Source organism: Dermacentor albipictus, chromosome 6, assembly GCF_038994185.2.
Source record: "Dermacentor albipictus isolate Rhodes 1998 colony chromosome 6, USDA_Dalb.pri_finalv2, whole genome shotgun sequence".
In the NCBI taxonomy this organism is placed as follows: Eukaryota; Metazoa; Arthropoda; class Arachnida; order Ixodida; family Ixodidae; genus Dermacentor; species Dermacentor albipictus.
In genome coordinates, this window is record NC_091826.1 from 59,203,391 (window position 1) to 59,272,058 (window position 68,668).

The window sequence follows — 68,668 nt, forward strand, 5'->3', positions numbered from 1 at the left end:
TCTAAAACTCTTCACTCCTGCGTGCCCCAACGCTAACACCCGCAAAGCTGTTTGGGGCCCCAAAATATTGGGGCCCCTATTCTAAAACTCCCTATTGTTTCGATTGTGGGTGCAAACCTTTCTTTGAAGACACGAAAATTCTTTCTAGAAACAGATGCCAAACCACGAGGGAAATTATCGAGGCTTTCCACATAAAAAGATTAGGAGACACTTGCGTCAGTCACGCTTCGTTGTCTCTGTCAGATTGCGAATTCCAGTACCTTCGCAATACGTGTACTAATCTGAAATAATTTTTTATGCGAAGCATATTACGAGGGCTCAACCCAGCTCCTCAGGCGCGGCGGTGACCATGAAATCACGTGACACCGTGACGTCACGACAGAGGAGAAGTGGCTTTGGCTCAACTCTTGCAAGACGGGCTGGGTGGGAATCGAACCGGGGTCTCCGGAGTGTGGGACGGAGACGCTACCACTGAGCCACGAGTACAACGCTTCAAAGCGGTACAAAAGCGCCTCTAGTGAATGCGGTGTTGCCTTAGAAACGCGCTGTTTCTAAGGCGTGCGTCTCTTGCTCAGGCGCACATTTCGTTGCCGCGCCGAACGCTGCTTTGCTCGACGCTCACCGCGTCCAATGCGGGGCGCGTAGTCGCTGCCCTGTAGCCCATTGTCTTACACCCCTTGGCGGGTCGACGGGAACGCTGTCGCGTTCCACTCTTGAAGGCGAAGAAGTAATGCATGAGTTGTTTCTTCGTCTAGCCGAACCAAATATAGCCAAGCAACAGCAGTTCACCAGGCTAAACAGTGGTTCAACAACTAAAATAAAGGCTAGTATGCTTCGCATCCTGGGCTTAACCTTACCTAAGCCACAGCCATTTTTTGTTCTTTGACTTCCATACCCACTGACATGCTTAACTGATGCTTTTTACGTTGTCATGTTCTTATGCTATGGTTTTTTGCAATCACCTATATATAGGTTCTTCGTTTCAATGAAAATTTAGTTGAGAGTTAGCGCTCGTCCTGTCTGCTCCTTTCTGTGTCCGTGTTTCACTTCGCGCTAGAAGCCAAAATCATGTTACCGTACCAACTCTCCCAACTGTCTATCCTTTTGCCATTTCTATCCCGTTCGTCGGGGACTCCTGCTGCTGGCTACCAGCGCATGCCCACAGCATGTGCTGCAGCGTCGCTCTGGCTCCGCACGCTTTACAGTCGTCGGACGGATAAATGTCGGGGTAGCAGAGGCGAAGGATCGCCGGGTTAGGCTATGTGTGTGTCTGCAATTGCCTCCATGCAACCGCCTGTTTCTTGTTTAGTTTGGCGTGCGGTGGTGGGTATTTACATCTGTTAAATCTGTAGTGTTGCGTGATGTCTCTGAAAGTGGTCATGCGATCTTCCCAACGTCCACTCCTGCATCGCTCTCGCGGTGGGCGAGACGTCGGGATTGCCGGCGGGCGCCGCGGCTCGGCATGTAAGTCCTCGAGCCGTGGCGTGGGCCGTCTCGTTTGCCGGGAGCGGAGGGTCCGTGTGGGCGGGGGTCCATACGAGGAAACTGTCGTTTTTGCGGCAAATATTGCCCTGTTGGATTTGGAGAATGCGGGCCCCTTCCCAGGAGATGCGGCCGCTAGCGTAGTTGCGTATCGCTGCCTGCGAGTCGCTTATTATCACCTCGGCATCCGTGGTGGCCACCGCGAGGGCTATCGCTGCTTCCTCGGCCGCCTCCGTCTCTTCCGTGCGTATCATCGCGCTCGCGACGCAAGTTTCGCTACGGTCCGTGATTGCGACAGCGAAACCACGTTCCCACTCGTAACGGGCCGCATCTACGTAGACAGTTTCTCTGTTGCTGCCGTATTTCTTTTGTAAATCTCGCGCGCGCCTGTTGCGCCGGCCAGCGTGATGCGTCGAGTGCATGTTCTTGGGCAACGGTGAAACGGCGATGCGCTCGCTAATCGGTATGGGTATCGGAACCTTTTCGCCCTGCTGTGTGTAGTAGCTGATGCCCAGCGTCTCGAGGATGTGTCGTCCGGTTCTGCTTTTTGACAAACGCTCGTACTGCGCGACGTTGTGCGCTTCTATTATCTCGTCGGGGGTATTGTGTAAACCCAGTTCGAGAAATTTATCCGTGCTGGTATTGATCGGCAATCCTATGGCACGTTTGTACGCCTTGCGGATGAGGCGATCTAGTTTAGTTCGTTCGGCCACCTGCCACTTGAGGTAGGAGGCGACGTACTTTATGTGACTGGTTACGAACGCCTGTACCAGGCGGATCGTATTGCTTTCTTTCATGCCGCTATGTCTGTTCGTGATACGTATCAGTAACCGGATCGTTTCATTGACCGCACGCTCTAGTCTGCGTACGGTTTCGCCGTCGTGGCTGTTGGCCGACAGGTGCAAGCCCAGTACCCTAATTTTGTGAACATGCGGGAAGATGGCGCCGTCAGATGTGACTGCTCTAATTTCTCTGTCGGCGTGCTCGGCTGCGGAATCGGAGCTCCTGGGTTTGCGACCCCTGCGCGTGGGTCTGTAAAGCAGGAGCTCCGATTTGGCCGCGGAGCATTCGAGGCCCGTGTCACGTAGATACTCCTGCACCGCGTCGACAGCCGCCTGTAAGGTTTGCTCTACATGGCCTTCATTTCCCTCGGCAACCCAGAGCGTAATGTCAGGGCCCGATTTTTTTATGCGAAGCATAATACTAGAGCTCCACCCAGCTCCTCAGGCGGGGCGGTGTCGCCTTGGCGACACCGCCGCGCAGTGGCGTAGAAAGTGCAGCGGTGGCGTTGAGGTAGAACACCCGCCTCGCGTGCAAGAGGTCGGTGGTTCGAATCCCGGTGCGGGTAATTTTCCACAGGATTAAAAAAAAATCCGCTTGTTGGTAAAGTTGCACAAACAGGCCTGGAGTGTGGCATGATCCCGGTGACCAGAACCGGTAACGCACTCCCTCACCAGAGCAGGATTGGCCACCCTGGTGCAGTACTTGGCCACAACATCCTGTATGAACACAAGTTGAAATCAAGAAATGGGTATGGGCAGGACATGTAATGAGGAGGGAGGATAACCGATGGCCATTAAGGGTTACGAACTGGATTACAAGGGAAGGGAAGCGTAGCAGGGGGCGGCAGGAAGTTAGGTGGGCGGATGAGATTAAGAAGTTTGCAGGGACGGCATGGCCACAATTAGTACGTGACCGGGGTTGTTCGAGAAGTATGGGAGAGGCCTTTGCCCAGCAGTGGGCGTAACCAGGCTGATGATGATGATGACACCGTGACGTCAAGACGGAGCAGAAACGGGGCTCCAATTGGCGCCGTCACCTTCAAGGCTGAACACGTGACACCGCGACGTCACGACAGAGGAGAAACGGGGCTCCAACTCGCGCCGTCGCGCGCGGCGTCGCGGCGGTATATAAGCAGCTGCGCTTGCCTCTGCTAGACACTCACGCGGTGAGATGCGTCCTGGAGGCAGAGCTGCTCGTTGGAATGAGAAGCGAAGGTTGCGGCGTGCTACAGAGACTGTTTCTAGGTGGCTTTGCTACGGTGCAGCGACTACGTGCCCCGCATCGGACGCGGTGAGCGTCGAGCAACGCAGCGTTCGGCGCGACAACGAAATGTGCACCTTAGCAAGCGCCGCACGCCTGAGCCGACGCCGACGACACCAGCTTTTCTGCGACACGAGCTCCTTAATGCTGTCGCGTAAAAATAAAAGTTAGTATGCTTCGCATCCTGGGCTTAACCTTAGCTAAGCCACAGCCAGTTTTAACGCGAGAGCGTTAAGGAGCTCGTATCGCAGAAAAGCCGGTGTCGTCGGTGTCGGCGGCGTTGGCCGTGAGGGATAAATCCCAGCAGGCACTTCATGAATAAAAACAACTTGCAAGATGGGCTGGGTGGGAATCGAACCAGGGTCTCCGGAGTGTGAGACGGAGACGCTACATCTCAGCCACGAGTTCTATGCTTCAAAGCGGTACAAAAGCGCCTCTAGTGAATGCGGTGTTGCCATAGAAACGAGCTGTTTCTACGGCTCAGGCGTGCGTCGCTTGCTCAGGCGCACATTTCGTTGCCGCGCCGAACGCTGCGTTGCTCGACGATAACCGCGTCCGATGCGGGGCGCGTAGTCGCTGCGCCGTAGCCCATTGTCTTACACCCCTTGGCGGTTCGACGTAATCACTGTCGCGTTCCACTCTTGAAGGTGAAGCTTAAGCGACCTCCAATTTTTTCTTTTACAGTCTCAAAAATTTGTTCCGGGTGGTGCTGTACATCGACAGAAGGTGAAATTAGGCTTTTTACACGCTCTAGAATTTCGGTGCGTGTGACATTGACTGAAGACAACTTGAGGTCGGACTGTTTTGAGTATAAAATACTACGAGTGGGTTCCTAATCTCCTATAGAAAAAACGTGACGTTTGAGCGATGATACGCGACATAAGTGGGAAGTATGCATCCTTATCTCAATTGCTGGACGTTGAGAAAAACGAGAACGAGGGGAAAGCAGGAGCCAACGTTTCGACAAGTGGACTTGCCTTCTGCAAGAAGACGACTCCATTTCTCAAAACTTTTGTCTCCTGCTTTCCCCTTGTTCTCGTTTTTTACTCATCGCCTTGTATTTCCATCTCCCGCTTTCCCCCTCTTTTCCCTGGATTTCAATTGGTAGATAATTTTCATAAAGGATAGCATTGCATGACCCCGCTGCCCAGTTCTGCTTCATCGTGCCTGCCTGTAAAACGAGCAAACGAGCTAAAACATCTTGCGTACACTGGTACACTATACACGCTGTATGTACAGACATCGTCATTTTTAAATGCAGCGCGAAAGCACTAGGAATGGGCGTGCGTCGTTCTGAAGGGAACGGCGCAGCAGACGACGCTTGCACTGGAGAGTGCCGTCTGCGCCCTACGGGTACTTCTGCAACTATCACTGATTATGGCCGTCGTAAAGCGCTAAAATTGATTGCGGTGAATCTCCCGGTAGAAAGGAGCATATGTTGGGATGTTTCTCCCCTGTTTACTCAATACCGTTTACAGGAGCATCGTCTTTGAGGCTGTCCCAATATAACAGACTCTTCCCGGAAACCTTCGAAGGGAACGAATTTCTCATTTACAGCATTATGAGGTACAAATTAGGCTAAGACACAAATAATCAATTATTCGTTAATGTAGGTATGGTAAATTCAGATGCTTCCCCTCACTAAAGCAATAAGATATCCACACTGTCATGGAAACAGCTCTCCAAAGAATATCACCGAATAAATAATCAGGGAAATGGTCTTGTGATTTCCCTTTGTCTTTACTGTAAAACAAGAATAATGTTTGTTCGAAAATGCACCCATGTGATATTTAGGTAGCTTTAAGGAGGACGAATCGAATGATGAAATCTAGCTCAAGAGCAAGAAAAACTAATTTACACTACCTCAGTAAGCATTCTGTATTGTTGGTGAGCATGGAATCAAGCGCGATATGTCAAGCTGTCTACCACAGAGCGAGCATTACTTTGCTGCTGTCATGCCCCACTGGTGCCGTAGCTCGAACGAGTACTTACGTAAACTATTATCCAAGTGATCAGTGGTGTTATCCTCCAAGTTAACTGGTTCTGCGGAAAACAATGGATGATTGGACACTCTTGCTATGTGCAAAACGGTGTTACGATCTGTCATCGAAAATCTTCTAAACCATTACCCATATAAAAACAGTTGTATGCTCAATGGATGCGAAAAAAAAAAGATTTAATTATTTCTTATCGGTTTCCCAGGTGGGCAGTGTTCAGCTGCAGCAACAATAATTACGTGGCTACGATATTCAGTCGTTCTTGTGGTCGCAGCTTTGTTTGCTAGATGAAAGCGCCGTCTTACAATAAATAGGAATAAAGAAAGAACTCATTTTACGAGCTTTTACAGCCAAAGAAATCCGGGTGTCGAAAGGTATCCAAAGCCAACATTGGAAGCCTTTCTAGTAGCATTTTCGTTGTTCGGGGTGTTCCTGAGCTCTCGATCGATAAATAAAGCAAGAAACTACACAATCAATGCGAAAGTTTTGCGAGGACCTTATACAACTATGTCAATTTGGAGGAGAATTTAAGTAACACAAATATGTATAGCAGCGAAGCTGTTAGTAGAAGTGTTAAAAAATTTATGGTAGTCTTTGCACGAGGTCACTGGCAGAATGAGATCAGTCGCCGCGTTTTATTTAGAGGGAAAATGTTTATGCTAGGACTGATGTTCAGAAATAGATTAACATATCTGAGCGAAAAAAATGTTGTTTAGAAATGCATAAATCATCGTTTTCTCCCTATTTAGAGTCACTTCTTACAAGGCTATGTTTCAATGGTCCCATGGGAGTACCATAATTATCCACAATTTTATATATGAGCAAAATGGAGTCTGTTTTATGCGACGTGTGGGTAATGTTTAAAGAATGTAGGTTATGTACTGGCTTTAGGAAGAAGTACTAAATTATCGCTTTCATTCTTTATTGGGGAATCATGCGAACGACAATATTTCTGCGTTACCTTTGCAGAATAAAGCAATGCACCGGTAATAAATATGCATAGGTAAATGTTGACACGCTGTTGTTGATATACTGCTGTCAAACTTTAATCTGTATAGTGAATTTAAACGAGATATATAACGATTGTGAGACAAGCGTTTCTGGACTTTAGCAAAGCGTATTACGGACCGCGTAAGAAGTTCCCCCGCTCTCCAGAAAGCACCAAGTTTACCTTCCTGCTCAAGAAACCATGAACAATCATGCGTCTACTTTTTATGTCCACTGTAGGACGAACGCTTTCCCGCTGATGTCAACCCCTCACTTGTAAAACGTGAGCCCCCGCCCCTTTTCCCCCATCTTACGCCGGACGTGGTGTCGTGGTGTAGAAAAAGAGCACCGGGGATTTTTACTCATGGCAGCATGTTCAAATCACATTAGAGCCTGCCACTATTTGCAGGCTCGCAGTGGCATCTCAAGTCGGCAAAAAAAGAAAGAACGAAAAAAAAATGCCGACAGCATGTGGAGCTATACTGTCGAGCTATACTGTTCTCCTTTTCAATCCTCCCACATGTTATCAGGCATGCGACGCAGCTGGCGTAGCGAGTGGAGGGGAACGCAATGACGAGGAACGTGATGTGACGTCATGTGCCTCCTCGGAGGACGGCCACGGCGAAATCGCAAGTTGGCGGACAGTAAAACGTTTGCTTTAAAAAAGAAAACAAAAATGAAGATGGGTGTTTTATCCCGTCTTACAATCCGAGGCCCATTTGCAAGCGCAGTATTCAACGCCGTTCCCGCGGCCAGTTCGCCGTGTCTTGCGCAAAGCGTAGAAACGCGTCGCGTTTCCTTTGGAAACGTTGGGACCGCTGCTTCATCTTTGCCTTATGCGATCGCCCGGTACACAGTTAGGCATGGTGTTTTTGCTAAACTTGTGTAACCAGCCAGCCCGATTGGAAGAGACTGTTCGTCTTTGGCGGTATGGAAGCATTCTTTATTTTTTGCGCTAGATCAGAATCATTTACAGTGGAAAAAAAAATAATGGAGGAAAAAAGGGAGCGAAAGCAGGACAAATTTAGCGACATACTTTTGTTTTTGCTCTCACTTTTTTTTTCTTTGGTTTCACTAACACGTTTCGTTGATGGACTCTCCAAGCGTCCTACAGATTTTTTTTTTGCATAACCTGCATCTTTATGAAAGTAACTTTTAGTTTCCTCATAGTTCTGTTTTCAGGTAATATGAAAGAGTCGAATGCTGCGATGCCGTTTAACAGAATATTCAAGCGTAGAGAATGACTCCAGTTCGGACATATGAGGAACGGTAAGGTATCGCGTATTTTATAAGCGACATATTAAAGCGCATCTTTACCATTATATACATAGACATGCTCCCATTGGTCTGATTGGCCCACTGGACAGCTGCGTCCTTTCGAGAAATAAAGACTAATTCGCTCGCCCGCATAAGATTCGTCACCGGGCACTTATTTGGGTGGCGAAGATGCACACGAGTACTATTTGAGATTAGCAACGAAATGAACAGAAGCCGTTTCGCTCAGAGCATTTGCAAATTATTATTTTTTCTTAATTTTGCATCATGTGATCCAAATCTGTTAAAATCGAGAAGAACCTTTCTTGCATCGTGAAACAGTTAAATATAAAATCTCTGTATTTCTCGGTCAGAGCGACGTTTGGCATTTAGACCAAAAAATTTTATCTAGGATTTTTGCCGTGTGAATGATGGTGCGAGGCCTGGTGACGTCAAACGCTTCACTTTCATTCGTTTAGGTAAGTTTGAAGGCATGAGCGTTCTTCCGTACGTTTCATCGCGCATCAAATGCGTCACAAGCCAAGCCAAAAACGCATTAAAAGCCAATGAAGAGCATAGTGGGGCCACGCTGCACGAGCGATTTATGCAGTCGATGGCCAGCTTCGACAGCCGTCAATGGCTGCAGGGTGCCTTCGGTAGCACTGTGAATAAATCCACTGAGTTGGGGCACGAGGCTTACTCGTCCGGGGTCATGGTCCCGCTTATGGCTGTCCTGATAAGCTGGCTCTTCGGAAGGTTAGTGACAATGCATATTCAACGCAAACGGGACGCGTGTTAGATGTTGGATTTCAAGGCTATGCGAGCTTGTTTTCTAGCGAGAGGCCAAAAAAAGTATCTCTAGGTGATAGTGCAACAGTCAAATGCCGAGTTCGTCATGCGACAGGTATGAAACAGCAACTCTGTTTCACACGGTGCAGCTGGCGGGAATGCTCACAAATTATTGCGCAAACATTTAAGTTTACCAGTTAAACCATATTTGCTAGGAAACCAAGCATACATTCTTTGTTTATCGCATTCCTAAGTACATTTGTGTGTGGACTAGCAAATGTAGCGCGAAAAGAAAGGAAACTAAAAATTGAATGTGGGTGGCAGTGCAAGTATTCCGGCTGTAGGTTTTCCCTGCCGACACTTGGGCACCGCGGAAGCCTGTCTTTAAAGAACAACCTCCACGGTCCTCGAACTATTCTCAATTTATTATTGTAACAGAGAGCAAATGGACCAATATCGTAGTGATAAAAAAGAGGGCTGCAGCGCACCCTTCAACTCGAAATGTTTATTTGAAACCGCTGCGTCTAAGCCTCTCCCATTGACAGCAACCGTGAATTTAGCGTGAATTGCGTGACGTCAGGCAGTGCTGAGACACCGCTGGTCGTACGCTCTGAAACAGTACGAAACTAAACAGGATGTCTCTTCACGTTGTGGCGCCCAAACGTCGCAGCAGCAAGGTCGCAGTGTCGCGCCCCAAAGGGCGAAAACTATGTGCTCTAGTATATTGGTTTTGATAGCTCGAGCGCTGATGGGCTATACCCACGACTCAATCAATCAATCAATCAATCAATCAATCAATCAATCAATCAATCAATCAATCAATCAATCAATCAATCAATCAATCAATCAATCAATTCTTGTGTTTCAGAGCTGTGGCATGAGGATCATAGATGTTTCGAATGTTTTCATCCTCCAGCCGCCGTGCTATGGGTAGACATGTACGGTCTGCATGTCTACGTTTGTCTACACATTTTAAAGCACCGGAAACATCCAGAGCAGGAGTGTTTACCTGGAGGATGAAGGAAGCAAATGTCGACGACACAAACGAAAAAGGATTGCGCGGGAAAAGATTTGCTTAGCTAAAAAGTTAAATACCTTCATTAACAGAAATAGAAACGCACAAAAAATGTTTGCTTTTAACGTGTTTGTGTTACTGCCAGTGTCAATCAGTACCTACCTTTGCGCCTGTGCTGTATATTGGTTTTTACCTTTACCTGTTCGGCAAATGTTTTTGTCAATATTGTCACGTGGTGGTGACGTTGATGAACACAGTAGCAGTACTGTGAATGACATAACTAACTTTTATTGGGCGAACATGTGCCCACAAGACAGGCTACACTTATAGCACAACGATAGTGGCGAACGCGGTCGGCGATCGTCGAAAATCTGATCAACGGGTCAAGCGCGTCGGCTTTTATACAGCACTCGTCAAACGTGCCAGACTAATCGCTGGGACCCGCGTGCCTTCCACAAAGTTCTACACCATTCGGGTCAGGCGATAAAATCAGATAACATAAGGTTCGGCGACAACAGAAAGCGGTTACAAGCATCGATAACTTTCCAGAAAATTCGGATATATGCAGGAACGTCCCGCGCTGTGCGATAACATTTGTTAGGCGGCGAAACGTGCTCGCCCGATAGAAAGAGAGAGAGAGAGAGAGACATCATTTATTCGAACCATCGAGGTAGTTGCTCTTGAGGTCGAGGGGGTGGTGTCCTCATTCCAGGACTCCACTGGCCATGGCTGCTCGACGTACTTGCCTGGCGAGAGCTCCTTCTCCCGCCAGGGTATCGCCGGTCAGCTGTACCTCCCACCGCTTAGATGACGTGCTAGGCGTCTTGAAGTGTTGAGGTTTGCCCCCGCACCCCCACGAGATGTGGAAGAGTGTAGGGCGTGTGTCGCCGCACCAGGGGCAGATGCCGCGATATGTATGTGGGAACATTTTACTGTATTTGTGTAGGTTAGGAAATGTGTTTGTCTGAATAAGTCGGAGAGCTACGGCATCTTTAGTGCTGAACTTTCTGTGAGGCGGAGTATAAATCCTGCTGTTGAGTCGCTGGATCTCGAGTCGGTCGCAGTTATTAGATGACAGGAGCATGAAGGTAAATGGTGGGGATTGATGAGACGATTCGTTTTGCCCCGCTCGGTTGATTAGCACTCGAGCTAGGGCGTTCGCCCTCTCGTTCCCCTCCAGACACACGTGGCCCGGTGTCCACGTGATTTGATGGTATTCTCGCAGCCTCGGGCCTAGAATCTGAGCCGCCAGCAGTGGTGTTGGTCCGTTGGTAAAGTTACAGCAGGCGTGTTGCGAGTCCGTAACGACATGGACTTCCCTGCCTACCCTGTCTTCTTGCTTTATTACCAGCGCCGCGGCTATGGTCTCAGCCACAGCTGGGGTCTCTGCCCTTGCGGATGCCGCGAGGGTCAAGGAGTTGTCTCTCCCGTTCACGGCGGCTATCGCGAAGAGGCCGCGAACAGGATACGCCACCACGTCCACGTACGTTACGTACGTGTCACCCTTGAATTGTCGGCGGTGTCTGTCGACGCGAGCCTTGCGTCGTCCTTCATGGAGTTCATGGCTCATGTGCTTCGGTATCGGGTTCGCCTTGATCTTGCCTCTGACCTCAGGCGGGAGTGATCGTTGCCCATCGAGGGCACGGAGCTCCGTTGCCGTTCCGGTCCTGTGGAGGATGGCTCTGCCCACCACCGTCTTCTGTAGTCTGGCCTTTTGCGAAGCCATAACCGCGTCCGACAGCTCAGCGAAGGTGTTGTGGATCCCGAGGGCCGCTAACCTCTCGTTTGAGGTGGTGACAGGGAGACCCAGGCCCATTTTGTACGCGCCTCTGATGATGGCATCGACTTGTTCTTGGTCGCGTTTGTTTAGCGAGCGATATTGATACAGCATGCAGGACAAAGGCCTCTCCCATATTTCTTCAACTATCCCGGTCATGTACTAATTGTGGCCACGCCGTCCCTGCAAACTTCTTAACCTCATCCGCCCACCTAACTTTCTGCCGCCCCCTGCTACTCTTCCCTTCCCTTGGGATCCAGTCCGCAACCCTTAATGACCATCGGTTATCTTCCCTCCTCATTACATGTCCTGCCCATGCCCATTTCTTTTTCTTGATTTCAACTAAGATGTCATTAACTCGCGTTTGTTCCCTGACCCAATCTGCTCTTTTCTTATCCCTTAAAGTTACACCTATCATTCTTCTTTCCATAGCTCGCTGCGTCGTCCTCAATTTGAGTAGAACTCTTTTCGTAAGCCTCCAGGTTTCTGCCGCGTAGGTGAGTACTGGTAAGACACAGCTATTATATACTTTTCTCTTGCAATTTGTAATTGGCTTCTTGTAATTCGTTTTATAACCCGCGAGATCTGGTTGGTGGCAGACTTTAGGGTTTTTTATGGCGTGGGAGGCTTTCAGGTTGCTCTGGATGCGAAAACCCAGAATCCTAGTCTTATTGCCTTCCGTGATCTTCTGGCCTTCAAAATAGAGGTCGATAGGGCCGGGCGAGTTGTAGATTCCTCCTCCATGCACGCGAATCACCTCAGACTTTTCTGGCGCACAAAACATCCCGCTCGCTGCCGCAAATTTCTCCACGGCCATCGCGGCCTCTTGAAGGATCGCCTCTTTTCGCGCTAGGGAGCCCTTGGTGGCCCAGAGCGTGATGTCATCGGCGTGCAGGGCATAACCTAGGTCGGGGATCTTCCGCAGCTCTTTGGTCAGCGCTAGCATCGCGACGTTGAATAGAATCAGGGAAATTCTCGCCCCTTGCGGTGTTCCTTTGTTCGGCACGTCGATCGTATCTGATCGAGTCTGGCCTATACTGATGGTTGCCGTCCGGCCCATCAAGAACGATTTAACGTAATTAAAGATGCGCTCCCCGCAGCTGATGTCGTTCAGTCCCTTGAGAATGGCCTCGTGACAGAAGTTATCGAAGGCCCCTTTTATGTCGAGTGCGAGCAGGAGATGTTCTCCTCCCTTCGGGATGCCCTTAAGAACTTCCCTTAGGATTAGGAACACATCTTGCGCAGAAAGCCCCTGCCTGAAGCCAAGCATGGTGTCCGGGAAGAGGTCACCGTCCTCTATGTAATGTTGGAGGCGGGTTTCGGTGGTCCTCTCGTACAGCTTGCGGAGGCACAAAGTCAGCGAGATGGGACGCAGGGCGTCGATCGCGGGCTTCTTGCCGGGTTTGGGAATGGTCACGATTTTCGCGTGTTTCCACTAGTTCGGTAGGTGGCCCTTGCTCCAGCGTTTCTCGTTTAGGTATTCGGTGAAGTTCTGGATGTGCATCGGGCTCAGGTTTCTAATCATGGCAATGGTGATTTTGTCAACTCCGGGAGCAGTGTCGCGCTGCAAGGCTCGGGCCGCGGCATACACCTCTTTCTCCGTGATGGGAGCGTCCAGTTCTGGTCTTGGTTCTCCTTCATATTTTAGGAGGCAGGGTTGTATAGGGTCGCTACCAAGGTATCTGGTTTTTAAGGTGTCAATCAGATCCTGGTCGTTTTCGGGGAACTTCTCAGTGATTTCTAGGAGCGTCCGACTGGTTGTCCATTTCGCCTTGTCGGGCTCGATCAGGCAACGTAGGTGGCCCACGTCTGCGCCGTACTCAGGGTACCCTTGAAGAAGGTGCGAAGCTGTACGCAATTTTGCTGCGTCAGCTGGTTTGCGTAATTTCTGGCTTCGTCTGTTATTTTCTCGATTCATAGAGGTAGCTTCCGGTTTAACCGCGGTCGCTTCCACCGTTTGAGGAGGCCCTCACGGGCTTCCCACAGGTGTAAGAGCCGGCGGTCGGCTTCGGGCGTCTCGACCGTGCGCTGGATGGTTTGGATGTGGGCGTCCCGGAGGTGCTGCATCCATTCCGCTATGTCCGTTATACCGTTTTCGGGCGGGGGGTACTGCCTGAATGCCTCCCAGTCCGTAAGCCTAATTTCGCCATTTGTTCTCTTGAGTTTCGGCGTGGATACCGAGATGCCTAGGATGTAGTGATCGCTGCCCAATGTTTCGCCCAGGTGCGTCCATGAGTATTCCCTTACGTTTTTGACAAATGGCTGGTCTGGAAACGTGTCTCGACTTAAACCGTTACCTGCTCAGGTTGGTTGGAAGAGGTTGGTTATCAATTCGAGGGCCGTTTTGTCAACCACACTGAGGAGCGACCTCCCCTTTTGCGTGTCTTGTTGGCAGCCCCAAGTCGTGTGTCTAGCGTTCATGTCTCCCACCACTACCAGCTGGTTGCCGCCAGCGGCTCTCACGCTCTCGTAAATGATGTTGCGGAAGTCGTCTCTCTGAGTCTTCGGTTGACTGTACAAATTCAGGATGAAAGTGCTACGTCTACCCCTCTTCACGGCCGTCACCGTTTTGTGAACTAAAACCGCGACCTTCGGTTATCCCACGTGTTTACTTACGTAGTAACCCCGCAGCCTTATCGGCTGGTTCCAGGCCTCCTGAAGGCAGGTGACGTCGGGGGGGATATAGGTGATTTCGGATGAATAGTTGGAGGGAACTTGCCTTCTTGTTGAAAGAGTGACAATTCCACTGCCCGATCACGAGGTGTTCGGGCGCACTGCGTGTGGTGTTACCCATTGCTGACGTTCATGGCGCCGCCGTCGCAGTTGTCGGCGTCCCTGATGTCACCCGTGTTGTTTATGCGCCTGTACGCTTTCATGCGTGGGTTGCAGATCTCGTCGTTGACCCGCTTGCGCGAGATAAACTTAACCTTGCGTATTCTTCTTTCAAGGTCTTCACGACGCGCGTCATGACATGATGGTCTTTCGCGGTCGATAATTTAGAGAAAAAGAAATACTTGACATTTCAGTGACCTAAATTACCTTGCATGAATCTTTGTTGAAGTTAGGATTCATGTGCCACAACCACGATCTGATCGTAGGGCACGCATTTAGCCGGTGACAGCGGATAAACTTTAACCACGTGGGGTTCTTTAACTTGGTACCTGTGCACGGCACACACGCGCTTTTATTTTTTTTTAGCATTTCGCCTCCGTCGAAATGCGGCCGCCGCGGCTGGGATTCGAACCCGCGATCTCGTGTTTTGTATCGCGACGCGAAAACCGCTAAGCCACCACGGCGGGGGCCTGAATGCAAGCGCTAGTATGTAGTCTCGTTAGACCGCGCGCAATCCCAGCACCCCTCTTCGATTTAATCGCGATTCTTGCGCCCAGCCAATCGACGAGGGACCGCCGACAGATGGTTCCCACGGCGATCAACCGTGCAAGATTAGAATCTGCACACCGAATAAACAGTGCTCCCGACGATCGAGCAACGACGATCGAGTTTGTTGTTAAAATCCAACAACAAACGTTAATATATATATATATATATATATATATATATATAATGGTGGAAAGTGTATGTTGATTCCGGTATGCATAAAGGAGAAGACGTCTGGCCTTATCGTGGCGTCTTCGTCAAAAACGGAATTAAGAAATGCGAAGGCCGCGGCCTGCGCCCCTGGTACATGGCCCTCAACATAAAATACACAAAACTGAACGGATATAGATGAATATGCAGTGCAAGATTTGAATCGAAATTACGCGAATCTTGTTTGAGTTAGCGAGGTAGCGTCAGTATAGCGGAGGACACAAGGACCGCCTTGCCGCCTGTAGCTGTTAGCTGTCTGCTTCGTCATTTTATTTTTTTCTTTACGAATACCTCCCAGGCTCCACGCAGGAGTATTATGTGAGGGTGACTTCACAAGATTTCTCATTTATTTATTTATTTATTAAGTCACGATTACAAACGTGTAAACAAGAACCTGGTAAGATGCAGTGAAATAATTATATACAGAAAGAATGACATACACAAGTAAGCACTCAACACAGAAATAATCGCACATTTAGGAAAATCTTGACCTTGTTCATAAAGACATAATGGCTAATGGCAGATACAATGTCCCTTGGTCGTTTATTTCAATGATATAATGCCAACAGTAATGTGAATGACGATACAGACTAGTGCGAGCAAAAAAGGGTTGCAGTTCAAATTCGTGATCAAAACGCTGAAATATACTATGAGCTGCATTGATGCAAGATTCGCTGAACAGGTATCCACTATGTCAAAACACGTGATAATGTGACAACAATGCTATTAGTCGGCGGTTTTCAAGAGAGGGCCATGAAAGTGATTGCTCGATATCCGTAACACTATAGTTTCGTGAATATTTTTTTGTGATATATCTTATTCCTTTATTTTGTATTGCTTTAAGTATTGCTTAACAAGAGCTCGAAAATAAACAAAGCAAGTTACGGAACTACGGGACCTCCTTCTGTATCTACTTATATAGTAATTATCGCCATCTGTGTCATGAATGAAACTGATCGCGATTCTGAAGAGCCAGGCATTATACAATGGAGAAATGTAGTAGTATGGTGCAAGATTGTAATATATTTTCTATATCACCAGGATGAAGGCTGACCTTAATATGATTGTTCCCTGATTTCCGATAAAACAGAATTAATTTACTTGGGCAGGCGTCTACTAGGAGGTTGTGTATATCTATAAAAACATTGGTAAAACGTACTTGGATGTAAACCGAGGGAGCAGATGTCCAAAAAAGCGACAGATAGCTACAGCAATTCCATCCCATTTACTGGTCAGTGCATTTAGGTTTCACTCCATGTACTCAAAGACGCTGCCGAAACTAAACTTTGGCTCTTGTAGCGCTGGTCGAAACTACGTGCCACGTTTCCAGAAAACGTAGTTAACCAGGGACAGGGCAGAAATTGGGCTACGAGGTCGCCCTTTCTGTAACTGAAGAGAAAAGAGAGACAATTTAAAAGAAAGAAATGAAGTCGTGTTAGTAGACGATAAATGTTTCGCTTACAGACATCAGAATTAAAACGGATGAGGGTGCACGTCATGATCATGACATCGTCTTGCAGGAAAGGATCCGCATACACTTCACACGCACTCGCATACAAGTTCGAGGTGGGTTTTGCAGAAGCTGTCGTCTGTCCATATGCTGCTTGTGTCCGACCATTCAGAACGAAGCGGGACCAACGCCTTCCACCTTCTGTATTGTTCAAGTTCCATATCACTGGAATCACCAGGTCGTCCTATGCAACAAAATGTCTTCAACTGGTGCTATACATATCCACAAGCAGTCCGGCAAACAAAGACAGGAACGTGGGCGAAGTAGGAAGCATAGGGCCTTATAATAAAAAAAGAAAAACACCGGAAATGGAAGGAATAAAGATGAGCAAGAGCCCTTTCCCTATTTATACATCTCGTCATTTGACTGAATTGCACTTGACTTATGTTTTCTCGATTAAGCGCGTGCCTGAGTACTAATGGCTTTCGTCTTCGGGGTCTCTTACAGGGAACCGTGTAAGGTTCGTCGTTAGACGAAATTGTGGTAAAAAAATTCGTAAAGAAAAGGAACGTAGACTTCAACTTCGCGAAAAACGATGAGACGCTAGTCCACAAACGGCAGACCCACTTGCAGCTCACTGCATGTCGATAATCTCGCGAATTTTCTTCAAACGGTGCTGACTTCCTCCGCATAATGGGGGCGCTAGTCCACCGGTGACGTTGAAAACAAGCCAACCGACGGTGTGACCGGTGGCCTTCAAGAGATTCAGGGCCTCGTAGGCAAGCGTCATCTGCGCATAGAGGAGATCGAACACCGTATCATTCTGCGTAGTCGATATCATTCATTCATTGGCGCTATCATTATCCGCAATTATATTGCACATTGGCTTGAATCTTTTTCAGTGGTATTTCGGAAACAATGACGTCAGATATTCACACTTCCAGAACACGGGTGATGCAGTTCTGGAACACGCGTGGAATGTGCGTAAAATACGCGCTGCTGTGTGTGCAATGCGTGTTTTCGCATAAACGATCACTTGCTAGCCAGTGCTCGCATTTTCGACATTCTCGTGCATGCGTGCAGAGGAACGTCGAAAATACAACCTATAGGTTGGCAATCTCATTCATCTATAAACCTTCTCAGACTCTGACCGACCCTAGAGTCTGAGTCTGAGGGAAGCGAGCTGAGACTTTCGGCGAGTCTGAGTTGTGCTAAGCAAGAAATATGATTCAGGCGATCAAATCCAGGCTGCGGTGGTGGCATCTAGACGAGGGCGAAATGCGAAAATGCGCGCCACTCTACTATGCAATAGGTGCATGTCACACACACACACACACACGCACACACACACACGCACACACACACACGCACACACACATACACACACACACATACACACACACACACGCACACACACACGCACACACGCACACACACACACGCACACACACACGCGCACACACACACGCGCACACACACACACACACACAGACACACACACACACACACACACACACACGCGCGCACACACACACACACACATTACCGGGCTAGCCGAGGCTTGTACGGCGGCAGCAAAAGTGGTAGCGACATCTCGTGGTACTGTGTTCAATTACAGTACGTTCGAAATTCTTTCTTCTTTTTTTATCCCGGCAGTGTTTTTGCAGAAGCAAAATCACAAAAGCACAGCACGTTAACAATTACGTCACTACCAATGTTTTCTACCGTCAGGTAAGTAGAATATAGTAAGCAACCGCACTTTTAGCTTTGCTTGCTGCCGTGTTAAGCTTTTGCTCACAAGATGTTGCCACTGGCGTTATTTATTGCTGCCGCACGCTCTCCGGTATCGCGCTGTCCGCTATTCCTGCAAACGGGGGTCGTTTGGGCACATTGCCGGATTCGCGGGGGCGTAAATGTTAGCGGCCCGGGCGGTGCAGCCACCTGATGGCGTAGAGCTCAACTAGACCCACACTGAGCTAAAATTGCACTAACCCACTATGCCCTGCTTCACTACTGGTGCAAATTTTCGGCAGTGGCGTAATGGTTGGGACGATTACGCCGCTGTAGAAAATTTACACCAGCAGCTAAGCAGAATATAGGAATTGGCTTTGCGTTTGTGTGGTTGAGGTTTGCACCACCAGCTGGCGCCATCAATCGGGCCACTCACGTCTACGCCTCCGCTCAACCGGCAAACCACCCGCGCCCACCGGAATACCAGACGCACTGAAATTCCCTATTATTGTGCAAGCGCTAACACATTCGCGGAGCAGCTAAGGCGCTCCACTATTGGTTACATATACGACATGACATGTGTGGCATTCGCCAGCCCCTTTTGTTGTTGCGCGTGAAAGCTCTTAATGTTTCCTTTAAAAGCAGTGACTTTACCTTTTCTTCGATCGTCTCCGAAGTCTCGAAAGTGGCGACGTCCATGGGCGTGTACTGGGCGAACGCACACTCTCCTACGGCCACATTCGTAATCCGGTGAAAGGCGATTCCAGCATGCAGTTTGCCGCACTCCTGTAACGGTGTCGTGCAGACAGGCTATGTATAGGTGATCAGAAAGCGTCGCGATTAAACACTAAAAACGAATATCAGTTTAAGCCATATCACTGAATTCACCGCTGCAGTATCTATGCGGCCACTCCTTGCGTACATCGAGGCTCAGTATAACAGAAAAAAGAGTGTTCACCTACTTGTCATTGCAATGATAATAGTAATGACAACAACAAAAAAAAACGCGGAAATAAGAGAGCGCTGGATTCAACACGTTGAGGCGATGCACTATGTGCTTCAGAAACTTGTGATGACACCGTCTTTACGCGTTCAGTCAGCGTAGGGGGTTCCTTGGCTTTTATTTTCTGACGCAATTTTTTGACGCAATTCATGCTGGCCGCGTTGTTTAGTGCTTATTAACGTTTCCGGTGTAGTAATATGGAATGTGCTTGCTTTCCTTTTCTCAGGTAAGTCCATTTGATGAAGTTTTACACTTTTAAGCATAGTCGTTTGTTCGCTCCTCTGCTACATAAGAGGGCTTGCTTATAAGGGGATAGATATACCAGTGCCCACTACAATAAGTATCATAACAATCATCGTTATCATCGTCATTATTATATGCGTCTCGCTACTTCCCATCGACCTTGTATGACAGAAACGCTAGTGCGTTTTAGTCACAATGCGTGCATAAATCTGTTGGCATAAAATTGAAAATGTATAAATGGCCGGCGCTTTGATTTAGGGACCATGCGCCGGCAAGATATTCTAGTAGAGATTCTTGTAGAAGATATATAAGTAGAGGGCCACGATTTCAGCTTCACTACTCTGGGACCGTCGTGTGTATACATGTGTTTTGCAATTTGTGTATTATGAATAAAATGTCATTCTTCAACAAAATATCTAAAGAAAGTTGAGCTAGAAGGTCTCACTTATTTGGTAGGAAAGACAACTGGCGTCTCTTTAAGTGCACAGGGTAAGTTTCATGCGAAGGAAAAAGCAATGAAGTGCAGCTTGAGAATTCAGTTGAAGTGACGACTAGAAGATAATTACAGGCATGTAGAGGTTTGTACTGATGCACTAAAATATAATAACTCTCTCAGGTACAGTGATTCCTGCAGGAATCACAACAGGACGCAAAAGTATCCAACGTGGTGAATCCAAAAAACCGAAGTTAACCCGAGAAACTAGAGTGCCAGTAGTTCTGATTGCTAGAGGCCAGTTAGTTCTCTCCGAAATTTGGGAAAACGTCCCAACTTGTGTGTAATACACTCACATTTGCGCACGCACGCAACCCCCCCCCCTTAGCGGCTATGGTGTTGCGCTGCTATAAGCACGAGGTCGCGAGATCAAATTCGGGCCGCGGGGGCCGCATTTCGATGGGGTTTAAAGGCAAAAACGACCCTTCCCCGTGCGGTATTTCCCCTGCATTGGGGGCAGATTAACGATCCCCGGCATGGTGGTCAAAATTAATCGGGACTCCCAAATCACGGCGTTCCGCATAATCAAATCATCGTTTGGCACGTAAAACTCCATAAATCAATTTCACGCGCACGCACACACATCTAGTGTGTTTTTTGTGTGTGTGTCTGTATTTTTTTTGTGCCACCTAGCACTTAAAATCGGTGTTAGTGATTTGCAGTCAGTTCTTCATGTCAAGCGGTTTCCTACGAACTTGAAAAAAATTATTGCTTGATGGCATACCTACATGTTCAGAACAGTATCTCCAAACGAATGGGCGACAAGGCCATTTCTCTAGTTTGCCTTGATAACAACGAATTCGTTTGCCTAAATTCACAGACACAGGTTTAACAGCACTTGGGAGCTGGCTACTTTCACTCTTCATTCTGAATTATCACGTCATCCCGTGGACTTGAAATGCACTGGCAGTTCGTTTTCTTTTTGTCATCACTGATGCTGCGTCTTACTCAAAGTCCACTTTTTCTTGAAAATTGATGGCAACGAGATGATTAAACGCTTTGTGCACCTACACTGCGTCCTTGACCTAGCTCTGTGCTTGCATCGGGGCCTAATACCGGATTCTCCGTTATAATGCTGGTAATACTAAAACCCTACGTCCACGAGGAGGGACAGATGGCGGGACAAAGACGAGCGGGCACTTACGTCTACGTAGCGGAGAGAGCGATGAGCGGTGCTGTCAATAGCTTTGAGCTCCGTGGTCCCCAGACTCGTCACCATTACGTCTTCAAAGATGTCAAACCGCAGGCTCAGCGTCAATGCGAAGGTGAACACCGGTGACCTTACTTTGGCAATGAGTTCCACAGCATCTTTCTGCGGCAGTTAATATATATATATATACATATACATATATATTTTCAGCAACCAGCGAAGGATGTCTCAAAAAGAAGCGATAGCTTCTATTTATACATGCTGATACATGCTGCTGCGTACACATATTAACGCGATAGCGTTAAGGAGCTCGTGTCGCAGAAAAGCCGGTGTCGTCGGCGTCGGTGTCGGCGTCGGCGGCGTTGACCGTGAGCGATAAATCACGGCAGGCGCTTCATAAATAAAAAGCAACTTCCAAGATTGGCCCGGTGGGAATCGTACCCGGGTCTCCGGAGTGTGAGACGGAGACGCTACCACTCAGCCACGAGTTCGATGCTTTCAAGCGGTGCAAACGCGCCTCTAGTGAATGCGGTGTTGCCTTCGAAACGAGCCGTGGAAAGTTATACTGCGGTGTATATCGGTAATTATGAACATGTAACGTACAGAAGTCACAATTACACGAGTTGCGAAGTGCGTTTCCGCTGCATTTCTTCTGCGCTTTCCGCACACGCAGAGCCATCTTGCGGCAAACACAGAAGACCCCCTCCTCTCAATGTACGGCGCTGCCCCGACAGGAGGCGCGCCGCGCGCGCATTGGGACCGCTGCCAAGCGCGTCGCGGGACTCCCTCTCCCCTGACGACGCTTCGCCGTGCTCCCGGTTTAGATTACTATCTATCTCTCTGCCCGTGCCGATCACGACGTTTGGCTGGCGTAGATCGTTTCCCCTTCGAGACACCGAGTTCTTTGGTTCGTTTCGTTCGCTCAGGCGCACGTTTCGTTGCCGCGCCGAACGCTGCGTTGCTCGACGCTCACCGCGTGATAGGTGGGCGCTAAGTCCGATGCGGGGCGCATCGTAAGTGATTGCTGTGCCGTAGCGCATTGTCTTATACCCCTTGGCGGGTCGACGGGAACGCTGTCGCGTCCCACTCTTGAAGGCGAAGCTTAAGCGTCCTCCAATTTTTACTTGTCTCTGTGGTAGTTAATGATTCGAGGCGTCTGGCTGCCGACACAATCCCAGCCTTAAGCATCGGCCCGTGCTTAAAAAGCCATAATAGAACGTCTGCGATAAGACATATCGGCTGATCAATTCGTTACCTATTATTACGACTTATTTTGATTAAGCCCTGGCTTTAGTTATTACTTGGCCCGACAGCCATCCACGCAAAGGGGAAAGTAGACCTCGACGAAGCTCAGCTATTAAAGGTAGGGGTGGCGAAACCAAAATGTAAACTTACGAGGTGTTTATCTTTCTCAGTCCATATAGAACTTTTAAGTCACCTGTGTCAGATAGTGGCATTTCAGTCCTTGAGCCATATTGCTCGAAGCGGCGGACATTGCACTCACGATAATCCAAAATGCATCATCAAGTAATTAACTAAAATTACTAATAAACATCTTAAATTGTTACTTTTGGTGCCACATTGCAATTTGTGTATTGTAGCCACTGATATTTCAAGCATATTCACTTGGAGCAAATTATACGGTTCGCACGGGTTTAGTGACCTGTGCAGTGAAAGTTGCGGTATTAATGAACTATTGCTGCACTTACTTTTTAAACACTCCGCCATTTTATGCAATGCAGAACAAAAGTAACCGGTACGCGTGGGTATTTCATTGCACATTTTGGGAAATAATATTTCAAAACTGTTGTCATCCTGCACGTTTGTTTCATTCTGATACATCTTGCGAACTCACCGGTTGCACTTGGTACACTGCAATGTGCGCCGTACAGTATTTATTAAGAAATAATCTGTGAATTTTTCCTATTGAGTCGAATATGCATTTCGATTTTTCATGCAAGTGATGTCAGCCGCTTTGAGTAACGCAGCTCAATGACTAGACTTAATCTACTACAGCTGATTCTTTTTTTAAATTCAGGATGTGCTTAAAAATAAAACAACGCGCCGTTTATATCACGAACTGGTTTATACAGTTATAAAGAATCCAACTTGTTTCGGGATATTGCTGAACAATGCTGCAAGACGTATCGTCCACATTGTCTAAAGCTGCTTGCCCCTCTCAATGGCGCAGGCAATAATTAAGTTTACGACAGATCGTTGAAGACAAATTTAAAGGTATTGCTGTATTTCGAGTCATATGTACAATATGGAAAGTGAAAAGACAGCTGGAAGCAAGACCTTTTATCAAATTTATATTAGCAGGAAAGCTGCCATAACAAGAAGCCTAAAACACCTCAACCGGGAAATTTGAGAAGAAACTTGTTGAAAACGAAAGCCCAAACATACCTATACGAAACGCATATTTGCTTACAGCAGGACATACAGATGGTCGAGCTTGTAAGGTGACGTTTTTTGTTTCCTGTCTACGTGTGCATATATTCGTGATGCAGCGAAGTGTGTTAATTGATTACGCTGTTTCACCGCCACCCAAGAAAGCTATAAAAGCCGCGGCTTTCGCCACCCCACCTAATTCGTTTGGATCCTCGCGTAAGGGTCCCGTGAAAAGAATTACTGTAAGTGCTCCGAATTAGGTTCATATAACTCCGTGGAAGTGCATGGTATTGCGAAATAACTGTTAGGTGTAACTGAACTGCAAGATAAGATAAAGCAAGATAAGACTGCAAGACAGCAAGATAAAGGCAACTTGAATGTGAACGAATACGAGACACGTCGGCCAGGTAGGAGCGGAACCTGCGCACATGTTCAACAGTTAACTCTGTTAACTTCTAGGTTTCTGCCCCATATGTGATCCCCGATAGAATGCAAAAATTGTACACATTTCGCTTCAAGGACAGCAGTAAGCTCAAAGTTAGAAGTTGACAATGCCTGCAGTATGTGGTTCAGCCCCTTTTTATTCTTCCCTTAAATTTCCTTCTCACGACAAGGGTCCCGTGTGAGTAAATGACGTAGATAAAAGCACTCCTGCACAAACTCTGGAGGCTGACTGCAGATCCCAAATTCCTATTTCCTTGCCAGCTATTCAACATTACCTTTGTCTCCTGCATAGTATTCCTCTATCCTACTCTTGCACTTTCTCACTCAAGGTCCTCAATCCTTTCTTGAAATTCATCCCTAGTGTTGCTGAGCAGTCCAGTGTCATCTGCTAATCGAAGGTTGTTGAGATTTTCGCTGTTGATCCTTGCTCCTAAATGTCCCCCAGTATTATGGCTTCGATATTTTTTTTAACGCTCAGTGAATAGCACTGGTGATAATGTGTCTCATTGCCCGACCCCATTCCTAATAGCTATTTTTGTACTCTCTTGTGGAGAATTATGGTAGTTCTGAAGTGTTTGTATACATTTACCAAGACATTGACGTACGCCTCCTATACTTGATTATGCGGTGCCTCTGTGACTGCTTGTATCTCTATTGAACCAAATGAACTTCCATATTCTATGAAAGCCATATAGACACTTTGAGTGTACTGTACAAATTTCTCAATCTGATGCACACTCGACCTCGCACACGCACACGCCCACGCACACGCACACGCACACACACACACGCACACCACGCACACACACGCACGCACACCACGCACACACAGACACACACACACACGCACATTATAGTGAGAGGGATGTAGACATACAGATAGATAGATAGATAGATAGATAGATAGATAGATAGATAGATAGATAGATAGATAGATAGATAGATAGATAGATAGATAGATAGATAGATAGATAGATAGATAGATAGATAGATAGATAGATAGATAGATAGATAGATAGATAGATAGATAGATAGATAGATAGATAGATAGATATTTCTGTAGAAGAAGTGACGAATGTCCCGGCGAGTGTGGCGGTGGAGCGGGCAAGATTAATTGTGTGACCCAAATTCGACAAGTGACCAAACTTGAATAGTGACCCACTATTGTCGGTTCGGAGTCAGAAGCGAGGCAGTGCTTGTCCCAGGAAGAAGACGGCTGGACATGCAGGCCTGTTTCGGTCGTGATGGTGAGGAGCATCACGAGGTGGAGGTTATCACTGTAAAACAGCATGATAGTGCATTTTTATAATTTTTTCAAAATGTCACCGCTCCTGTCTTAAAGACCAGGGGTGTAATTTGCAACTCTTTTGGCTCGCAAGGGCTGCTTACTATGAGCAAACAGTCATTACAATTGAAGCCATTGTGGTTGGCAAATATGAATACGCAGTCACAGTGATATGCAGGAAGAGGCCCCAAGGTAGCGTAGACAGGCGAGCGATCGTACGAATGAATAACGATAAATAAAGAATAACATGAGCCTGCCAAGCCCTACGACCAATCTGAATATCAACTAAAACATTGTCCAGGAAAACGACCAACACGCATGCAGAAAATATCTGACAATTAATGCAAAGCTGGTGAAACGAACAGGGCACATGCAAGACATATCGTTGCATGTATAGCCCTGAAAATATTGCATGGCCATGAACAATAATGAAATCGCAATGAACAGCTAAAACGGTATGTGTACAAACAGACGACGTCAATGAAATTCTATATTAATATGCCCAGCATCACGATTAACTAGCATGTGCTCTTAAAGGGACTTTCTACCGGTTTTAAGAGCTGTCAGGGTTGTAAAGCATGAGAAAGGCTGCCATTCGAAGTGTCTAAGTGCGCAATGATTTTCCTGGAAAGCATGTTGACATGCAGAAAGTTAGTAGCAGAAAGGTAAGCAGAGGAGGAGGAATAAACGTTGTTTGGGGACAGCATCATTGAGAGCTAGGCCTCTCTACCCACAGAGTCGAAGTTAGCAGAAGCGCATAAAGTAAGATTTCAGACAGTGCAACAGTGTGTCCAAGCAATATGACTCTCACTGCGCGGCGTTCTCTTTACGAAAAGGTTCATCTATTGGTTGCACTCTTTGAGCGTCGGGTGACGCCACTTACAATTTTTGCTTCACTTTCAAAGCCAAATTCAAACATAGGTATTTGTCTATGGAGTGCAAGGTGCTCGTTTCCATCAATATAATAAACAATTTTATAGTTCCCAACACAATCCAACTACGTGTTCCGCGCGGTAAACAGTTCTCTTGCGAAGTGCCCTAAATTGCGAGCATTTTTTTGTGAATGCGGGATGCGGGACTTCAATCTTCAGGGAATCGTGACCCACTTGAACCATTGTCAGTTTATATAAGGATGTTCATCGACATTTTTTAAAAAAATTTTGTTCAGTTACATATGCTGAAACAGATTACAAAGCACAGTTGTAAACATAACATATAATTATTTTCATCACGCCATATTTCATGCTGCCAATACCACGACCGTGGCTGCAGCTCACAGGGTTATTCTGATCAACAGTTATTCGCGAATGTTTTTATTTTACCCTCAAGACATAGAAAGAAGCCCGAAAGAAAAGCAATATCACTTCTCTTGAAGCAGTTCGAGTCTGCATTAGATTTTAGTAGAGAATATAACCAGCCATGTAGGGCCATAAGTTCCCGCCATCGAAAGCTGAGCAGAACAACAATAATTACATAAACCAGACATGAAAAAGCATAACACTCACTCAGGATAACTGCACAACCACTGCACGTCGATCATCAGACAAAATACATGAAAGTGTTAAGCTGATTATCTATGTAACCCAAGAAACATAGAATAATCAAGTTATGAATGAGGCATGACAAAAGCATCGATTGCGATACCAAATTAGCGGACAGCTATACAAAGTAAGGATAGTTTATCTGATGTATAAACTTGTAAACATAGAAGGGTACTGATTTGGGCTAGTTGGAAACAATTCATGACAAATGTAATCATGAATTGCAAACATAGGCATACAACTAAATTTACAAGCGTTGCGTCGCGTGTGCACAAGCAAATGTGAACACATGTGACTCGATGATCGCGGAAACTCACTGCCACAACGCTGGAGTGAGGAAGCGCGGTAGCAGCAGCGATCGAATTGGCATTCGTGCTGCCTATCGCATCAACGCGAATTAAGCCGCTAAATCACAGCACACTGTGGACCCTGTTCCTCTCGCAGATGTCTTTAAAGATACTGCGGGCAGGGCGGGCGGAGGCGGCTGGCTGGGCCGTGACACTATCGTGGCCATTTCATCATCGTAATCCCAGCTTCGTCATCCGACCCTCGTCATGGCGTTGTCGTCATATCTCTGTCTTTCCATCGACGTCAATCCATATTCATTTTGTCGTAACCGTGGTGTCGGCAACCAATCGTGATTAGGCCGCTCTTGCCATGCTGTCGTAGTCATTGCGTTGTCGTAAATGTCATCTCCGTTTCCATTGGTCCCATTCTGTTCCCATCGTCATGATATCAGCTTCGTTGTTCCACCAACGGCAATCCTTGTTCTTCGTTCTGTCTTAACCATGATGGCGTCAATCTTAATTATGCCGCTGTTGCCATGTAATCGTCGTCATCGGGTCGTCGTCAATCGCAGCTTCGTTATCTGACCCTCGTAATGCCGTCGTTACCATATCCCCTTCGTCGATCCATTAACGTTAATCGTTGTTCGTTCTGTCGTATCCCTGACATTCTCAATCAGTGGTGATTATGCCACCGTTATCACGTGACTGTCTTGACTGCGTCGTCGTCAGACAGTCGCAATCATGCGTTCGTTCTCATATCATCGTCGTCACGCTGTCGTGGTCGTGCGATTGTCATCGTCATGCAAATGTTGTCAAGGCTCGTCATCACATTGTTTTCATGTCGTCGTCACGCTGACGTCATTATGCCATTCCACATTTATTCTATGCCAATGACAATCTAATGATTGTGATTTCATTGGCGTCGTGCCGTCGTCATGCTGCCATTGTCATTGCTTTGATATCATTTCGTCTTCATCCTTGCAGCGTCGTCACAGCGTCGGCCTCATACAGTCGTCATCATGTCGCCGTGCTCATGGGCGATCTGCGCAAGCGAGTGTCTTAGCGAAGGGGCAACATACTTGAGAACGTCGCATACAGCCGAAGCAACTCTTAAGCGAGCCGAAGTCTTAATATGACCGCTACAAATGTCAAATAAACTGACATCGGAATTGCTGTTCGTCGCTACTTTGTTCGAATGCTAATCATATAACCAATGGCAGTAACCATGAGATCGATTTCTGCGGCAATTTTTTCTCTCGGCATAGCATGGATATTCTATGATCCTTTCTTGCGAATGAGCTGTTCTTAGTAATAAGCTTGACTGTAATCAATCAACTGAAGCTACTTTCGTGGTCCAGGAGAAAGAGAGAGAGAGACAGAGAACGTTATTTAGTCGCCTGCAGAACGACGCCATGCCTAATGGCGCCGCGACGCGGGCCCTGACGTCTTCTCAGCGGGTAGTCTCTATTCAATTCCAGCGCGTGTTACTCCCGCGCTCGGTCGCCCTGAGGCGCAACGTTCCGCCGGTTTCGCACGGCCTTTATCTTTCGAGAGCCGCCGAGACATGCTAGACGGCGCAGGTTGGGGTTTCGTGGTCGTAGCATTCCGCCGCAGCCGTGAGTCGCGCTAGATTCGTTGTACTTATCGAAGCTTCGTCGGGAAACTTGGCGCAATACCATAGGATGTGCGTCAGGGTGGCCCTCTCCCGTTGGCACACGCGGCACACATCACTCGCATATACTTTCGGGTACAGATGAGTCATTAACACTGGGGTGGGTAAGGAACCAGTTTGTAGTTGAACAGCACCGCCTCCGCTCGGCTCCAGGAGAAACATTTCACAAAGTCGGTTGCTGACTGCTGTCAAGAAAGTTGAATTTAAACCTTGATGCAACAAAATGACTTCATGCTTCCTTAAGTGCACGTATTTTTTTCTAATATTTGAGACCAAGCTTCCGTTCTTCCGGTAGCCTCATGCACCTCTGAAAGGTCAGTTCTTATGGTGCTTTTTTTGCCAATATATGTTATCTATGGGTCTTCCCATATTCAAATGCTCGCTTATGACTGGGTCATTTTTCCGCACCATTATTAACGCCAGTGAAGCAGATTCTTTGTTACAGAAACTTAACCTTGTACAATCTTGGTGTGCCAGTAGGCTGTAGGCTACTAATATGAATTGAGGTAAACACAGTGTAATTTACCCAGTGCCGTAAACGCGTTCTATGTCCTTACAGAAAAGGCAATATTGCCATAAGATGGGTAAAATTTAGGTGTAACAATTTCTGATGATCTTACCTGAAGCACACATCTTTCTGAAAAAAAATGCACCTGAGGATCGCTGTTGGGTTGTCCCAGCGTTTGCTTCGTCGCCGTTTCATGGTAAGGCCACAGCAAGTTCGTTTGCGCGTTGTTAACGACTTATTCTTTTCGCATTTCGTTATGTGACTGTTAGCCGCATGAACGGGTGACGGTGGTCTTGCAGCTGTGAACACCTGCTGCACCATTTGCTACGCTGACTTTCATTTCGCATTCTTCTTTTTATGCGTAGCAATGAATGGTGATACTAGCTATAACAGTGACGCGGCAACGTCCGATTAGAAAATAAAATGGTTCGTTGAAAAATGCGGCCTATGAACACATCCGTTCGGGCTGAGAGCTTTGTGTTATGCGAAGCGACTGCTGAAAAAGTATGGTGCTATACTCTTCCAAAAGAAATGTAGCTTTTTCTAAAGCGGTGCACGCGTAATATTTGCAGTATGGCAATAATGCGCTTTCTCTCAACCTCTGTAGCAGGCCATGTGCGCTCGATTGTAGTTAGCTGTTCTGCATCAGGCTGAAGATACGAGTTGTCATGTTTTTATTTGTGTATAGAGTCGCTACCGTAGAAAGTTCTTTATTTCTTAGCATTTATAACAGTGCTTCCTTGAGCAAAAAAATACGCATTGCATGAAGGAACGCAGCATCTCTATTACAAAGCTTTGCTGACTCCAGTATTGCTTATACGAGGGAACGTAATGCACGTATCATCGTATGATCAGCGATACCTAGCACTTAGCTTCACGAGGAGCCATTTGCATCACGCTTCGCATGATCTAAATCTTCTGGTGTACAAATAACTCTTCAGGCCAAAAGTTGCGTATCCGGGACCCTTATTAGAATTATCCTGCTGACGGGCTGAGCCTTTTGATGGTCGCGCTACAAGATACATTACTTTATTCCATTCTTATGACGTGAATACGTCATTCATAAATTTTTTTATGTTTAGGCTTATGTTTCGGTTTTGTGCTAAATCATTTGAATCTGTATTAGTACAGTAGGGTGCAGTTGAGCGATTGAACGCAGCAGCATTACTGATTCCGGAAGTATTGCTTACCCGGCGATGTTGTTAAGGTCTTGCAAGAGTCCCTCATAAAAGGGCGCGATTGAGGCCAGAGTGACTGGTTTGAAAGCGAAGAAGTTGACGACTTCGCCTTTGGGAACGTCAAGCCCTGTGAGGACTTCCGTGAATAGCTGCGAAGAAGTGGAATGGATTCTTCGCTACATGTATCGCGCCACAACAAGAATAATCTGCATCGAGCAACTGGCGTAACTTTTCGTAGTTTTATTTATTTTTTTCGACCTACCAGGACTATTGATTGGTGAAAATTGGCGCCGGCAAATGCTCGCTGCATATATGATCCTGAATGCTGCATTCTGAAAAAGTTGCCTATCGAATCTGCATGGCCTAGAGGTGCGGTTAAGACACTGTTTTTCAAGAGCAAGAGTTTCCAATTTTCAGTGCCAGCGGGCTAGACCGCTCGTCACCTGTAGGCAATGGAGAAGCGGCAATGTCATGTTGGCCTCCATACTCAAATGCGGGAAGCATAATCATACGGGGTGTGTTGTTACAATTCAATGAAATCTAGTGATGCTGTCAGACCTGCAATGCAAAAAGACCTGCTGTCGCGCACGGGAACTCGCGCGTCACGGGACTCGACAAAGCTACGATGACTGTAGGCTCTTTGATTTTCCACTTTCAGATAATGGGCTGTTTCCTTATCAGTTATGTTTCGGCAATATCTCACTAAACGACCTCGTCTGCTACGCCTGGAGTTCAATATATGACGTATAAAGCAAGGTTTTTTTTATTCAATAGTACAGGTTTTTACCTAATTCTATGGTTAACCTATTCTTTTTCCCTTAACGAACAGGAAGCAGACGGCAATGTTATAAACGTTGAGCTTCATTGTCCCTGAATGGAGCAATTCTCGTCATATATGTTCACGCTTACACATGCTACATGTGCACATGCAAAAGCAGTGGCAACTTGCAAGTATGGTTGTTTTGAGAAGGTTATTTGCCTTTTGAAAATGACCAAGTACCTTTGCTTCTCAAAGATGCACTGAAGTGACCTTTCTATAACTATGGTAAAATCGAAAGCGCCCAATTCAGTGGAGTAGCAGATATCGCAAAGCTGACGGTTATGCCCCGTGAGCAGCACCGCTTTACTTTTAGTGCTTAAAAGGAATAGAAACGTGCGCTGCCTTGTTCTAATTGCACACAAAGGGGCCCGTAATTGGTACTCTAGATTCGATTTATGAGAACTACGTCGTACTGCATCGATAATTTCAATTCGACCATGTATCCAAGATTGCCAGCTGAAAACGTTGCGGTGCCAGCGTAAAAAATTCGTCGAGAGGCTGAGCCGAAGCTCAGAAAGCAGCCCACCGCGTTAGTTCAATGCTCGAACAAAACTCACCGCGTAGAAATGCTTTAGGGCTAAAGCGTAGTTCGCCAGTGTGCCGCGTGAAAACGACGACGCGATCAGCTGTAGCACTCCGCCGAGGAAGCCAAAACCGTGCAGTGGTACGGTTTGCAGTATCTCTCTTCCGGTGTCCGTCAGCGTCGCTTTGTCGAAATGCGTTGAACTAGAAGACACGAGACTATAGTTCATGATGAACATGTACTTGGACGTTCTGCCATGTCTTTCTAGGAACTCGTACCCATCGCCTGCGAAGAGTGAGCGGAACAGCGACGAATGCTTAGCCTGTTTGTGGTTAGGAGATTTCCCGTTAAAGTGGCTACCTCTCGGACCTCTGAGCACGGCCTCCGAAAATCAGCGGCATACGCGCGCGCGCTGCGCCGTATCTCAGAGGCCATGCTGTAGGACCGGGCTTCTTTCACCAAATATAACTGGAGGTAATTGTACAAACTATACATATTAGCAGCGTCGTGGGTGTATAGCGGGTGCTTGTACATCGCAACACTAACACCCCTTTATTTAGGCCTTTAGGTCGTGTGATAGATTAAATGAGCATGATTATAACGTTTCAAAAGCAGTCGCCGGACACCTTAGGATACATTGCAGAGATTGCGGATGTCGGTCATTCTTTAAGAAATGCAAGATTGGTAGCAAAGATAGCAGCCAAATGACGCGAGAGATACTCGCAGCCGCTAAGACGGCGCGTTTGGGAAGTATGTGCGCGAGCATGATATCAGTATCCCTTAGTGCAAAGGCAATAGATTTCCTCATGCGCTAATCTGAAGTTTTGTATCCTGGTTCCTTTTTCGCGATGTGAAGTGCAGCAAGAATGGTCACACGACAAAGCCTACTTGGCATTAATGGATGGCCGTGTTTGTAAAATTTTTTTGTCTTGTAGTTAGTGATGATGATGATGATGATGATGATGCAGCTCAAAACGCTGGCTGGGCTATTACAAATGTGGCACTTCTGTGGTGCACGAGTTGCTGCCCGGCAGAACATAACCTGTGCGAAGGCCTAAGGAGAAGATCTATAGCTTTAGCGTGACACTTACTGTCAATTCCGCTCAAACTAAACCCCTACATTGACGCGGCAGCACCGCCTTTGCTAAACAGCGACAACACCTCGTGTGCGCTGCTGTGCTCTGTTTCCGGAGTAACACCAGTTCTGCTACCGCGATTTCTGTTTCCGGGGTTTTCATTTCTGGTTGTTCTGCTTTCCGTAACTCCGGTTCCTGGAATTTCGCGTGTTGCAGGTTCACTTCAGTACGCCGCAGCAGGGTGGCCTGAAGGGCACTACAACAACCACGACAGCATCAGTACAGGAGGTGGCAGTGACGTCACTTTCACTCGAAAATAAGAAGGAGGGACAGCATATAGCTTACACTTGAAACCGGAAGCTGAGGGGATTAGAGAGAGAAACAGAATTGGGGAGAAAGAAAGTAGGTAGGTGGTATCAACCTGGTCTGCGGAAACGTGTTTGTGTGGAGGGGGGGGGGGCTTATTTCAGACCAGTGTATGCGCCACGGTATGGCATAATCGCAACGCAGATATTGCAACATGTATGCCAACAACAGTGGAGGCCAGGATGCTGCCCTGGGTCCCACAGTGGCGTATGAGAGTAGCATGACCTCTTGTTGTCTTGTTCACCTCTTGAATGAGAGTAGCGTGACTTCGGTGCTTTTGCCGTGAAACGCACTGTGCGTCTCTGAAGGATTGCTAAGCAGCTCAAGCAGGACCGCGTGACGGGGGCGGTGCGATAGTGCATCGAGCGTGCCAGGGATTACTATCGGGAATTAATGACTGAATAAGATGATGAAATCACCCGCTCAGGAGTTTATTTCAGAAAAGCCATATAGATCTTGCGGCACGCGCCCTCGGAACTATTGCGAAGTAGTTCAACCCTAACAATCAGTTGATAGAGCAACTAGGAACCTAAAGTACCCAACGATATATATATATATATATATATTTATATATATATATATATATATTACAGCCTTGATTGTGAACACTGCCAGACGCGTGAAACGCTGGACCACACATGAGGGATTGGCCAGCATATGTAGTGGAGTGAAGGGAGTTGGAAAGTTCCCGAGCCAACGTTGGTAGGCAACGACTGTCGGAGGACGCTATCCTAGGCCCATGGCCTGACACTGCAACTTCAAAGCAGGCAACTAAAGCGCTGTTCCAGTTTCAGCAGGACACCAAGATAGACGAGTGGCTGTTGTACGACCACTGTCGAACTTACATAAGCATTTATCACTTTTCGTATCATCGTCGCCCATCCCAGTACGTTAACTCCAGTTCCCTCCTTTCCAATGCAGAGCAGCAGACTAGAGCCCGCTAGCTTTGTCCTCTGTCTTTCCTGTCAATAAATTCTATCTATCTATCTTATATCCTATAGTTTTTAGCAGCGGTGGCGTAGAGGTAGAACACGCGCCTTGGGTGTAAGAGGTCCGTGGTTCAAATCCCGGTGCCGGCAATTTTCCACCGGATTAAAAAAAAATACGCGTGTTGATAAATTTGCATAAACAGGCCTGGAGTGTGTCCTGATCCCGGTGACCAGAGCCGGTAACGCACTCCCTCACCAGAGCAGCATTGGCCACCCTGGTGCACTACTTGGTCACAACCTCCTATATGAACACAACAATCAAACCGGCCCTCACTCCCCAGCAGCTGCGAAGCAACTGACCACGGCGGTGGTCAGACCTGCGACGCAACAGAGGGTGCCAGGAATCTCTGGCTCCGGACAGGCCGCCATTTGAATATGAACCTGGCAACGTTTAACGCTAGAACGTTATCTAGTGAGGCGAGTGTAGCAGTGCTATTGGAGGAATTAGAGGGCAGTAAATGGATATAATAGGGCTCAGTGAAGTTAGGAGGCCAAAAGAAGCATATACAGTGCTAAAAAGCGGGCACGTCCTGTGCTACCGAGGCTTCGCGGAGAGACGAGAACTAGGAGTCGGATTCCTGATTAATAAGAATATGGCTGGTAACATAGAGGAATTCTATAGCATTAACGAGAGGGTGGCGGGTCTTGTTTTGAAACTTAATAAGAGGTACAAAATGAAGGCTGTACAGGTCTACGCCCCTACATCCAGTCATGATGACCAGGAAGTCGAAAGCTTCTATGAAGACGTGGAATCGGTGATGGGTAGAGTGAAAACAAAATACACTATAATAATGGGTGACTTTAATGCCAAGGCAGGCATGAGACAAGGCGGTGGGGGAATATGGCATAGGCACTAGGAATAGCAGGGGAGAGTCATTAGTAGAGTGTGCGTAACAGAATGATATGAGGATAATGAATACCTTCTTCCGCAAGCGGGATAGCCGAAAGTGGACGTGGATGTGCCCTAACGGCGAGACTTGAAATGAAATAGGCTTCATACTCTTCGCTAACCCTGGCATCGTACAAGATGTGGACGTACTCGGTAAGGTGCGCTGCAGTGACCACAGGATGGTAAGAACTCGAATTAGCCTAGACCTGAGGAGGGAACGGAAGAAACTGGTACATAAGAAGCCGATTAATTAGTTAGCAGTAAGAGGGAAAATAGAGTTATTGCAGATCAAGCTACAGAACAGGTATTCTTTTTTAACTCGGAAGAGGACCTTAGTGTTGAAGCCATGAGCGACAATCTTGTGGGCATCATTAGGTAGTGTGCAATGGAAGTCGGTGGTAACTCCTTCAGGGAGCATACCACTAAACTATCGCAGGAGACGAAAGATCTGATCAAGAAACGCCAATGTATGAAAGCCTCTAACCCTACAGCAAGAATAGAACTGGCAGAACTTTCGAAATCAATCAACAAGCGTAAGACAGCTGACATATGGAAGTATAGTACGGATAGAATTGAACATGCTCTCAGGAAAGGAGGAAGGCTAAAAGCAGTGAAGAAGAAAGTAGGAATTGGCAAGAATCAGATGTGTGCGTTAAGAGACAAAGCCGGCAATATCATTACTAATATGGATGAGATAGTTCAAGTGGCTGAGGAGTTCTATAGAGATTTATACAGTACCAATGGCACCCACGACGTTAGTGGAAGAGAGAATAGCATAGAGGAATTCGAAATCCCACAGGTAACACCAGAGGAAGTAAGCAAAGCCTTAGGAGCTATGCAAAGGGGGAAGGCAGCTGGGGAGGATGAGGTAACATCAGATTTGTTGAAGGATGGTGGTCAGATTGTTCTAGAGAAACTGGCCACCGCGTATACGCAATGCCTCATGACCTCGAGCGTACCGGAATCTTAAAAGAACGCTTGCATAATCCTAATCCCTATGAAAGGGGACGCCAAAGACTTGAAACATTATAGACCGATCAGCTTACTGTCCGTTGCCTACAAAGTATTTACTAAGGTAATTGCAAATAGAATCAGGAATTCCTTAGACTTCTGTCAACCAAAGGACCAGGCAGGATTCCGTAAAGGGTACTCAACAATAGACCATATTCACACTATCAATCAGGTGATAGAAAAATGTGCGGAATATAACCAACCCTTATATATAGCTTTCATTGATTATGAGGAAGCGTTTGATCCTGTCGAAACATCAGCAGTCATGGAGGCATTACGGAATCAGGCTGTAGACGATCCGTATGTAAATATACTGAAAGATATCTATAGCGGCTCCACAGCCACCGTTGTCCTCCATAAAGAAAGCAACAAAATCCCAATAAAGAAAGGCGTCAGGCAGGGAGATACGATCTCTCCAATGCAATTCACAGCGTGTTTACAGGAAGTATTCAGAGACCTAGATTGGGAAGAATTAGGGATAAAAGTTAATGGAGAACACCTTAGTAACTTGCGATTCACTGATGTGAATGCCTTGCTTAGTAACTCAGGGGACCAATTGCAATGCATGCTCACTGACTTGGAGAAGCAAAGCAGAAGAGTGGGTCTAAAGTTTACTCTGCCGAAAACTAAAGTAATGTTTAACAGTCTCGGAAGAGAACAGCACTTTACGATAGGTGGCGAGCCGCTGGAAGTGGTAAGGAAACACATTTACTTAGGGCAGGCAGTGATGGCGGATCCGGTTCATGAGACTCAGATAATCAGAAGAATAAGAATGAGCGGGGGTCGTTTGGCAGGCATTCTCAGATATTGAACAGCAGGTTGCCATTATCCCTCAAGAGAAAAGTGTATAACAGCTGTGTCTTAGCAGCATTCACCTACAGGCAGAAACCTGGAGGCTTACGAAAAGGGTTCTACTCAAATTGAAGACGACACAACGATGTGTGGAAAGAAGAATGATGGGTGTAACGCTAAGGGATAAGAAAAGAGCAGATTGGGTGAGGGAACAAGCGCGAGTTAATGACACCTTAGTTTAAATCAAGAAAAAGAAATGGGCATGGGCAGGACATGTAATGAGGAGGGAAGATAACCGATGGTCATTAAGGGTTACGGACTGGATTCCAAGTTAAGGGAAGCGTAGCAGGGGGTGCCAGAAAGTTAGGTGGGCGCATGAGATTAAGAAGTTTGCAGGAACGACATGGCCACAATTTGTACATGACCGGGGTGGTTGGAGAAATATGGGAGAGGCCTTTGCCCTGCAGTGGGAGTAACCAGGCTGATGACGATGATGATGATGATGATTATCTATCTTACGTAACCTAATATTTAGTTCAACAGGTTACGTTAACAGAAAACTCAGGCTGTTTAAGCTTACTGATTACTTTCCGCATGGGAAGGTGCGTGAAAGATCACGTATGTACACGGCTTCAATTTCTTCGTCATAATTTTTTTTAATTGGCCGCTCTCCTTGTTCCTGCCTTCACAAATATTCATGGCAAGCAGCCAAAGAAAACAATTAAACGACCCTAACAATACACAATACAGACCTAGACACCCTCTTTACGCTTCTTTTCAATTTGATTAGTCTGCAGTCTCTTTCTTTTTTGCCTCGTTTTGTGGCCATCAATTAGCTGTTCCAGCTCGTCGAAATCGATCCTACGCATCCATGAAACAAAGTATTACAAACCAGCTACTAATTGTTGTTGCTATCTCTTTCATTCTCGAATGTGAATCCGTGTCTGTATGTGAGGGGGAGGATGTTGTAGCGAGGCATTTGTGTCGTTGTTCTTCCTCTCGTGTGAGTATGTGTGCGAGTGTAGGAGTGTGAACGCTATTTTCCACAGAACACGACAATGAGATCACAGGTATATAAACGTTGACTGCAAAGAGCCCTCAAGTGTAAGGGCTGAAGTAGCAAGGAACAATATGCGCCTTTAACAGCTACAGCTTTTCAACAACGATTGTTCCAAGTTTCTTTCGTTATTATGCAGGAGGTAGCGAATAGTAGCTTCGATCACTGCGGATTAAGCATTAGCCTCAACGTATCTGCCAGCATTTCGTTTTCTTGGTTTCCGAATTTTACCCTTCTTGACTACACATACGTTCCGAAATTGTTTCTTTTATGGTATAATCGTTGTTATTTTATTAAGAGTATAAACATTTTAGACAGAATTTCGGAATGTGTGGGTAGTCCAGAAGGGCAAAATGTAGATGCAGCAGACAACTGTGACAGTTGCGACCTAATAACTGAACTATTATTTCTATGGAGCTGCGACACCAAAAGCAAAAAACTGACTATCTCAGATGCTGTAAAAGAGGACTCCAGGTACAGCCTTGACCACCTTGGGCTCTTTAAAGAGACACTAAAACTTCACCTTGACGCCACCTTGACATTCTCACACAATCTCGCGGTGCCCTGATAAATTTTGAAGGCGCTTTTCTCGAAAGTAATGATGTCTCGATTTTATATGTGTGTCAGTACTGACTCCAGGTGGCCCATGTTATATAGGGGAAGGCATCCGTACACCTACACTTGCCACTGTTTTTGTTATCTGCCACTGAGAGACGCTTCCGAAAGACGATCTCCGGATGCCGCACGCTGAGTCAGGCGCGCAGTTTCCGGGGCAAAGTTGACTTTTGCCCAATGGCCGAGCGTAAAAACGCCGAAGATGCTGTCAGAGCCGAAGCACAACTGCCACAAGTCACATTCTAGCGACGAACCCGAAGAACAAGCTCTAAGTGCATCTCTAGAGGGGTGATCAGTTTAAGCAATACACTCTGCTGTGTTTCCAAGCGAAAGGTCTCTTGTGTTTTCTGTCAGATCGACGATACTTTATGGAAAAGGAGCCAAGGACTGAGCTCTACCAGTTTTCAGAACTATTCCTGGGCTCTTGACTTTTACCTATTAATTTCAATCAAGTGTCTCCCTGACTTTATCTTCGAGAAATGAGGTTCTTACTGAAGAATGTCTGAAAACAGATTTTTCGAAGTATGGTTCAACAGCCTATGCAATAGTGCTGTGTTCCTCTTTGCATACTAAAAGCGCGCCGCAAAAATTGCAGCAGAAACGTTTGCTGATCGCGAGTGTAGTGCTTAAAGGGGGTGCGTACTCTTGTACTTCCCGTCTGGAGTCTGTGGAATATCGAGGACGATGTAGTCGCACAGGCCAGGCTCAGGCGGCACACCGATGATAATTTTCTGTTTTTCAGCGCGAGTCGTCACGTGGTTGGGAGACGTCATCTGGCACACCAGTGGAGGCTTTTCTGCAAAGAGATAAGAAATGCTTTGCTCTCGGAAGTACTCAGCGTATTGCTGCATTTATAGTGATACGCGCACTCATTGTTGTATGCTTTCAGGGAACGTTTTACGAACCAATCCGTGTTGCAATGTTATGGCTCCGCGAAAGTACCGACTTTCTCTATGCGAAGTTTCTCGAATCTTACCGTCGGTTCTATCCATTATCTTTTGATACAGTGCACTGTGTAATCACATTGTATGCGCAACACGAATTGCGTAGTGCTTTGTGAAAGGCATGTGGGCACCAGCGACTCATCTGCGAGGGACGTTCTGAAAGTTCTAAGTTCATTTTGCCATTGAAAGTTTACAGCCAAAAGCAAACACAGGATGGCGTCATAAACTACACACCTTGCACTATTTCTTCCATATAGTCGCCATCGACATTGAGACATTTATCGTAGCGTACTATCAGTTTGAAGAAACCACTCTGGTAACACTCAGTGGCTTGAGATGCAAAGCCTGAGACATGACCTCTTTAGCATACACGATCTGTAGGCGTTCATGGCTGGCGGACACACTGGTCCCACGTGCCCATTCATACCGGTTAAAAGCGCGGACTTCCATTGCTAACTATGTTGTCAGCACCCGTCTGTCTGCCATCGTGATTTGTACTCGAATAACCGAGGTCGCGCCCGTCTGCTGCTACTCTCTTCGGCACTCTGCGCATGCGTCATTTTGCTTCCGTTTCCGCTCCTTCCGTCGTTGAACCAACAAAGTGCGTCAAATATTAGGGCGGTTGTTTGTTTCGCCTGGTGTACCATCTTCTGTTTCGAAAAAGATGACATTACATTATACATTAAAACATTATACAATTTACATTATAATTCGAATATTTACGTTCGTGCCCACGTAAAGAAATGGCAAACGTACCTCGAGGCCAATGTTTTAAGCAAGCTGCATTGAAGCTAGATTTAATATGCTGTCATCAGGAGTGGAAGTCCGTTTCACGTTGCCAGACGGCCAGCATGTAATGTCGCGGAACTAACTGGGGAAAACATTTTCGGTGCTGACGGTAGCGTCTGAGGAGTAACAGCGTCAAGAGAAAGAACTCACATCAGTAATAATCAAAAGACAACGTCTATACTTTGTCCCCTGTTTGCGATTAGATGAAGTGATGTCTGATTTGCTATTTATTTTTTGCGGTCATGGCACACAATCTGCGAGATCGAACTCAGTTAGAAGTGTGCGGGCTGATTGCTGGCGTGTTATTGCGCAATTACAATGTGACCGGACAATGTGAGCACTAGACTATCAGGTCGTGCTGGATGGCAAGCCGAATGGCATACCACAGTTTTCGTGCTGTCGTCATTAAATCGCGAATATGCCGCCACAGGCATGCCGCCGCCGTCCTTGCGTCGTCGTGAGGAGTTCGCTATCACGCTTCCGCGGTCAACATGCTTTCGTCGGCACGCCATCGTCTTCATACAAGCTTCGTCACACACTCGTCGTCATCGCTTTGTCCTCATGTCGCAGTTGTGCCGTCGCCTTCATTAAGTTGTAGTCATAGAGTCGTCGTCATGCATCCGTCCTCAAACCGTCGTCTCGCCGTCGTGGTCGTGCCATATTCTCCATTCCCACCTCGCCAACCGGAGGCCGTCATAGCTTAGTGGTCACGCAATCATCGCCATATCATTGTCCTCATGTCACCTTCGCCAAGCTGTATTACATTTGTCAAAAGTTAGGAATCGTCATCTCATTGTCGTAATGCCATCGATGTCATACCCCCTTCGTCCTTACATCATTGCTATTTCTTTTCATCATTTCATCGACATCTTTGCGTCAGCGTAATACAATCGTCGTCATGCCACCATGCTCGTGGGCGAAATTGGCAAACGAGGGCTAGAGCAATTAAGGGCGATACAGGCGTATTTCGGCATATGTCGGATGCAACAGAAGTCACAGAATGACCACTATATACGTTAATAGACGTGACTTCAGAAATACGGTGTGTCACTACGCTCGTATGCTAATCGCATTGGACAGTTTTAGTTTAGCGCTTGCAACCGAACGTAAAAGCCTTAGGTACGTAAAGAAATAGCGTCGTCGTCACTGCGCAAGCTCGGAACGTTATTGGGTTTCTGCGGTTTACGTGGGCAATGATAACCTACGTTTAGGATGAGTTAAACATCCGTATTGTTTACGCACGCTAAGAAATAGCGTTGTCGAACATGGCGGCACCCATGGCTGCCGTTTCAGCGTGAATTCTCGGGATGGCTATGCTCTCACTTGCGTCGATCACCAGTAGCTATTGTAGTGAGCTTTTGCTTTCTCAAAACTAACCAGAATGGTTTGTTATGAGCGCACAGCGCGTGCATTTTCTGAGATCGTTCGGCGATTCTGGCGCTCGTAAGCCTAAGGAGACGCGTCCACATAGCAACAGCAGGACGGTTGCTAATGGATGGTCTTGGCTTGGATACGTTTGGCACGAGGTGCCAGACGGTGACTTGTTAATAACGTTTTCTTTACATTTGTTTTTCCGTAAGGTAAACTAAAAGACTTGAAAGGACGCGCACTGTAACATCCCGCAAAGGTGCTTACGTTCAACGTACGTAAGGTGACAAACGCTCTTCTAAAGCTATGTATTATCGTCGGCAGTGATCGTGAGATGAATTGTACTGTTCTTTAAAGTGGAGCTGTTCGAACCTCGCTGGGTTTCTCTTGACGTTCGCAGCTTCGTCGAGCTGGGTGAAAGAGAGTTGAGAGAGAGTGAAAGTAGAGTATAAAAATAGCATCGCGCAGCATAGTGACGTGACGAAGATTTGTGGAGCGTGGTGGGGTGAAGGAGCGGCGCGGTGGGAAGACATGTGGTGTGACGTCAATACTCTCTAATAAAGACTCGCGTGCTCGCTTCTGCAGATTTCAAGAAGCTGTCAGGTAGTACACTGCGCCTAAGCTAGCATGCATCAGAGCTAAAGCGCGGTGGTTGCCGCCACGTCGCGTCGGTACAGCGTCTGGCACACGGCAACGACGCGTATGGCGTCACAACAAATCGCTTCTGTTGCGGCGGGTGCCTCAAATGGCGCGACGTCCCAACCGATACCCTCCACAGAGGAAGACGGAACAGATTTTTTAGAAGCCTTAACCCCCCCCAGCTCTGCTCGTCGCTGGTGTTTGCGATAGCAGAGCCGCGCGTAATTTTCAAAACCTTTTTCGTTTCCTCCTGCTAGACTTCCCCTCCGTATTTTCTTATTGCACTATGTAAGGAAACGCAGACAGAGGAAAACGCTGATTAGCGATTGATGCGCGAAATTTGTTCTTAGTTTCCTGTATCCGTGTTTGTGCACATAGCGCAAGAAAATACGAAGCGTCATCGCCCAGCTCCTTTTATCATATTTATGCATTTTCTAATCGAAATGTGGCTGAGAATAAGGCTTACTCGTTGTAGTACTTGGAGTGCTTGTACTTGGACTTTGGCTTTTAGGACTAGACTTCGTTGTCGTAGTAGAGGTTGGCAAAGGGGTCATCGCTGGGACTGATTGGATAAAGATGCGGATTAGAAGCGAGAATCGGTATAGTCATAATATTAGCCGGATAAGACCATATTGACACGTGGGACGAAAGCTTTAGCATGAACCACTGCGATGACCTATAATGCTTTCCACATATCGACCGAAGTTTATGTAACGGCTTTCGGGTGGTCTCGGTATATTATAGTAAACCATGGTTTGATTCAGTGGTCCTCAGGTATAACTTTGTCGTATCAGACAACAATCAAATCACGAGGAGCACAACTCCGTTGTAATTTGGAATGTTAGCATTCCCCGTAGGTAAACGTTATATTATTATCACGGAGGCGATAATGCACACCAGAATAAATAAGGTATCGCGTGGAAAACACGACTGAATTGCGTTGCATTCACGCAGCATGTGCGCCCTCGTAAACGCCTACGTACATACATATAGGGGCCCGTATACGTAAGCAAGCACGCACGAATAAGGGGAACACTGAATAATGAATCGTTGATAAAAGGTATTCCTCAGAAAACTCCCCCGATGCACTTCACTACGGCTTATTCTTTTATTCCCTTTGCTCCAAGTCGAAAATTAAAGTATGGCAATTTTATATAAAATACGTTAGGTTAACAAACACTCGAACAGCTCGCGTTAGGCCTGAGCGAAATGTGAAACAAAAATCGCCTTACTTACTGCCTTTATGCACGGCTGACAGAAAACAGGGACAAAGATTTGATGCGCAAATGGCTCGATTGAAATAAAGAAGTTTGACAAAGACACCAAACACTTGTCAATTCACGTACATATATGCACTATTCTACAGGCAAAAAATGCTAGCTTCCAATTTTCTTCATGCTAAATCGTAAATCCTAAATAATTGAACGCAAATGCAACATTGGTTGAGACGAACATCGGTTGCACTTCACTCTGACGTATTCGTTCATTCCTTTTCCTCCAAGTCGGAAATTAAAATATGGTAACCTTATGTAAAATACGTTGGGTAAACAAACACTCGGATAGCTCGCATTTGGCCTGAACGCAATGCAAAATAAAAGTCCCTTTACTTACGTGTATGCGTGCCTGACAGAAAAGAGGGGCAAAGGTTTGATGCGCAAATGGCTCGTTTGAAATAAAGAAGTTTGACAAAGACACCAAGCACTTGTCACTTCACGTACACAAATACGCTATTCTACAGACATAAGCATGCTAGGTTCCAATTTTCTTCGTGCTAAATTGTAAAGCCTTAGTAATGGAGCGCAAATGCAACATCGGTTAAGACTATGCACGTCTACATGCATGCCAAACAGGTTGGCATGCTGCGAGACGTGCTAATATACAGAAGAGGGCTTAACTTTTGTGTGTCTGTGAGAAGGATGTGAGTGTAGATAAAGCAGTGAAAACGCGAATGGGAAGCAGAATATGAAAAGTAGCCACTCGTGAAGGCGTGACTAAACACTCACCAATATTTGACGTACGTACTCTTGTAAGACTCCCTTTTGTAAGTGATGAACCACCGGCTGCTGAGTGGCGCAAATCATCGTGGCGGTAGACAGCGTGGACAGGTGCCGTGTGGCCCGCATTATAGCCTACTCGAACATCAGAGCACTTTTTTGTAACCGGAGAAACGAATACCTTTATGAGAAATTGAGTTCGTTTCATTTTACCTGTGGCCTTGGAAAAAGTTGCTGAGAGTGAGCTGTTATTTATAACTTGACGCTGCCCACATGCCAGAAAAGACAAGACAGTGTATGACATTGTAACTTGATTGCACAAACACACAATAACATGGCGTGAACACGGTGTGGTGCTCAACAATATTGAAATGCAAATAACAACTTATCATTGTTGCGGCGACACAAAAAAAGGCTTTCTTTCAGAAAGAAGGAAAGTCATACAACAGGAATGCGAATGAAATTGCTTTCGAAGGCGGAAAATAAAACACTTCTACAGATTTCCCAGCTCATAACACAACTGATTTAGAGGCATTCAGCGAATCTCGGAATGAGTTTAGCAAGTCCTTATATCATCAAATGGAGCAGTCGCTGAATTACACCTCGAAGCTTCATGTTAAGTGTCTCGTCAGCTGCCAGCAAGATTTTCCACTAAATGTTCTGCCACCAGTCCTTCCGCATCTGCATTCGGACACTAGCACATGAGCTATGTGTTATCGCTGAGAGTACAATGTGTCTGGATTAGCACAAGACTAAAATATCTTCAAATAAAAGAAACGCGGCCATACGCGATGTTCGCACACGTGACTTTATAGCATGGTTTGGGATGTTTATTTGCCACTACCCAACTCACCGCCGTATTCATAACTGCATCTTAACTTGAAGGTCATGTTTGACTTGATACAAATCGCGCCTGGTGCGAACGCGCCCAAGATGCTCATTGCGTTTCTTTTGGTGCGTTCACGACAGGTGTTATGCAAGTCAATTCGAGCGTGGACTTCACGTTAAGATGCATTTCAGAATACGGGGGTGACTCTGACTACACCTTGCGGTGACGTGTAAATGGCTTCGACATAACGCAGCTACTTGAGCGACAGACAACATGAAAGAGTAAAATACGTTAATTTTAGAAAGGCGGAAAGGTAAGCACGACGCACGTGCTTCGGAATTGCTACTCCGCACTGTGTGGGAAGGCGAAAATAGAAAACGTAAGAGGAGAAGAGGTAGATGAAGGTAAGGGGTGAATGGGAAGAAACAAGTGTATGAAAATACAATTTGTACAGAACTATGACTGCTGGCTGCCGCAACAATTCTCTTACTATGGGGCGGTGTGCACAGCCTTGCCTGATTGTACGGTAAAGTTGACTTACCTTTGCAAGATGAACGCTAATATCCGCTAGGGTCAACACGCTCACTTGCTATTACACTGGCTGCTCCGGGCACAATCGCTTACGTCGCGGTTTCTGGTCGAGTGATGGCGCTCAGAAAATGCCATTACCAGTGTGAACACCTGCACAAAGGGCACGTGGGAACACGATTTGTAGCAGTAGTTCTTAACGCGGGGTCATTGTCCGCATTGTCTTTAAAAATTCACAGCCATAGTCATCCAACAGTTCACAAGCAAGTGCTATCGTGCCAATACTGGCGATGCGTATATAACAATTCAATATCGATGCAGTAGGAATTCCATATTTCCTGCATGTCACTGTATTCCTACGTGTTTTTTTGTGGACTACGATGTCAGAACTGGTAGGTCAGTTGTACCATGATCAAAAAAACGTGCTTCCCATCATGGAGGATGCAAGCGAGCGTCACTGACGTTCCACACTTATCCTTGTTGCAGCGACTGAAAAAAGGCTTTCTTTCAGAAAGAAGGAAAAACATACAACAGGAATGCGAATGAAACTGGTTTCGAAGGCGGAAAATAAAACACTTCTACAGATTTCCCAGGTCATAACAGAACTGATTTTGAGGCATTCAGCGAATCTCGGAATGAGTTAGACAGGAGGCCCTACAGGCCACTGCGTAACTCTTGGCAACGTCTGCAACAATTCCTCCCGCTGTGCGTCGAGACGAGGATGGTCGCTCATAGCACGTTCGGTGGTGGAAATGCCACCATGGGCCGAACAAAGCATCGGTGAAAGTGTCACCAGGAATCCTTTGTGATTTAACAAGAACGGTGGTTACCAAAAGGGTACCCACTGTATTTCTAGTGAGTGCTTCATGGTAAAATGTTCAGTTACTTCCGTTGCTCCTGTTGATTATGATAGCGATATATAGAGGGAAATGACGCCTAATTCAGCAACCCTTGAGGGAGCACCTCCTATATGAACAACCCAATCAAACCCCCGCCCTCATTCCCCAGCAGCTGTGAAGCAACTGACCACGGCGGCGGTCAGACCTGCGATGCACCAGAGGGTGCTAAGAATCACTGGCTCCGGACAGGCCTCCATTGGAATATGAACCTGGCAACGTTTAACGCTAGAAGGTTATCTAGTGAGGCGAGTCTAGCAGTGCTATTGGAGGAGTCAGAGGGCAGTAAATGGGATATCATAAGGCTCAGTGAAGTTAGGAGGCCAAAAGAAGCATATACAGTGCTAAAAAGCGGGCTTGTCCTGTGCTACCGGGGCTCAGCGGAGACAATAGAACTAGGCATCGGATTCCTGATTATTAAGAATATTACTGGTAACATACAGGAACTCTATAGCATTAACGAGAGCGTGGCAGGTCTTGTTGTGAAACTTAATAAGAGGTACAAAATGAAGATTGTACAAGCCTACGCCCCTACATCCAGTCATGATGACCAGAAAGTCGAAAGCTTCTATGAAGACGTGGAATCGGCGATGGGTAGAGTGAAAACTAAATACACTACACTAATGGGTGACTTTATTGCCAAGCTAGGCAAGAAGCAGGCTGGAGACAAGGCAGTGGGGGAATATGGCATAGGCAATAGGAATATCAGGGGAGAGGTATTAGTAGAGTTTGCGGAACAGAATAATATGAGGATAATGAATACCTTCTTCCGCAAGCGGGATAGCCGAAAGTGGACGTGGAGGAGCCCGAACGGCGAGACTAGAAATGAAATAGACTTCATACTCTGCGATAACCCTGCCATCATACAAGATGTGGACGTGCTCGGCAAGGTGCGCTGCAGTGACCACAGGATGGTAAGAACTCGAAGTAGCCTAGACCTGAGAAGGGAACGGAAGAAACTGGTAAATAAGAAGCCGATCAATGAGTTAGCCGTAAGAGGGAAAATAGAGGAATTCCAGATCAAGCTACAGAACAGGTATTCGGCTTTAACTCATGAAGAGGACCGTAGTGTTGAAGCAATGAACGACAATCTTGTGGGCATCATTAAGGATTGTAGAATAGAAGTCGGTCGTAACTCCGTTAGGCAGGATACCAGTAAACTATCGCAGGAGACGAAACATCTGATCAAGAAACGCCAGTGTATCAAAGACTCAAACCCTAAAGCTAGAATAGAACTGGCAGAACTTTCGAAGTTAATCAACAAGCGTAAGACAGCTGACATAAGGAAGTATAATATGGATAGAATTGAACATGCTCTCAGGAACGGAGGAAGCCTGAAAACAGTGAAGAAGAAACTAGGAATTGGCAAGAATCAGTCGTATGCGTTAAGAGACAAAGCCGCCAATATCATTACTAATATGGGTGAGATAGTTCAAGTGGCTGAGGAGTTCTATAGAGATTTATACAGTACCAGTGGTACCCGCGACGATAATGAAAGAGAAAATAGTCTAGAGGAGTTCGAAATCCCACAGGTAACGCCGGAAGAAGTAAAGAAAGCCTTAGGAGATATGCAGAGGGGGAAGGCAGCTGGGGAGGATCAGATAACAGCAGATTTGTTGAAGCATGGTGGGCAGATTGTTCGAGAGAAACTGGCCATCCTGTATACGCAATGCCTCATAACGTCGAGCATACCGGAATCTTGGAAAAACGCTAACATAATCCTAATCCATAAGAAAGGGGACGCCAAAGACTTGAAAAATTATAGACCGATCAGTTTACTGTCTGTTGCCTACAAAGTATTTACTAAGGTAATCGCAAATCGAAACAGGAACACCTTAGACGTCTGTCAACCAAAGGACTAGGTAGGATTCCGTAAAGGCTACTCAACAATAGACCATATTCACACTATCAATCAGGTTGTAGATAAATGTGCGGAATATAACCAACCCTTATATATAGCTTTCATTGATTACGAGAAAGCGTTTGATTCTGTCGAAACCTCAGCAGTCATGGAGGCATTACGGAATGAGGGTGTAGACGAGCGGTATGTAAATATACTAAAAGATATCTATAGCGGCTCCAGAGCCGCCGTAGTCCTCCATAAAGAAAGCAACAATATTCCAATAAAGAAAGGCGTCAGGCAGGTAGATACGATCTCTCCAATGCTATTCACAGCGTGTTTACAGAAATTATTCAGAGAATTGGATTGGGAAGAAATGGGGATAAAAGGTAATGGAGAATACCTATGTAACTTGCGATTCGCTGACGATATTGCCTTGCGTAGTAACTCAGGGGACCAACTGCAATGCATGCTCACTGACCTCGAGAGGCAAAGCAGAAGAGCGGGTCTAAAAATTAATCTGCAGAAAACTAAAGTAATGTTTAACAGTCTCGGAAGAGAACAGCAATTTACAATAGGCAGCGAGGCACTGGAAGTCGTAAGGGAATACATCTACTTAGGGCAGGTCGTGACTGCGGAACCGGATCATGAGACGGAAATAATCAGAAGAATAAGAATGGGTTGAGGTGCGTTTGGCAGGCATTCTCAGATCATGAACAGCAGGTTGCCATTATCCCTCAAGAGGAAAGTGTACAATAGCTGTGTCTAACCAGTACTCACCTACGGGGCAGAAACCTGGAGGCTTACGAAAAGGGTTCTGCTCAAATTGAGGACGACGCAACGAGCTATGGAAAGAAGAATGATAGGTGAAACGTTAAGGGATAAGAAAAGAGCAGATTGGGTGAGGAAACAAACGCGAGGTAATGACACCTTAGTTGAAATCAAGAAAAAGAAATGGGCATGGGCAGGACATGTAATGAGGAGGGAAGAAAACCGATGGTCGTTAAGGGTTACGGACTGGATTCCAAGGGAAGGGAAGCGTAGCAGGGGGCGGCAGAAAGTTAGGTGGGCAGATGAGATTAAGTAGATTGCAGGGACGGCATGGCCACAATTTGTACATGACCGGTGTTGTTGGAGAAACATGGGAGAGGCCTTTGCGCTGCACTGGGCGTAACCAGGCTGATGATGATGATGATTGTGATGATGATGATTCGGGAGCACGCGAAGAATCGCCAAGAGAGAGGGAGTGGGAAGTGAAAGTGGATAGAGGAAGAGTGAGAATGGGGGCTACTAGACTCCACCATGTGCATAAGCGGACAGGTGGCCGTCTGGAGCAAGCAGGCTAGCATTGTAGCAGGCGCTCACAAACTACCTACCTACATACTACAAGCTGCCTTAGCGGCAGCGACCGCAGATAACAGTAGATATTGGCTATGGTGCCTACTCGCTACCATGTACCCGGGCCGCCGAGTGGATAGTGACAATGCTCCCCAGACGCGCCCAGCGAACGGTCTCTCGAGGAGAGATTGTTCCACACTCCTGTGCTTACGGACTGGCTGCACCTGGACGGCGGCTCGACTGTAGGCCAAGGGTGGTGCCACGTCACCTGCCTACAAGAAGTGAGGAGAACCCGAGGCTCTGGTTTCCTGGCGCAACAACACGCTCGACAGTCATCACCACCTTCAGACGCCAGGGTTTTCCAACGGCCACAATGGCTCAATGGTATGGTATGGTATTCCTTACGCGATGGCGCACAAACACTGTGGGTGATTGGCCAAGATTAGGATGAAATTAGGCGATCCTTATTAAATACTAAAATTGGTAAAGCCAACTTGTGAACCAAGCTTTGTGAATATTGATTCTAGAATATTTTTTCCTAAAGAACTAAAACGGCGGCCGAATATGAAAAAGTGATCTGTTTCATCTTCTCCACAGACTGGGCACAGATGGGAGGGCACCAGACCAGCCCTGTGACGATAGAAGTTTAGTTTTGCTATTTTACAACGTAATTGGGTAAACATGACAACAGTTTTTCTGGTGTGAAAGGAAATTTTGGGCCAAGGGAACAGGAGGTTTCGATATTATAAAAAAATTAGCTGCAGTTGGTTCAAAATGTCTTCAATTATTGAATATCTCCGGAATCTAGTAGTCGTTAAGTAAGCTATTGTAGGAAGTAATGGTAATACAGGGCCACTGAGAGCTGCTCTCGCGAGACTGTCAGCTATTTCGTTCATGACTAATCCTTCATGTCCAGGCACACAAAGCAATCTAATTAAATTGATGTTGGCAGGCACTAGAAAATGAAGTGTACGTAAAAGGTCAGTGACACCATTTGCTGTGAGCGAGGAACATAAGGATAAAGAATCTGTTATTATTACTACCGCCGATATTGACGAACTTAGTTTGCGTAAGGCTAGAACTAGAGCTAGAAGTTCCGCCAAAAGTACGGTAAAGAAGTCCGGAATCCTGATTGCAAATGACCAGTCTAGAGCGGGAGAGAAAACTCCAATTGCAGATTTTCCTGCACATTGTGAGGCGTCTGTCAAAATGACCGTACTTATAAACTCAATAAGTCGTCCTGTAATAAGCCGTTTATATACGAGTGAAGTTTTGTATTATTTGGGTAGATGTGATCATATATAATTTGTAGGTTCTCTCGCACATCACAAAAAGTCGGTACCTTCCAGAGACGTACATTTAAAGGATTGATCAATGTTTGCACGAAGACCACCTGTGGTGTCTGAAAACGATGTCAGCATACTCCGAAGAAAAGTGCAGGCTGGGAAATAAATATGTAATCCAATCTTGTAATAGTGTGATTCATGCAATTTTAAGACTGTTTGCATCGTCAGTAAACCAATCTACAAAATAGTGAGGACAACCTGACTTCTTGGTGAAGTATACTATTGGCAACACATTTCGGTATTCCGCAACACAGTCAAAGGGCTTCCCGCTAAAGTAGAACAAGGGGATGTAATTTATAAGCTGGAGCACTAGAAAATAAAACACATCCAAATTCTAAAATGGGCCGCACATACATTTTTGATATCATTAAAAGTGGATCTCTCCGCATTTCGGACTGACTGTTGCACAGATATCGTAGCATACCAACTGCTCTCACTCCTTTTTTAACTATCTGGTCAATATGGCCGAACCAGCTGAGGGAACCATCGTATACTGCACTTAAATATTTCACCGACTCCACTTGAGGCATAGTCTCGAGGCATTCGGATATCGATATGTTAACGAGAGTGCTAAGAGGGAAAACCAACATCGAACATTTTCTAATGCTGAGTGAAAGGCGTATTTTGTTTAAGCAGATTTCTATGGCGTTGAGGTCGTTCTGTAGTCAATAATATAGAGAGTGATTATCACTCTCTGATGCGAAGAAAGAAATGTCGTCCGCGTATACGCATGTTTGTACATTTTGATGAACAGGAATGGAACACATCAGAATATTAAATGATGACAGCGCCTTAAGGAACGCCTCGTGATTAATTATTTATACCCGAGGAAACGCCTCTTAGACGGCAGTAAAGTGTTCTTCTATTTAAAAATTCACTAATCCAGTCTGAAAAATAATTTGGAATCTTCTAGATTTCGCAATATATCTAACAAAATTAAGTTTTCTACGCAGTCGTAGCATTTGCAAATGTCTAATGTCACAAGAGCACCTATTTGCCTCTGTCGCCGTGCTAATTTTATTACACTTTCTAAGTCCATGTGAGCATGCCAAATTGAACGTGATGGTCGGAAACCAATTTGGCTGTAGCTAAGCAAGTCTTTGTTCTGTATAAATTTAATAATACGAACATATAGAATTCTTTCAATTAATTCAATCAAACTTGAATTTAGAGCAATTGGCCTAATGTTATCGGCTGTATATCCTTCCCCATGACATTTAAGAATAGGGATGATTTTAGCAATTTTTCACGCAGACGGAATCCATGAGAACCGAATTAAGTAATTTAAAATAGCTAAAAGGTCATCAGAAGCTTCCTTAAATAAAATTCTGATCATAGTAGATGTTACCCCATCCACGCCGGGAGTTGAATCAGGAAGTCGCTCCGTGATTTCAGCCAATTCTAATATGGTGATTGCTGTAAAATCATCTGATGCGCTTCGTAAGCGGGAACAACTTGACAAGAAAGAAAATCTAATTTCTAATCCCTTCTTGATTTCTTCTAGTGATTGTTTCATTTCATCGCTAGTTAAGAGTATAGAGTCAATATTAGTTTGACGCGGAAGATCTTTTCTACCACGGAGAAAACGGAAGAATGCATGCTTATTTTTATTGTTAGAGGAGAAATCAAAATGCTTACAGTCGAATTCATCTTCGGCTTTAGAAATCGTATGTTTAAAGACAGCTCGAAAAAATTTATAGTCACTCCAATTTATGGCTCTTTGGTTATGCAATACCTTTTTCCAAGCAGCTTTTCTCTTTCTGTAGTTTCGAGTGCATTATTCATTTCACCAAGGACTGTAAGAATTTCTTTTATTCAATATAATCGCAAATTGAGCCTTCTTTTTGAGAACTTTCCAAAGCGGAACAGATAAGCGTGGTTTTTTGTTGTGTAGGCGCATCAGAAAGAGATGAAGGAACATTTCGTAAGCATTTTTTTAGATGTTGTAATTTATGAAAGTTCGAACCTGGTCACTCATAAATGTTACAGGACGTCGGGCCACAGAATGTAAGATCTAGTGAAGAGTAAGATCGGCCTCTCACAAACGTAATAGATCCGAAGTTTACACACGTTAGACGATTGTCCAACGACAAGTTCAACAATCGGGTGCCGCACAAATTTGTTCTTAAACACAATGAGATATGGTGACAATTGAAATCGCCTGTGATTACAATGTCACGTCCACAAGAGTTAATAACACTATCCAGTGTGCTAGTGTCCTGTACGCCAGATGGAAAATATGCATTACCTACGGTAAAGGGACAATATCCCGGGAGAACCAGCTCTATCGCTAGGATTTCATACTCTGGAGTAGAAAGTTGAAATGAAATTTTAGCATTATGGCGAACTTATAATGAGATAAATGCATTTAATCCGCCATCTCTTGGAGGACGGTCTAATCGAAATGATCTGTAGAATATTATTTGAAAAGATTTCTCAGGATTTAGCCACGTTTCTTGTAACATATTTAAATCAGGATTAAGTTGAGAAGTTAGAGAAGTTGAATCTACTGAAGCGAAATATAAAGAGCGGCTGTTCCACTGAAGGACATTTCGTGATCCTATTTTTTTGGAAAGTGCCGCAGTCGAAACTGCCTTCTGCAGAATGTTTTCCGTTAGCACAACACTAGACTGCCATTTCGTTACTTTTGAGTGGGGACCGTTGGAGGAGTCTTCATTAATAGAAGACATGGTTCTTTTATATGCTCGAGCATTTTGTTCCACCTGTGTCATCTCCAAAATCTGTATTAATCATATTACAAGTTGTAGGGCCCGTGGAAGAGGGAGTTGAAAGTCCAATATCATTATTCCTGTTTATACTGTTTGCGTTGTTACAGGAGCTGCACAGGTAGTTTCATCAAATGAAATAAATGAATAGAAACGGCTTGTGAGATTCACCAAGACTAATTGCCAATCTTTCCATAGCTTTTGTAACTGCCTTTTCCACAGCGGCGTCTATGGTTGCAGTAAGTGACAGATCCGTGGTAAGATTGTCTGCCTAGTTTCCCCGCATAGGCAGGTGCCCTTTCTTTCACAATGTTTATGGCCTTCATCCTTGAGCAGCGTCGTGGATCAATTATTTCAATCACCTGTAATTTTTGAGCCCTAAGAGAACAGTTTGAATAATTGGCTGGTTGATTTCCATCACAGAGACACTATCGCTGTTCTTGGGCACTACAACCACTTTTAGCGTGTTCTTCCCCATATGCGCAACAAGGTTACCTTGATTTACATCATACCATACTATGGCCGTATCGCCAGCAATTAGGGCATTGAATCGGACGCGACGCCAGGGGTTCAACTCAGGGCACAAGGGGCCACACCTTTAGTTCTGATGGGCACGAAGTTCCAGCAAAAGTTGCGATCACCGATTCTTTTGGGACCCGCCTATTGCCTACCACTCGATTGCATCGGTAAACAGCAATTACTCCAGTCCCAGACAATCTCTCTAGTGTTTCAGCGGGAGAAAGATCAGCATCCACACCTCTGACTATTCCCTTATTGCAACCGAGGTGAGCAGGGATGAAGGCACCCACCGGTATTGATGCGAATGATGAGCACTTTAGCAGATCCGCAACACAGGACTGGTCTGGCGATCGACACACGATACCTCAGCGGCCAAACGGCCTCAGTTCCGTGATGGTCTGGTATGAAGAGGTAGCAGCATGCAGAGATTTCTGGATCACCTGGGGGTTGGTCAGACGTACCAAGCTTAAATTTGAAGGAACCAAAGCCGCCGGGATGCTGCTGACACCACTGCGGATGAGCAAATATAGAGTTAATTCATCCGTTGGAATAGAGACCGCACATGAGGAAAAACCCCTACCGGGGAAGTTGATGGACATCAGCCTAGGATGAAGCTGGCGTTAGAATCGGTGAGAGCTCAACAAATAAGATTAGTAAAGCCTGATATCACCCAATACCTGGCCAAGTGACAGAAGCCGCAATGAATGCTGTCGCTCGGCAATCCACCACGACGGCTCGGAGCCGCCTCCGGACGAGCTGCTGCGGCTGTTGTTGTTGTCCTAAGTGGCCGTGGCACATACCCACAGTGGGGGCTTGGCCAAGAATTGGGTGGGTAAATTAGGTGCATAAAAATAATAACAAGGGAGTTAACAATTGGAACGTTGGAGTTTAAAAGTAAACGTTTTGTGTTCGGAGAAAAAAGGAAATAATCAGAAGAGAACCAGGTATAAAATATTATTAATAAATAATATTTGACAAGACATAAAAGAAAGCTGTGGTTGGGAGGGAGAACGACCAATCTAACACGGAAATCGACTGGCTTCAATGAGGCAATTTTGGATTGCCGAGCGACCATTTCTGTGGCTGAACTCAATAATGGAGGCTCCAAAAGGCAGGATCACCGGCACTGACAAACTTAGAGCAATAGAGCAAAGCGGGATTTTAAGTAGTCTTTTTCTTATAAGAAAACAAGAAATGGTCTATTGTCTTCGCTTCGCCACGGAATGAGCATAATGGTGAGGGGACCACACCAGACTTGTGGAGGTCGAAGTTCACTGCAGGTATACGACAGCGCAGATTCGTGATGGACACTTCAATTTTCCGTGTTCGGCAAAAATCTCTCTTCCAAGGGTGTAGGAGATGTCCGTGATCCACTGAGTTAGTAATTGCGGCACCTGATACTGTCTGTATGACACTCCTGCGAAATCTAGTAGCAGTAACATAAGCAATCAAAGGGCAGCAAAGAAGAATCGGGCCACTTATCGATGCCTCGGCTAGAGAGTCTGCAATTTCGTTTATGATTAGTCCTTTATGGCCAGGCACCCAAATCAAACGCACGCTTCTCAAGTAACCAGGTACCAATGAATGAAATGTCCTCATCACGCGAGAATCACTAGAAGTAGTAAGGGATGAGCACAATGATAACGAATCAGTGACTATCACGGCTGACATAATTGATGGTCCTAATTTGCGTAATGCCAGCACCAGGGCCATGAATTCGGCTAAAAAGATCGGTATGAAATCTGACACCGAAGAGAAAATGTCCAATCGAGATTCGGGGAAAATATTCCTGCACCTGCCTTTTCTTCACATTGTGAAGCACCTGTAGCAATTACAATGTTTGTTTGAAGGTTTTTCAGATGATCTTGTAATATACCGTCTAGAATACGGTGTGGAAGTAGTTTTGCATTATTAGGAAAAATGTCATCGAATATAATATCCGTTGCAACAACTCTGTCGGGAATAGGAAGTACATCGCATATGCGCACGCCCAAACAGTCAAGGAATTTTCGCACGAATATAATTTGCGGAATATGTAGTTGCGGCCACATGACACCGAAAAACAATGCAGGTTGTGTAATAAAGATTGTTTCGTGATGACACAGCGGTGATTCATAAATCCTTAAGAACGTCAGCACCTTCAAAAGCCGGTACCTGCACGAAAGTGGAGGAACACGGGATTCTAGATAAGGAATAGAATATGCAACAAAGTTAGGAAGACCTAAACACAGACGTAATGCTTATCTTTCTAAGAGGATTAGAGGACGGCACATGTAGGCTGGAGCTCCAGAGAAGAGCACGCAACCAAATTCTAATACAGGGCGAACGTACATACGATATATCATTAAGAGTGTATCTCTTCTCAATCCTATTCGACGACTGCTCAGCCTACGTAATATGCCAATTGCACGGGTACCTTTCCCAGTCACATGATCTATGTGTGAGCACCAGTTGAGAGAGGCGTTATAAATAATTCCGAGGTATTTAGCAGATTCCACCTGTGGTATGTCTTGGAGGTGGTAAGACAACAAAATATGCACTACGTCACGTATCGGAAAGCGAGAACAGCACATTTGCTGGCATTGACTGTGAAGTGAGTAACAGCTACCCACCTCTCGAAAGCATAAAGGTAAGTTTGCAGTCATTGGTATAGCGTGTGGATGGCGTTTGCAGATGCGAAAAACGGAATATCGTCTGCATAATATAAGTAGTTTTTTCTTGATGACGAGGTAGTGGGCTCATGAGAATATTAAAAAGCACCGGGGAAAGAACTGAGCCTTGCGGTACGCCTCTCGTTTGTTTGTGCTTTGAAGAAGAAACGCCACTTTCGTCGCAATAGAATTCTCTTCCACCTAAGAATGACTTTACGCACGCTATTATTATACACCCGGGTACACCACAGGAAGTTAACCGATTCATCAATACAGTGTGCGCCACAGTGTCCTATGCTTTAGCGATATCAAGCGTCACTAAGGCAGCGTATTATTTATGACGTCGAGAGAGTTCTATTCGGCTTTCTAAGTCGACGTGGGCATGCCAGATGGAGCAGCCGGCTCTGAAACCAATCTGACAGGGACAAAAAATGAAATTATCATTATTAAATTGCATGATACGACGGCGAAGCAGCCTGTCAATGAATGTTACTCCGTTTGATGTAAGAGCAATTGGCCTAATGTTCTTCAATAGATACCTTCCTTCTTATTTCTTAAGTATCAATATTACTTTCGCGAGCTTCCAGTGCAACGGAATCCAAGCATATTTAATTGAATAATTCACCAGGTTTAAAAAACAATAGGCGATTTCTGTAACAATAGTTTTAACATTGCATTTGTGACACCATCAGGACCAGGGGCTGAATTCGGTAAACATAGTGCAGTCTCAAATAATTCAGCTAAGGATACTGGCGTGAAGCCATCCCAAGCATCTAATGTAGAGTGAATAGCCGGAAGCCTGGCCGTCAATAGATTTTCTAAGCCTTCTGCTATCCCTTCTTCGTAGGCCCTCAGTTCCTGCGGGGTCAAATCAATTGGGTCTAATGTTAAGGGCGTTGGTAGCACCTTCCTAGCACGAAGGATTGCAAATAAATCACGCTTAGTTTTTAATTAGATAGATAATCACAATGTCTAATGTCGTATTCCTCTTTGGCTCGATTAACAGGACGCTTATATACAGCAGCGTGAAACTGATAATTTTTCCAATTTGTCGTGCACTGATTACGCAGAAGCATTTTCCAAGCGGCGTTTCTTCTTCTATGGTCCCGCATACACTCATTATTCCATCAAGGGCAAGCGGCGCCTTCAGCCGAAGGGATGACAAATTCAGCTTGCTTCCGGGAGTCCCCTAGCATTGAGCAAATGATTGAAGCGATTTCCTTATCATTGGAATTGGCAAGTTTCGAAACGGCAGAACGCAAGAAAGTCTTAAATTTTGTATGGTGCACAAATGTGCATGCCTGGTATTCTAAATATGTTATTGGACAATTGATTTTGAAATGACACAGGAAGATGATCGCTGTTGCTTGTTGAGTCAACCACTACCCACGACAAAACCTTGATGCCAGCGCTACAAAATGTCAAATTTAACACTGAACGAAAGGGTCCTCTAGCAAACGTTACTTGCCCTGTGTTCTGACATGAAAGATGACTATCAATAGTCCACTCTCAAAGCCGCTTACCACACAAATCTGTTTTTAGCCCCCACGACACGTGATGCGAATTAAAATCCCCTACAAACAAAAAACTTTTTTACTGGCAGCCACACCCCTATCAAGTTGACGTGTACTTTGCAAAGCGGTGGGGAAATAAGCATTTACAATTTAAAAAAGGATAGTGAAAGGAATAACGCGGATAGGGATAGTGACGCCTAGTGACAAATTTTACTAGAAACAAGTATCATTAATCCTCCACCTCGTGAGTCTCGATCTAATCGGACAGACCGAAAACCTTTTAAATGAAAACTTTTCTCTGGTGAAAGCCACGTTTTTTGAAGAAGTAAGATATCTGGATTGAATTGAATAGATAGGCAAGTTAAATTTGTTAAAGTTGAAAATGTAGAATGACAGTTCCACTGCAGCACTTTCAACTGTCCAATGGTGTTGAACGCACCGCAGCGGCAACGCGCCTTTAGAATACTTTCTGTAAGCACAGGAGTTGGTTGACTCTTTTTTGATTTGGGTTTCATAGTTTTTGAAATTGGGGAACCCATACGTTTTGGAGCTCGAGTGTCAAGTTCCATATCTGTGACACTAACAGTGTCTGAATAAGAGGGCTCATCCTCGCGTGGTTGGACTAGGGATGTGGGGTCTGTGGAATGTTCTACAACTATGGAAGGCGTCTCTACCTCGCTGCTAGGCATTGGAGGTGTGGCGTTAGATACTGGGCACTGCGTTGCTGTCTTAGTGGTCTGCATTATTTGCATCATGTGACTGGAAATGACTTGCGGTAAGGAATCAGAGAGACTGGATATCAATTTATCCATAGCTTTACCCATTGCTTTTTCCACCGAAGAGTCAATTGCTTCTGAGAGATTAAGATCCATGAGTTGAGTGTTGCGCGCTGTAACACCAGAGTATGCGAAGGCCCTGTCTTTGATAACCGAAATTGCATCTCTTCCGGAGCAGCAACGGCGGTTGATTATTTCAAGAATTTGTATTTGTTGAGCGCGAGCTGAGCAGTTCGAATAGTGTGCTGGCTGTTCTCCCCTCAGAGGCAGAACTTTTGAGTCTGAGTAGAGCATTCACTTGAAAAATGACCCTCCAACAGGTGCGGCAACGCGAGCTAGACCCACATCCTCCTGCGCTGTGCCCGAATCTCCAACAATTCCTCCACTGGATTGGACGTGACGCAAGCGGCTCTACACAGAACACAAGAGGCAACACGTTTATTTCAGATGGACATGATGTGGCCACAAACGTTGCAATAACAGATTCTGTCGGAACCCTCTCGTTATTTGCCAGTCGATTGCAACGGTAGATAGCAATGACGCCGGCTGCGGATAGCTTGTCCAGGGTTTCAGTAGTACCTAATCGGGAGTCTGCCCCGTAAAAGACCCTTGGTGCACGCAGGGTGAGGCGGAATAAAAGCACTCACCCGGGTAGAAGCGAATGAAATGCATTTCAACAGGTCTTCAGCACAGGTCTGGAACGCTAGCACGGTCTGGAACGCTCGTCCGAACGCTCGCATATCAGTGATGGTCTGGAAGAGGTTGGACGTGCCCTTAAGTGCCTTCTGGACAGCCTGTGGATTCATGATCCTGGTGGAACCTCCACTGGTAGGCACAAGCGCCACAGGAACGGTGCTGACGCCACTGCGAAAAAATAAATCCATGGGCAATTCATTAGGTGGCAGAGATGCCGACCAGGCGGATCGCGCCTGGGCAGGAGAACTGGTCGACATCAGCTCAAGACGGTTTGACGCAAGGAATACCAATCAACGAGGAACTAAAAAACGGTTTTGGAGACACCTGAAACCAACCGATACTCAGCCAAAACACCACTGCAGGTCAACGAAACGGTCGCTCAGTCGAGGCCAGCAGGAACCATGGACAACAGCCGTTCGATCCACGAGTCGGCACAGCCGAGCACAGCCGAGCTTCCTGCTTCCTGAAACGGGGTCCTCGTCGGTTACCGCGTCGCGTGCTGGCACGAGCCAGTGCTCGAGAGCTGCTGCGGCTTCTTCTTCTTCTTCTTCCTTCAAATTTCGTCACGTACACACGAGGGGGGGTTTGGCCATTGTTCTCATCGGAACATAATATGAACTTTTTGTTTTCTGGTAATTTATTCATGTGTGCAATTAATATTTCAGTGACAAGAAATGTAAATTATTTTCTGTTTCCGTTTTTTCAATAGTGGTCTTGGGAATTATGGCGAAGATGCTATAGTATTAAAATAACGCGATTTGGTGTTAATAATGAAGACAATGTGCTTAACATGAGATTCTCCCAGTCGCGAAGTGACGGTAGAGAGCATCTGTGCTTTCGGCTGTTCTTTTTTTCTGTAGCTTTTTAATATTGCGTGTACACAGTGATCGCGTCGTCCTTCGGGATGGCGGGCACACGTCCCGTGCAGCTTCCCGTCGACGCAGTTGACCCAGCGGCTGCTCGGCCGGTTGGTGCCCTCTCTGCTACGACCGTCACCGAAGTGGAGCTTCCAGATTCGGCAGATGACTCCACGGTGACTGAGATGGATTCCGACAGTAGCAGCTTCACGCCTGTTGAATCGCGCCGCCTGAAAAGGAAGTTGCGCCGGACATCAACAGCTGGTGAGTCGACTACAAAGACTGTTGACAAACTTGGCGCGTTACGCTGGACATCAGCAGCGAGGGAGTTGCCTGCAGAGAATGTTGACGCACCTAACGGGTTCTCTGTGGCTTTCGTAGCCACAACGGAGACGGCTAATTTGAATACAATCAACAGACTGCGGCTGTCCCAATTCTTCGACCAGCTGATTCCGGGACAAGTCCAAGAGGTGAGAATCAACGCTTGGAAGAATGTCCTTACGGTAGATGTGAAATCTCGGGCGTCCGTGGACAAACTGAAAGAAATTGGAGTGTTAGGCGGTATGCCGGTCCGCCCCTATCTCTCTCACGGAAAACGGACTTCCGCTGGAGTTATTACAGACGTAGACCCTGAAATAACAGACAGCGACCTGCGCACACTCATCAAATCTACGGCCAAGAAAGTCGATATTCATCGTTTCGGCCGATCACAGTGTGTAAAAGTAGTTTTTGAAGCCGACTCTATCCCATCCCACGTCAAGGTGGGCTATGTGCGGCATCCTGTCCGTCTGTATGTTACCAAGCCTGTTCAATGCCACAAATGCAACAGGATTGGCCATGTGAGTGCTGTTTGCAGAAACGAAATATCCTGCCGTCGATGCGGCGGATCGCACCAGCATGACACTTGCAAGACGGAGACAGTCAAGTGCACCAACTGCTTCGGCGCTCATGAGGCGACGGCTAAAGACTGTCCTAGGATGAGGAACGAGAGGCTTATCCTGAAGAAGATGGTAAAAGAACACGCAAGTCACCAAGAAGCGGCCGCGTCTATTCGTCGCCGCAAACGTCGTTCCCGACACCGACGCCCAGAGTCACACTTCACTAGTCTGTCTCAGCCGACGTCACAGCAACTCTCAGCTCCGTTGCCTCTACGTATTGAGCTGCAGAATGATAAGACGCCGCCTGCTGCAGCGCCACATATTACCACGGTGGTTCAGAAAGATGCGAGTACATTATCCACCTCCTCTGATGTGGAATGGCCTGCTCTGCCATCCAAAGTCGTCGAACCAACGCGTCCATCAATCCGTGCCGGTCCAGTGGACATTAAGGACAAGCCAGAAGACCAGCAAGTGAACGTTCTTCTGAAACAACTTTTACATTCCATGCAAACGCTGCTTTCAGGCCTCAATACGCCAACAGCAAGGGTTGTTGTTCAGTTTTTGGATGCGATTGAGCCGCTCTTGGCGGCATTGCAGTGATTCATTATGGCGCTACCACACAACCCCTCCTCTGTGTCGATGCGCATACGTCGTAGTGTAGTGATGCAGTGGAATGCCCGAGGCCTGCGTGGTCGCCTAAGTGACTTCCGACAGCGCGTCCAGAAATACCGCTTCCCCGTGATTGTTATATGTGAGCCCAACATGCCTTCTGCTTTCCGCCTTTCTGGATATGTATTGCTGTGGTCTCGAGAAGCTGATGAAGCCAGCAAGGTATTAGTGTGCATACGCCGAGATATTCCACACTACCGCCTTGTCCTACAGCACCATAACACGAACCACTACATTTGCTTGACGTTAACGCTTAAAGGGCGGGTCTTCTCTATACTCGGCGGCTACATTCCACCCAGAGATCACATTGATTTCTCGTATCTGTCCTCAGCAATCCAGAGTTGCACAGCTCCCCATATTATTGTGGGCGACTTCAATGCTCATCACCCCCAATGGGGAAGTACAGTAATGAATAACCGAGGCAAAGCCTTGTCCGACTTTATGCACTCACATGATTTCGTCAATATTAATGATGGCTCTCCTACGTTTCTGCGTGGCACGTCCTACAGTAGCTGCTTGGACCTGACGTTTGTTTCCTCACGACTACAGTCTTCTATTAGCTGGTTCAGTGATGTGGAAACACATGGCAGTGATCACATACCAACGTATATCTGCGCCAAGTGGTTCGCACCTACCACTTCGTCTCATGTGCGGTGCACGGACTGGCCCACTTTTAAGACATTCGTGGAGAATTCGTGTGTGAATCTCGAGTCACCAACGCAAATAGAAGACTTGATTACGTCCGCCCTCGGTGAGGCCACGCGGACCATATGTGCACCTTCATCGGGGTCTCCTATCGACGTGGAATTCGAGAGGTTGCGTGCAGTCCGACGGCGCGCTGAAAGGAAATATAGAAGGATGAAATCCACGTAGGATCTCGCCCTTTGTCGCCGAGCTCAACGACAAATAAAGCGCCATCTCGAGAAATTAGGAAGGAAGCGCTGGAGAAAGTTCTGCTCATCACTGGATCCTCGCAAGCCGCTGTCACGTATTTGGCATGTAGTCAGGAGCCTACGTTTTCCCCCACAAGAAAGGTACCCTTTCAGTGCTCTGGCCCTTTACTAACGCCGCAATGATGTAGAGGTAGCGGACGACTTCTGCAAAATGATTGTGGGCACAACTCAACAAGCCTCTATCCAATTCGAAGTTTTTGCGCCACCTTCCTCAAGTGACCACTATGACTTGCTCTTTACGATGCCCGAATTAGAGGCTGCTCTTGCGTCGTGTCGGCATTCATCTGCTCCTGGCCCTGACGGGATCTCGTACTCGTCTCTGTCTCACCTTGGCAGGGCTGGTCGCACTGCACTGCTCAATTATGACAACGACACATGGGTCTCCGGTATTGTTCCGCAGCAGTGGAAGATAAGCCGCCTGGTTGCTCTCTTGAAGCCTGGAAAGACTCCTTATGAGCTTACCTCTTACCGCCCAGTTGCATTAGCCAGCTGTGTTGGCAAGGTTATGGAACGAATGGTCCTGGCGAGGCTCGAATGGTTTCTGGAAAGCAATGATCTCTATCCGAAAATGATGACCGGTTTTCGGCGGGGTCGTTCTTCAATTGACAGCGTCATTGACCTCGTTACGACAGTGGAACATGAAAAACGTCAACGCCGACTCGTCGCCGCTGTTTTCTTAGATATCAAAGGGGCCTACGACAACATCCTTCATGAAGCCATTCTCGATGCCCTAGATGACTTGGGTATTGGCGGCCGGCTCTACCTGTGGATTGTGAGCTACCTCAGCGGCCGTTTAGTTTACATGTCCACGTCTGACGGAGACACTAATCGTCATCAGGTATGCCGTGGAGTTCCTCAGGGAGGAGTTCTCAGCCCAACATTATTTAATGTGGCACTGATTGGCCTGGTGAGCGAGCTTCCACCTCACATCCACATCAGTGCATATGCAGATGACATCTGCATCTGGGCTTCTGGTACAACACGCCCACAACTACGTGCGAAATTACAACGGGCTGTGTCATCTACTTCACGATACATACGGCGTCAGGGTTTGCGCTTAGCTGCCGAAAAATGTGCTGTGGTTGCATTCACGCGCAAATCCGTCTGCCGCTACCCGATCTCCATTAATGGTGTCATAATACCTTATGTCTCCCATCACAGATTCTTGGGCATTATCATCGACCGCGATTTGTCATGGACGACGCATGTTAATATGTTGAAGCAAAAACTTAATATGTTTTGCCATGTTCTTCGCTTCGCAACAGGCATGAAATGGGGCCCCACGGAAGGCTCATTACTAAGACTCTATCAGTCTCTTTTCGTGGGCTACAATCGATACAGCCTTCCGATACTCTCAAACTTGAGCATTTCCTGCTTACGGACATTAGAGAGCGTCCAAGCGCAGGCACTCAAAATATGCCTCGGGTTGCCACGGCGTGCCTCCAACAAAGGCGCAATTGAGGAAGCCCACGTATGCCCATTACCGATATACCTGTCCCACGAACCACTTCGCGTGTATTTACGCTTACTGACGCGACACCATTGTCATCCATTGACGTCGGTTCTACATGAGCGACCGGACAGCAGTTTCACAAGTGCACTCCGTTGCCATCTACCCCACATAACATCAGGCTATGCCCTTCCATACCACCCCGTCAAACCACCATGGGTGATGGTTCAACCTTCCGTATGCGTACATGTCCCCGGCATACTAAAGAAATCATTGGTTCCCGTCAGTGGACTACAACAACTTGCTCTCGCGTACATCTGGTCAGAATACCAGACATATATTCATGTGTACACAGACGGCTCCGTGTCACCTAAGGCATCGACAGCAGCTGTGGTGATACCAGCCCAACAGATGACTCGAGGTTTCATACTAGACCATAATTCAACATCAACCGCTGCAGAGCTTGTGGCTATTCGAGAAGCGATTCGCCACATCTGCGGGGAAAGACCTCAAGAGTGGTGCATTTTGACGGACTCAAAAGCCGCGCTGCAAATTTTGGGATGCTTTCTGCGCCACACCGCATATCAGGTTCTGGCCCTGCAGATCACCGAGCTACTTTCATACGCTCAAGAAAAACACCACCGCATAGTGTTCCAATGGATCCCGGGACACTGTGGGCTCAACGGTAATGAGATGGCCGATGCTGCAGCAAGGCGCGCCCTCAGCAATGGCATGCGAACTGTAGTGCCATTCTCTAGACCGGACATCACATGCCTCCTGTCGGAATTAATGAGGAGTGCGGCGAGAACATAGTGGGCCCAGCCAGACGCTCGTCACGTCCGCCTTAAAAGCCTGCATCCCGATAGGAAATTTCCTATTCTGCGTGGAATTCCACGCCCTCATACATGCCTGATACACAGACTGCGATTAGGAGTCGCCTTCACGCGCAAATATTTGCACATTATTGGACGGACAGACTCCCCGGACTGTTCAGTGTGTGGCGCTGTAGAGACTATAGAACATGTGCTCGTGGTGTGCCCTGAGTATGCGCGAGAAAGACTGACATTGGCAGATACATTGAGACATTTCCACAATGGACCACTGTCGGAGGACCTCTTGCTAGGCGCGTGGCCACAGAGTTGGCAGACGACAGAGACAATGCGTGCACTTTCACGTTTCCTAGGTGACACTGACCTGGACTCACGCCTGTGATACCAGTTGTGTAATGTGTCATTCACCTCGTTCCTCCCATTATCATCCATCATTGTGACCCCTTTTCTTCCCCTCTTCCCCCTCCCTTACGTAGACTAGCAGGCCAGATGCTCCATTATCCGGCCGACCTCTCTACATTTTCCAATCATTAAAATACTTCCTTCCTTCTCCCAGTCACAATCACGCACTCGTGTAATATCTGACACACTTCCTTTGGGGCTCAGCCAAAGGTACTTGCCCCAAAAGATAAAGCAATTATCACCTAGACAAGGAGGCCCACGCGCGATAGGAGATTTTTGACAAAATAGGAGGAAATAGTCGATTGATTCTATATCCCCACATGATGCACAAAAGGCTGTTGGTGCGATCCCATATGTACTCATGTATAGATTTAGTCGCGGTATTCGAAATCCTAATAAGGCAATGAAAACTTCCCATGACCGAGAGGGACAAGACCGGACATTCCAGGGGAACGGTAAATGTTCGTTATCCAGTGCAGCAAGGAGGCGCTCATTTTTTCTACCTAGGACTTGTCTCCATCAAAATCTTGTCACCGCTAGCAAAGTAGGGCTGGGCAAAAAGAAACTCACTGGCCCACCAAGCGCTGCCTTTTCCAAGCGGTATGCCATCTGTTTAAGTGCTAGTCCACAATCCCCAAGTATCCACAAAAACCGAATTCTTTTAGCATGATGTGGAATCAAAATGTGTAGCGATCGGTGCAAAAGAGAATTATTTGTGCTTTCTAGCGGCATAAGGACTGACAGGCAGTCTGCGAATAATAATATGCTTTACACATTTTTCGGAATTTAGTGTACGGCAATGCAGGCCTTTAATTTAGCCACCTGAATTGGAGTGTAAGCGGGAAGACGGATAGCGAAAATCCGTGATAGTGTGTGGGAGTAAAAGCCTGCTGCTGATTTCTCATCTTTTAGTGAGGCGTCCGTGGGCACAACATTGTATGACAGAAAATATCTTCGTCTTTAGAATAAAAACAGGAACAGCGCAACACAAGGCGAGCGAGTAAATAGCACACGACCTGTGCCTTTACTGTGCGCTTTACCTGTCCTTGTCCTGTGCTCTTTACTCGCCCGTGCTGTGTTGCGCTGTTCCTGTTTTTATCCCCCTATATTCTCGCCCGCTTCCAATTTCGTTTATTTTATATGTGGAAATTTCAATCAAAAGTGGTAAGTCCACCAATCTTGTTCTTGATGTCCTTGTCAGATTCCTTCACGTGATTGTGGCTTGCGAAAACATGCCTACTTCGTTCCCCTTCTCGTTCCTTACATAATGTCCCCATAAAACATAAGTTGAAAGGAAAGCTATTATAAGCAATTTTATTTAGAGTACAAGGATATCATAGAAAATACAATGCTACATTGAGAGGCACAACTCGTGTGCCACTGGCCTCTGGCACTCTCGCAGCCGTGTTCATTCACCGCAATGGCCACTATGATGTCCCCATTCTGTCGGAGATGTCTATTCGGTAGATGACGAATGCTTGCACAAACAAAGGCTGGTGTGATTGTCATTCCAACTAAATGCTGTGAATCTGGTACAGAAAACGCTCCTCACTTCATTTTTTTTACAGATTTCGCACTGCTACAAGTAGGGATGAGGAAATTAGGCTCGCACAGGGACAAATTAGGACGCACAGGGTCAAACCCAGCTTATCGATTCATTTAGAAGCCCAAAACGTTGTTGTGCAGATTTTATAAAATTAACAAAGGGTGAAACCTATCCGCCAGACGCAAAACATATGCAACAAACAAATGGTAAGAAAATAATCTGTGCTCTGAGTTATTGTGGAGCGGCAATATTCGCAAAGGACCTGCGAATGGGATACAAAAGAGAGCATCTGGAAGTTGTATGCCATTTAATTTGCCATTAGGGCTCGTGGCGAGAAGCTAATGAAGATGGTACTACTATCCAGTCAGTAGAGCTCTCTCCATGCTGCCTGCATAAATCGCGTGACGTATTTCGGCAGTCGTAGCGGTGTGGCTGTCGCATAGTTAAGGTATAGCACAACTTAGCAGAAGTTCAAGCAAGGAAGAGGCTCCCAGTGAGAAGCATAACGAAATTATCAACACTGGTGCGGCAATAATTGTCTCCAAGACATAGGCATGCACATTAGGATGATATATACTAACTCATACGTACTCATTATTACTTACGCAAGATACGCACTCACTTATACTCAAGGGTAAGGAGACTGCTAAGGCAAGGCAATCACTCACACCCAAGTGTACTCACACTCGTCTGCTCTGACTTAAGCATCTAATCGCGAACATCCAAGCCCACCCGTACTCACTAGTGTTCGTAGTCAATTTCATTCGCATTAACTCGCACCCAATCGCGCTCATATCGCGTTCTTTCCCACACACCAGCGCGCATTCACTAGCATGCCTACGTCCACTCACACTCGGCAAAATTCAACGCCGTTCAAACTCATATCCACACACACCCTTCGTCGCTCATTGAAGCTCCATCTCTCTGCTATGAAATTTGTGTAGAGCGAATATGAAGCAGTGCATTCGTGAGTATGCTGACGTACGCCCTGGGACCAATGCTTCGAATGGGGACATCTCGTCGCCAGGGCAAGAATTATGTTCCATAGCAGGATGTACATAACGCGCTCTCGCTCACCTGCAATGCAAGAGGAGGATAGGAGCCAGCTTATTCTTCTCTTAGGCATGGCAACAGTCTAGCAAAGAGTGTGTGTGTGTGTGTGTGTGTGTGTGTGTGTGTGTGTGTGTGTGTGTGTGTGTGTGCACGCGCGCGCGTCTGTGCGCGCGCATGCAATGAAGCAACTG

The 68,668-nt window shown here is 46.4% G+C and overlaps 1 protein-coding gene across 4 annotated transcripts; it reads right to left on the reverse strand.

The window, feature by feature from the left end:
- Nucleotides 1-16,342: 16,342 nt before the first annotated feature.
- Nucleotides 16,343-60,343, reverse strand: LOC139061091 (uncharacterized). 4 transcript variants are annotated; one of them, XM_070540607.1, is made up of 11 exons: nucleotides 60,175-60,343; nucleotides 59,791-60,007; nucleotides 54,493-54,642; nucleotides 42,653-45,690; nucleotides 39,090-39,242; nucleotides 31,686-31,936; nucleotides 30,321-30,457; nucleotides 25,000-25,114; nucleotides 20,997-21,164; nucleotides 18,768-18,899; nucleotides 16,343-17,172 (listed from the first exon to the last, which is right to left on the reverse strand). In XM_070540607.1, exons 4-11 carry the CDS (start codon nucleotides 42,738-42,740, stop codon nucleotides 17,017-17,019), a joined length of 1,200 nt encoding a protein of 399 aa, XP_070396708.1. In that variant the 5' UTR covers nucleotides 42,741-45,690; nucleotides 54,493-54,642; nucleotides 59,791-60,007; nucleotides 60,175-60,343; the 3' UTR covers nucleotides 16,343-17,016. The 4 variants fall into 4 exon arrangements, with proteins under 4 accessions (XP_070396708.1, XP_070396709.1, XP_070396710.1 ...); XM_070540608.1 differs by having other exon boundaries at nucleotides 54,493-54,712; XM_070540609.1 differs by lacking the exon at nucleotides 54,493-54,642.
- Between the last annotated feature and the right edge of the window lie 8,325 nt (nucleotides 60,344-68,668).

What these genes read in the sequence shown, in the direction of transcription:
- LOC139061091 (XM_070540609.1), bottom strand. Translation starts at nt 42,740, where the DNA reads ATGACCCCTTTGCCAACCTCTACTACGACAACGAAGTCTAGTCCTAAA. An exon ending in CCCTAAAGCATTTCTACGCG is followed by an intron (nt 30,458 to 31,685) that starts GTGAGTTTTGTT and finishes ACTTCTTCGCAG; the next exon opens with CTATTCACGGAAGTCCTCAC. An exon ending in GCTCTCTCCGCTACGTAGAC is followed by an intron (nt 18,900 to 20,996) that starts GTAAGTGCCCGC and finishes ACACCGTTACAG; the next exon opens with GAGTGCGGCAAACTGCATGC.